At 38.8% G+C, this 72,089-nt stretch overlaps 2 protein-coding genes across 2 annotated transcripts in view; both read left to right on the forward strand.

The window, feature by feature from the left end:
• C4BPB (complement component 4 binding protein beta) overlaps positions 1 to 8,393 on the forward strand; it is an 11,770-nt gene extending 3,377 nt beyond the window's left edge. The window contains 6 exon segments of the mRNA XM_082834050.1: positions 1,126 to 1,198; positions 1,200 to 1,300; positions 5,079 to 5,172; positions 7,092 to 7,137; positions 7,141 to 7,215; positions 8,185 to 8,393. Coding sequence (XP_082690176.1) covers positions 1,126 to 1,198; positions 1,200 to 1,300; positions 5,079 to 5,172; positions 7,092 to 7,137; positions 7,141 to 7,215; positions 8,185 to 8,328 — 533 coding nt within the window. The 3' untranslated portion in view covers positions 8,329 to 8,393.
• Positions 8,394 to 13,132: 4,739 nt separating this feature from the next.
• C4BPA (complement component 4 binding protein alpha) lies at positions 13,133 to 54,784 on the forward strand. The gene is made up of 12 exons (XM_082858298.1): positions 13,133 to 13,322; positions 21,514 to 21,668; positions 22,647 to 22,832; positions 23,529 to 23,628; positions 36,426 to 36,511; positions 36,683 to 36,877; positions 44,074 to 44,256; positions 45,888 to 46,088; positions 47,190 to 47,378; positions 52,435 to 52,629; positions 53,633 to 53,808; positions 54,357 to 54,784. Exons 1-12 carry the CDS (start codon positions 13,291 to 13,293, stop codon positions 54,528 to 54,530), a joined length of 1,872 nt encoding a protein of 623 aa, XP_082714424.1. The 5' UTR covers positions 13,133 to 13,290; the 3' UTR covers positions 54,531 to 54,784.
• The last annotated feature ends 17,305 nt before the right edge of the window (positions 54,785 to 72,089 follow it).

Here is a 72,089-nt window from a genome sequence, read left to right on the forward strand (position 1 = left end):
TCCCCTGCATTGGCAGGCGGATTCTCAACCACTGCGCCACCAGGGAAGCCCCCTAATTTTTTTTTTTAATAAATTTATTTTATTTACTTTATTTTTGGCTGCATTGGGTCTTCGTTGCTGCACGCAGGCTTTCTCTAGTTGTGGTGAGTGGGGGCTGTTCTTCGTCGTAGTGTGCAGGCTTCTGTTGTGGAGCACAGGCTCTAGGTGCACGGACTTCAGTAGTTGTGGCATGTGGGCTCAGTAGTTGTGGCATGTGGGCTCAGTAATTGTGGCTCGCGGCTCTGGAGCGCATGCTCAGTACTTGTGGCGCATGGGCTAAGTTGCTCCGCAGCACGTGGAATCTTCCTGGACCAGGGCTTGAACCCGTGTCCCCTGCATTGACAGGTGGATTCCTAACCACTGCACCACCAGGGAAGCCCCATCATATCATTTTTGAAATGGGAAAATTTATGTTCTCAATTTACAAATGTGATAACAGAAATCTAAGTGATTTGTTCAGGTTCATAAAACTCATTTGTGGTGTCTGTAGAGATGGAGAATAATTAGTCCACATTCTCTTTATTAATACTGTTTTTAGGAATAGCTGGATTAGTTCTCCTTTAAACCTAGAGTGTAAAGTTCTCCTTTATACCTAAAGCACACCTGTATATTTATCCTTTATTCATACAACCAAATTCACATCCCTTTGTATTCTCCTGTTTTTCTACCTGGGCAGAACAAAAGAAAACAAAGCAAAAAATGATGACTAATGTGTGTATTTGACAGGATGAAAGGGAAGGAAACATTTGCCTCAAACATGGGCTCAAGAATTTTGAGCAATGTTTAACATAAGAGAATGATGAACATGCTATTGGTAATTTCCAATTACATGCTTAATTTTAGTAAGTTCAAATGTCAGTTGTCACTCTTGTGCATGATCAAGACATTTTCTACCACAGTTAAGGGCAACCCAGTCTTTTCTCATTCTGCATTGATATGGTTTCGTACCATGTACCAGTCCATATTAAAAGGTGCAGTTTTACTTTCTCATTTTCAATTTTCTTGATGAAGCCTGAGGAGGTCTGGCCTTTGCTGTGGTAGGTTTCCGCTTAGCCCTTTCAGATCTCTGCCTGTTTTCTTCTTCAGTGGGCCACTGTCCTGACCCTTTGCTGGTGAATGGTGAGTTTAGTTCCTTGGAGCCTGTGAATGTGAATGACACTCACGTTTAAATGCAATGAGCATTACGTCCTCAAGGGCAGCAATTGGAGCCGGTGCCTAGAGAACCACACCTGGGTGCCTCCCTTTCCTGTCTGCAAAAGCAGTAAGTATAAGAGAAAAAAAGGGTAAATCCCAAAGGTACTGATCGGCAGTAAAAGTCTAGCCATTCACCACATGCCCACAACGCTGTCCTCTTTTTTGTATCTAGAAAGGGTTTAGGATCTAGCAGGCAGCCAAGAAAGAGCCAAGCTCAACACAAGCAATGCATTCTAATGCAATGATCGGCACCCAAACAATAAACAACACCCGCCCCCCCCCCCCCGCCTCCTCCCCCCCAAGTAGGATTCCTGTACTACTAGATCTAACACAGGGTAGTTTGGGACATCCGACTATATTTTTTTTAAATTTCAAGATTATGTGATAACTTTTTTTTTTGAAAGATAAACAAAAAAAGGGGGAAAAAAGACCATAACTCATCATTGCAAAATTATATAGAATAAGAGTTGAAAATACCTCCTTTTATCACTATAGTTCATAGCTCTCAGAGGTAATTAGTTGGATGTGTTTAATGACTTTTTATTATGTTTACACAGATATTTTAAATAAATGCACACACACACATACCAACACACATATATACCTACAAAGATGGGACTTTGCTATACATATTTTTTAAATAGCTTCTTTTTTCATATAACAATATACATGGGAATCTTTTTCAGATCGGTATGTATAGCTCTACCTCCTGCTTTTTAACTACATGTGGATATGCCATGATTTATTCCATATCTCTCATATTGATGAACATTTATTATACTTCCATATTTTTGCTATTACAAACAATGATGAAATGAATGTTATTGTATATATATATATGTCTATACACATACATCTTTATGTCTATGCTACTATTTCTATAGGATAGAGTCCTAGAATGATTGGTGAGTCATAGGATATCATTATTTGCAAAATATACCTGAAAAATCCAAGAAATTCTACTAAAAACTTCATTCTTAGATACAAAATAAATATTGAAAAATCAACAGTTTTCACTTTCTAGTAATAGTTATCAGATGGATACTGAAATGTAAAAATAATTCCATTCATGACACCTATAGGAAAATTTACCAAAGAACATAAAATAAGACATGACTAAAAGAAAAGATCCTGGATGGGCAGACTTGGTATTACAATGCACTCCTAACCAGAATTTTAAATTAAAAAATAGGAAACAAAAAATTAATTTTAAAATCTCATTTGGAATGGTACACATCTAACATTGCAAATTTATTTATTTCAATACTTTAATTTTTAGAGCAGTTTTAGGTTTCTAATAAAATTGAGAGGAAGATACAGAGATTCCCCCTATTGCCTCTGTTCCCACATATGCACAGCCTCCCCCCTGCCCCCCCCATTATCAACGTCACTCACAAGAGTGGTACATTTGTTACAATTGATAGGCTTACATTGACACATCATTATCACTCAAAGTCCATAGTTTACCTAAGAGTTCACTCTTGGTTTTGTACATTCAATGGATTTGGACCAATGTATAATGACATATGTACATCGTTATTATCTCATACAGAGTATTCTCACCACCCTAAAAATCCTCTGTGCTCTGTTATTTATCACTTTACTTCCCCCACCCCTCTCAACCACTGATCTTTTTATTGTTTCCATAGTTTTGCCTTTTCCAGAATGTCATACAATTAGAATCATACCTTGTGTGGCCTTTTCAGTTTGTCTACTTTCACTTAGTAACATGCATTTATGGTTTCTCCATGTCTTTTCATGGCTTGATAGCTCATTTCTTTTTAGTGCTGAATAATGTTTCATTTCTGGATGTACCACAGTTTACTTATCCATTCACTTTCTGAAGGACATCATGGTTGCTTCCAAGTTTTGATAATTATGAATAAAACTGCTAAAAATATCCATGTGAAGGTTTTTTTTCTATGATGTAAGTTTTCACCTTCTTTGGGAGTTAGATCATGTGGTCAGAGTATATTTAGTTTTGTGAGAAACCACCAGACTGTCTTCCAAAGGGGCTCTACCATTTTGAATTCCCACCAGCAATGTATGAATACTGCTGTTCCAAAACCTTCCCAGCATTTGGTATTGTCAGTGTTCCAGAGACTGACCATTCTAATAGATGTGTAATAGTATCTCACTGTTGTTTTAATTTGCATTTTGCTGATGACATATGATGTAGAGCATCTTTTCATATGCCATCTGTCTATCTTTGGTGAGGTGTCCATTTGGGACACTGGAGTTCCTTAATCAACTCATTGAAATTCTTTTTCCTTTCTTCCACACAACTTTTGAACTCAGGTTTTGATCTTTTAAAAGTTATTTATTAACCGCTCAAGTAATACATCTCTGTTGTGGAAAAATACAGAAAATAAAAGAAGAAAACATTTAATTACCTACAAACCTACCACCCAGAGATAACAGAGTACTTCAGTATATAATTTTCAGACTTTTTTTTTTCTGTTCATATATGTTGGTATGTGCCTGTGTTTTACAAAAATAGTATTATATTATACATGCTCTTTTATGCTTTGCTGTTTTAGTTATCTATTTGTTTTGAAGACTTTGTGTTTCAGTAAATACATAATTATTCTTAATTTAGCTGTTAATCTTTTTTTTTTTTTTGCGGTACGCGGGCCTCTCACTGTTGTGGCCTCTCCCGTTGCGGAGCACAGGCTCCGGACGCGCAGGCTCAGCGGCCATGGCTCACGGGCCCAGCCGCTCCGCGGCATGTGGGATCTTCCTGGACCGAGGCATGAACCCGTGTCCCCTGCATCGGCAGGTGGACTCTCAACCACTGAGCCACCAAGGAAGCCCAGCTGTTAATCTTGATCAACAAGTTTAGACTCATAACCTCAGAGCTGGAAGGGACCTTAGGGATAATATTATTTAGCCTGCTCATCTTATAGATTAAGAAGGAAGCTGAGGACTTCCCTGGTGGCGCAGTGGTTAAGAATCCACCCGCCAGTGCAGGGGACATGGGTTCGAGCCCTGGTCCAGGGAGATCCCACATGCCGCGGAGCAACTAAGCCCATGCGCCACAACAACGGAGCCTGCTCTCTAAAGCCCAAGAGCCACAACTACTGAGCCCACGTGCTACAACAACTGAAGCCCGTGGGCCTAGAGCCCGTGCTCCACCACAACAGAAGCCACTGCAGTGAGAAGCCTGCGCACTGCAGTGAAGAGTAGCCCCCGCTCGCTGCAACTAGAAAAAGCCTGCGTGCAGCAGTGAAGACCCAATGCAGCCAAAAGAAAAATTAATTAATTTTAAAAAAAGAAGGAAGCTGAGAAAGGTAAAATGGCTTATTTCATGCCATTGGTCAGTGGAAGAGCCAAAACCAAAACTCACAACATCTAGTACCTTGTCCGACTCTCTTTCCATAATTTTACAGATTCATTCTCTTTCCTCGCAGCTCTGTTCTCCGTTTTTTGCTGAATCCCTCATATGGTACAACTGTCACACAGGGGTAGTCAACCTGCATTTGAGCTCATGCTATTTACTGTTTCAGGAGTTACTTCTTCCATCTCTACCTATAGCCTAATTTTTCCCTTCTTGTACACTGACAATTAGCATCTCTACAACTTAACCTTCCTTTCCTCAAGTTCCTGCCAATCACAGAGTACTCTCACATCACTAATGACTCAGAGAATGAGCCAGGGGAGGGAGTCTTTCTCATGGATAAATATGACTTAACCAGAAGGAAATGAATGGAGAACATGTCCCAGATCCCACATGGGCTTGTGAAGGTGGCAGGTGCTGGACTACACAGTTGCACTTAGGGCCCTGGCGTTGTTAATTGAGCATTACTGGACTTCACAGCTGTCATTCTTATACTCCTGTCTCTCAGGAGACTGTGGCCCTCCTGAGAATCCAACTCATGGCTATTTTGAAGGAACAGATTTCAACTCGGGATCTACCATTACTTATTACTGTGAAGCGAGGTAAGTGTATTGCAGCCTTTTAAATATGAGACCTTGCCCATTGACTAGTAGCCTTGTTTTGGAAAAGACCCAGTCTATCTCAGCCTAGTCCCCTGATTACCTAGCACATTCTGATATATATATTTTTGAATTGATTTTTAAACATTTTTTAAAATTAATTAATTTATTTTTGGCTGCGTTGCATCTTTGTTGCTGTGCGTGGGCTTTCTCTAGTTGCAGAGAGTGGGGGTTACTCTTCATTGCAGTGCGTGGGCTTCTCATTGCGGTGGCTTCTCTTGTTGCTGAGCCCAGGCTCTAGGCCCGCGGGCTTCAGTAGTTGTGGCACGTGGGCTCAGTAGTTGTGGCTTGCAGGCTCTAGAGCGCAGGCACAGTAGTTGTGGCTCATGGGCTTCGTTGCTCCGCAGCATGTGGGATCTTCTCGGACCAGGGCTCGAACCCGTGTCCCCTGCATTGGCAGGTGGATTCTTAACTACTGTGACACTAGGGAAGTCCTACACATTCTGATTTTGAGAGCTGCTTTAGCCCACTGCCAGCTCTCCCCAAGCCCTAGAAGACAGACTGATCCTCCTGTTTATCCCAATAGAAGTATCACTCTTTTTTCTCTTAGCTAAGACAAGATAAAATATTTAAAATGTATGTTTTTCTGGGGCTTCCCTGGTGGTGCAGTGATTAAGAATCCACCTGCCAATAAAGGGGACACGGGTTCGAGCCCTGGCCCAGGAAGATCCCACATGCCTCAGAGCAACTAAGCCTGTGCGCTACAACTACTGAGCCTGAGCTCTAGAACTTGTGTGCCACAACTACTGAGCCCATGTGCCACAACTACCAAAGCCCGTGCATCTAGAGCCTGTGCTCTGCAACGAGAGAAGCCACTGCGATGAGAAGCCCGCACACCGCAACGAAGAGTAGCCCCTGCTCGCTGCAACTAGAGAAAGCCTGTGCACAGCAAAAGACCCAATGCAGCCACCCCCCCAAAAAAATATGTTTTTCTAAACAGTCTCAGTCCTAGAACAAAAAACTCAAAAAAACCCCACAGAATATATGGAAGTACAGAAATAGAATTATTTAGAATAGAGATTCTTAGGACATAGTAATTAAAGTCTAACCTTAACTTAGACTGCCTGGTCACCTGCTTACAGATCTCCTAACCTTTTCTTTTCCTGGCCTCAATCTTATTAACCCAGAGTCATGTGACCTCACTGGCATTTCAATCTCATTATTTACCTCCAATGCATTTTGCCATCAACTCTCATGTTTTTCTGATTAAGAGCTGAGGCTCCTTTTAAGCAGTTCCCCAAGATTTATTTCAAGGCTGTCTCTAGCTTTCTACTCCTTTTTAGAGCATAGATGACAGATGCTTTTTTTTTTTTTTTTTTTTTTTTTTTTGCGGTACGCGGGCCTCTCACTGTTGTGGCCTCTCCTGTTGCGGAGCACAGGCTCCGGAAGCGCAGGCTTAGCGGCCATGGCCCATGGGCCCAGCTGCTCCGCGGCATGTGGGATCCCCCCGGACCGGGGCACGAACCTGTGTCCCCTACATCGGCAGGTGGACTCTCAACCACTGCGCCACCAGGGAAGCCCGACAGATGCCTTTTTAAAGTACTGAACAATGAAGAGTTTCCTCCCTCACCCTTCCCACCCAAAAACTGTGTGTGTAAAAACACATATTTAGAATTTTTCACTCCTCCATGTCTTACAGTCTGACTCATCACTTGGGTCCTCTTCGCCCCCAGGAGAATGGTTTTGCTTTATGACTGCTTTGTAATATTGAGATAACTTAAGCATGCATTAGGGCTCTGGGGCAGAAAAGTAGATTCTATTACAGTGTGAAATACTGAAATACTGTTACATAAAACCAGCTTTAGTTGCCCAGTTCAAGAAGTGGAAGTGTAAACGTTGTTGCCATTCTTACTTGTGTCCAGGTACTACCTGGTGGGCACACAGCAGCAACAGTGCATTGATGGGGAGTGAAGCAGTACCCTTCCGGTCTGTGAGTTGATCCGAGAAGCTCCCAAACCAGCTGAGTTGGAGTTGGAGAAGGCACTGGTAAGAGTGGGCTCTTTTCTGTCTTATTCACAGCCATGCCTCCAGGGCCTGGTGTCGCTCTTGGCATATGCTCAGTAAATAGCTGTTCAATTTGGAACGTCTTTGAATGCATTGGTCTTGGCCTGATTGTAGAGTGGGGCCTATAAACTAGTAACTCATGTTTTTGTATATGAATTCCCATTCTCCACCATCGTTAATACCTCATGAGGCCCTTTTGGTAGGGGTTGTTGTCTCATGTGCTTTAAAGAGCAAGGTAGGGCTTCCCTGGTGGCGCAGTGGTTGAGAGTCCGCCTGCCGATGCAGGGGACACGGGTTCGTGCCCCGGTCTGGGAAGATCCCACATGCTGCGGAGCGGCTGGGCCTGTGAGCCATGGCCGCTGAGTCTACGCGTCCGGAGCCTGTGCTCCGCAACGGGAGAGGCCACAACAGTGAGAGGCCCGCGTACCGCAAAAAACAAAATAAATAAAGAGCAAGTTACATAAACTTACGTCTTAGACTTGGAAGTATTGCTGCAAAAAGTCTCTAAAATTTTTCTAGACTTCAAAAAAAAATCACAAAAATGCTGAACAGATCCATTTTCATTGAGACTCCTCTCTTAGTCTATATTTATTACTGGGATGACAAGTAGATTTAAGCCACTAAATTTTATTTTCAGAAAATAAAAAAGTACCTCAGGGGCAGGCAGTGATAACTTCCCCCAAGACACACGAAGTTGCAAGATTTTATATATATCTCTGTACCCCAGGGAGAAGAGAGGGACACGTGGCAGCATCCTGAAAGGGGCCCTAGGCAGCCCCCAACCAACCTGCAAATTTAAATGATTCATCATGTTGAAGACCCAGATCTGTACTGAAGCTAGCCTTGTTCTGAGCCCCCATTTGGGCACCTAAACACTACTCATTAGCTTCCGAGTGTAGAGCTGAGTCTCAGTTCTTAAATTGTTAACTTCAAAAAATGTTCTTTCTTCAGCTTGCCTTTCAGGAGAGTAAGGAACTTTGCAAAGCCATAGAGAACTTTACACAAAGATTAAAGAAAAGTGGCTTAACGATGGAGAAAGAAAAATTTTCTCTGGAAATAAGGAAAGCTGAGTTGAAGACAAAAATGTTGCCCTGACATTGTCTGAGCAGACTGAGTAATAGAAATACTCCTATGAATAAAATTTCCTCTTGGCTCTGAAATTGGTTTCAGATTTTTCTTTCTTTGGGCCGAAATGCAACTTCATAGTAACCAGTTGCAGTTGCATGACGCATGGGGTGTGTCTGTGTGTGTGTGTGTGTGTGCGTGTGTGTTGGATGTAGAATGATCAAGTGTGGTGATTGTCTAAGACCAGAATTAGAAACGCATTAATGGGAAGGGAAAGGTTTAATTTCCTGTCTGAAAGAGAATGGGAAGCTCAGATCACAGCTAAGGTACATGCCTTATTTTTTTTTCTCTTTTCTTTTTTTGGCAGTGCCGCACAGGTTGGGGGAATCTTAGTTCCCCAATCAGGGATTGAACCTGGGCCCTTGGCAGTGAAAGCGTGGAGTACTAACCACTGGACTGCCAGGGAATTACTGTTTCATTTTTTAATATGAGATGCAAATTATTAACAAAAATTAACCCCCAATTAACCAAAACTTATGAGGCAAAAATTAATGTCTCATTTTGGGAAAATAGGCTCAGAACAGCTATAGCCTTAAAATGACTTATGGAGACAAAAGTAGAGTTAGAACCCAAACTCTTGCCTGGATCTCCCAGACATCCTGTTTATAAAACCAGGTTTCCAAACCTTCTGTGGTAATATTGCTCACTGCCTTTTGGATGAAACTTAGCCCTCAATTTGAGATGTTGCAACACATATGAATATATTTTCTTATTCTTTTTTCAGTTTGAGATGTTGCAACACATATGAATATATTTTCTTTTCTTTTTTTTTTTTTTGTGGTATGCGGGCCTCTCACTGTTGTGGCCTCTCCCGTTGCGGAGCACAGGCTCCGGACGCACAGGCTCAGCGGCCATGGCTCACGGGCCCTGCCGCTCCGCGACATGTGGGATCCTCCCGGACTGGGGCACGAACCCGCGTCCCCTGCATCGGCAGGTGGACTCTCAACCACTGTGCCACCAGGGAAGCCCTGAATATATTTTCTTATTCTTTTTTCAGAGGGCGAAAGAAATAAGAATCCTTAGGTTTTCTTGTCAAGATTTTATACTGATCTGGTATGACAAGCTTCTCCCATCTCTGACTCTGACCTCTACTCCAAATGCATAGGAACTCTTGGTAAAATACAAACAAAATACAGAAAAGAGCCTGAAATAATGGAAAATCTCTAGGGGAAGTTATGAGGGAGAACAAGAAACAGCCTCTCGGGTAGCCTACAGTCTGTTAATAGACACATATATACATATCATTAATTCAGTGTGTTTAGAATGAAGCACACCCCTCTCATGAAAACTGCTATGGGCGCTTGCATGGGAGGAGGCTGACTTCTGTCTTAAGAGGAGGACGAGGCAGGAAAATGGTCAAGGTAGACGGCACAGTATTTTTTTTTTTTTTGCGGTACACGGGCCTCTCACTGCTGTGGCCTCTCCCCTTGTGGAGCACAGGCTCTGGACGTGCAGGCTCAGCAGCCATGGCTCACGGGCCCAGCCGCTCCACGGCATGTGGAATCTTCCCGGACCGGGGCACGAACCTGTGTCCCCTGCATCGGCAGGCAGACTCTCAACCACTGCGCCACCAGGGAAGCCCAAACGGCACGGTTTTTTGCGTCCTTGAAAGTGATTACGATTTAGAGACAAAGATTAGGGAGAAGGATGTTCCAAGTGGAAAGAAGATTTGAGAAATGTAGTAAAAAGTCATAAGCTTTTTTTTTTAATTGAAGTAGAGTTGATTCACAATATTATATTAATTTCAGGTGTACAACATGGTGATTCAATTGTTGATAGATTATATTCCATTTAAAGTTACAAAAAAATAATGGCTATATTTCCATGCTCTGTACAATATATCCTTATTGCTTAACTATTTTATACATAGTATTTTGTACTTTTTAATCTACTACCCCTATCTTGCCTCTTCCTGCTTCCGTCTCCCCACTGGTAGCCGCTAGTTTGTTCTCTATATCTGTGAGTCTGTTTCTGTTTTGTTATATTCATTCATTTATTTTATTTTTTTAGGTTCCACATACAAGGGATAACATAGAGTATTTTTCTTTCTCTGCCTGACTTATTTCACTAAGCATAATACCCTGTAGGTCCAACTACATTGTTGCAAATGAGAGTCATAAGCTTTTTAACCAAGTAAATGGTTACTCCTACTCCTACGATTAATCTAAATTGACCAAAATTTCATTCATAGTGATAGAGTGGCATGGACATATATACACTACCAAACGTAAAATAGATAGCTAGTGGGAAGCAGCCGCATAGCACAGGGAGATCAGCTCGGGGGTTTGTGACCACCTAGAGGGGTGTGTTAGGGAGGGTGGAAGGGAGGGAGACGCAAGAGGGAAGAGATATGGGAACATATATATGTATAACTGATTCACTTTGTTATAAAGCAGAAACTAACACACCATTGTAAAGCAATTATACTCCAATAAAGATGTTAAAAAAAAGGCCAGTTTATGGAGGCTTTTAAAGGGCAAGTTAGAGAATTTAAGCTTTATTTTGTAGGCAGTGAGTAGAGATGGAACACTTTCAAGCAAGGAAGTGATAAGGACAGAACATAGATTTCTGTCACAACAGTATGTAAGACAGGTGTAGTAGGAAAAGAACTGAGACAGAGAAACCAATGAAAGGTCTATAGCAATAGATCCACCCGAGAGACAATGATGACCTGAACTGGTGTGATGACATTAGAAATAGAAAAGAGACAGCAGATTTGAGAGACATTGCAAGATCAAAACATCTTGTTGACTGATTGAATGTTGGAGGATGAGGGAGATGAAGTGTTTAAAGGTGAGGCTGAAATTCCATTCCAGGAAGCCTGGATTAATCTTGGGGTCAGAAGGTAAAGTTTCTGGGCAGGAAATGAGAAGTTGTCCTTTGTTGAGTATAAAGGTGCAATGAAAACTGTAAGCCTGAGTTTAGGAGAGTAATGAGAGATAAAGATGTAGTTATGGGGTAGCCCTCTTATAGGGAATAGTTAAAGCCACGAGACCAGGTAAGATAGATGTAAAGAGAAACATTTTTAAAAGGAAGGACTTGGGATTTATCTATATTTAGGGTTGAAAAGTAGGAAGACAGGTAATAACAATGAAAAAAGAGCAGTTAGGAAGATAGGAAAATCAGGAATGTTTAGGGTAATGGGAGCCAAAGGAGAAGAGAGTTTCAGAAAAGAGATGATCTGCAGCATTAGAGGCTGCCGAGAAGTCATAAGTGATGAGTTAAAGAATTTGTGGATTTGGAGACAAGGGCGCACCTCACAGAGATGTGTCAGTAAAGGTGGGAGGAAGCCAGATTGAAGACCACAATGGGAGGGGTGGGGAGTGATTATAGAGAAAAAGTAGGCAGGAAACATAGGAGATTCTTTTGAGCAGTTCAACATCTCACAACAGAAGAAAATTTGAATTTGAAGTTTTGGCAAGACTGAGGGAACATTTCAGGATGGAAGATACATTGAAAATAAGGAAGGAAAGAAAAGAAACCTCTTCTGAAACAGGAGTGAAGAGGGAAGACAATCTGAGGCAGATAGAAGCTAACGTGGAATGATTTCTTAGTAAAGTAGGAGGCAAGATCATCTGCTGAGAGTAAGACAATTTGGTGACCTGGAGAGAAAAATTTGGAATAGTCACTATGGCAAGTAAAGAAAAGGATTCCAGCTGATTGAGAAATGGTATTTGAAGACCCAGCTTTAAAGGTTATATTTCCTCCAACTTCGTTCTCAAGACTGCATAGTTTTGTATCCTCTTTTATACTCATTCTTGTCAAATCAAAAATCAACAAATCAGCCTCCCCTTTGTGACTTGGTCCATGCTTAAACGCTTCTCTTTCTCTTTTTTTTTTTTGGCCCTGCCACATGGCTTGCAGGGTCTTAGTTCTCCGACGGGAGCTCAAACCTGGGCCCAGCAGTGAAAGCACCGAGTCCTAACCTCTGGACCATCAGGGAATTCCTGGTCTATGTTCTCTTTACCTCTAGTATCTTTCTTATTTTCATCTAATAATTTCCACTTTTCATTCAAAGCCCTGCTCAAATCTCCTGTCTTTTGTCAAATCTTCTGCGGTTCAACTCCTTTTCTGAAAACTTTATAGGACTTTTGGTGTTTATTACAGAAAAGGTGAAGTGGTCAGGAAGAATTGCTCTTTAGTAGCAGTCCCCTGAGCATACAAACCTTAATCCTGAGGATTAAGAGCTTAATTGGATAATGTCAGGGTTTGTGGTCCTTCTTAGGACCACATGTGATAACAAACATGGCTGGCCCTTTGTTGCATCCTTCTGAGGAGCACTCAGTGATAGACCAGCTTCTGGAGGTCGTGTATTTCTGGAGTACTGATCATGTGCCAAGCAACTCAGCATATTGACGGAACTCTTCACCCTCTGTACTTTCTTGGAGTGGGATGGAGACCAGTACAGGGGAAGGTCATCTGTCCCTGAACCCAAGGAAAGCCTGCTGGACCTAGAATCACAGAAAGTGGATCATTTTTGTGGACCTAGTCTGAACCCTGCAGTATCTAAGGTTTCCAGGCTAGCTGGTTTGCATCTTGTATAACCCTCTTTTGTTTATAAAAAGAAAAAAAAGAATTCTGGCGTCAAATTTATATTACCTTTCCACTTAGGGGAAATGGTTGGCAGAGGAGAAAGTAAACAATTGCGACATGTTATCAAGAAAGAGGGCTAGTGAAGAGGAAGGTGATTAGATAAACATGGTTGCTTTACTTATGCTGTTAATCATTCACTGAGCCAGTAGGGAGTCTCTGCCCATCCATTTCTATTTGGCCATCCCTGAACAGCCAACCACATGGCTGGAATTCAGGGACTTTTTGGTGGAGCAATTACTAGCCAGCTTCAGGGTGCTCTGGTAAACTCTTATCTGGGGAGGAACTAAGCCTATTACAGAACAAAGCAGTTTTCCTCACTTACACACTACCCAAGGCACGATGACAGAGTCTTCTTCCTCGGCTACCTGCAGGTCAGTGGAGTATCCAGGGCACCTTGGGGGAAAGGCTGGTAGTTTGGCCTTTTAAGGAATACAAGATTAGAAGGATAATGCAGAGACCAAACTTGGGGGTGTTTTCAACAGAAATCTTTTCAGGGATACTGCATTAGGGGACAGTGTGACTTGGAAAGTACTTTTAACCCCTACTGAGCCTCAATTTTCTATTATAAATAGGGGAATAATAATGCATGCTAATAAAGTACACTGAAGCAAAAAAGAAGTAAGAAGTTGCTCTTATTATTGCATCTAAAAGTTGAGTGTGTTTGTTTGTTAATCCTTTACTACCTCTCCACGTAGGGCAGCTGAGGCAGGATGTAAGCCAGATGTCCCAAAGGGAGTCACAGGAGACCTGGTTTTCAGAGTCTACATTCTGAAAATTGGTGCAATTTCCTTTAGAGATTTTATTAACCCCTCTACATCTCCTCCACCACTGATAGCAAAGACCTTTAGATTTAATCACAAGGAGGATATTGGTCAGCCTCCAGTTAGTTTCTGAAGCTAGAAGCCTTTATTGCCCTCTTCTCCTTTCTCTCCCTCACTTTTTGAATCTGGCAATGTTGATTAACTTCACTTCTTGAAATTCCCTTCTCCCTTGGTTGAGCAAGACGTAGTACTTCTCTGGTTTTAGTGTTAATTCTTCAACCACCCTTCTCTTTGCTGACTCCTGTTCTGTCCCTAAATGTAGTACTAAAGGAGAATACAAAGTAGAGTGCCCAGAAGATGAAGAAGCATCAAAGAAGTTTTGTATTAAGTGTAGAGATACATTTGAATATAATATGGGTACAGAAGGAAGGAGCTGATAGAGAGATAAAGAAATTCTAGGAAAGAAGAGAATTTTGTGGAAGCAAGTTCTTTCTGGAGTCTGAAAGTTATGTGATTGAGAGTGCAGGTGTAAGTCAGGAGACACTCCATCTGAGATTGGAGAAAAATTAATTCTTTCCAGAGGTATCTGAATTTTTAAAAAGGGAGTTTAGATAAAATAAATACATTAACTTAAAAAGTAATCTCTAATGGGAGGAGAAATTTGGAGGCTGAGGATTTTCCCAGAGCCTCTCAAATTGTACTGCCTCGGCAAGTGCCAATGGTATTTTTCGTAAGAGACCCTCCATGGTGACTACAGTTCTTGAGCTGGTTTCATTTCTATATGAATTTAAAAGGTGATGATGTCATTGAAATAAGAGGGCATTTGCTAGGGAAGTCTTAGATTTTCAGTGGGCAATTACAGAATTCTAGGGTTTGTAGGGAATAGAAAGATAATCCAAGTTTAATGTCATCATTTTAAGGGTGAGAAACTGAGATCTGAGGAGCTGATGTAGCTTCTTCAAGGTCATAGAAATTGACTGGTATTGCTGGGACTCAAATTCAGGTCTCCTCAGCTCACAAGTCCTAGGCTCCATCTCCAGACTCTGTGGTTTGCTGAGTCCTATGCAGGCTCTGCTGAAGGACCACAGTGGGTCATGATGATGAACTGTAAATGCTACACCTGGCCCACTGAGCCACTGCACATCCTGAGAACTAGTAAGGGAAGTCGAATCACTGAATCATCTCTTCAAAATTTATAAAGCACTTCCTACATATTATTTCATTTGGTCCTCAGTAGGTATTTAGTCATTCTCACTATGAAGATAAAACAAAATTAAATTTCATTTATTTCACATTTATTGGATAACTATTATTATGCCAGTTAATACTGGGTTAGAAAGTGGAAGGCTGAATAAACACCTTCTTTGTCTCCAAGGGACCTATAATCTACTGCAAGAGGCAAAAGTGAATAGTTACAATACAGTGTGGTGTTACAATGAAGGTATCAGCAAAGTATTGGGGAAGCATAGCAGAGACTGATATTTCCTGAGGAGAGGGTTGGGCAGTTCTTCACCAAGGAGGTGGCATTTGATCTGGATAGTGCATCATGGGGAGGCTGGAGGTAAGAGTATTCACGCACAAGAGACATCATACGATAATGCTTGAAGGTGTTTAGAAAGTTCCAGGATATGTTTTGGGAAAGGTAAGCACTTGCATGTGGTTGAAGCACAATGTTTTAAGTGAGCAGAAGTAGAGGGAGAGTTGGGAGAGTTGTGGGGACCTAGAGTATTGGGGACCATGGATATTTTTAAGTAAATTGCTTTTTAGGAATATAACTGCATCAACATGGAAGGTGGCTTACAGTTGTTGAAGGCTTTTGCTGTGGTGGAGGCTGGGGTGAAGGGAACTAGGAGAACATAAACCAGGACTATGGAAGTGGGTATAAGAGAGAATGACAGATTCTAGTGTTGCTACAGCCAATGGGACAAGACTTGGTGACTCTGAATATGGAAAGGTGGCAAGTGAGAGGAGGCTAGGATGATTCAGGTTTCTAGTCTGGGAGACTGGATGGTGATTATTACCTTGGCTGAGACAGAAAGCAAAGGTGAAGCAGTGTTGAAAGGAAGATAGTGTGTTTAGTTTGGGATATGTTGGATTCAAGGTGCCTGGGAGATACAAATGAAGCAGTTGGAAATACTGAGCTGAACCTTGAGTCGTATTACAACAAATTTTGAAAAAGGGTTTTTGTTTTGGTTTGGTTTTTGCTTAAATAAGAAATCTAAGAAGTGGTTGTCAGGAACTGGGGGGTGGGAGAAACATGGAGAGGTTGGTAAAGGGATATAAGTTTTCAGCTATAAGATGAAGAAGATTTGAGGATTTAATGTTAAACATGGTGATAACACTGTATTGTACAATTGAAATTTGCTAAGAGAGTAGAACTTAAATGTTATTTCCAGAAAAAAAAAAAGAAGATACGCTTCTATGTGGAATCTAAAACAAACAAACAACAACAACAAAAAACCCAGAACAAATTTATAGAAAGAGACTTGTTGTTACCAGAGGTGGAGGGTGGGGGTGGGGTGGGGGGAGGAATTGGAAGAATGTGGTCAAAAGGTACAAGCTTCCACTTATGAGATAAATAAGTGCTAGGCATGCAATGTACAACATGATGACTACAGCTAACACTGCCGTATGATATATAGGAAAGTTGTTGAGAATTAATCATGAGTTCTCATCACAAGGAAAAATTTCTCCTTTTTATTTTCTTTGTTTTCTTTTTTTAAATTTTAAGTGTTACTACATTTAAAAAATATATATATATATATTTATTTATTTATTTGACTGCATCGGGTCTTAGTTGCTGCACGGGGGATCTTTGTCTTAGTTGCTGCATGGGGCATCTTTGTTGTGGAGTGTGGGCTCAGTAGTTGCAGCACGTGGGCTCTCTAGCTGTGGTGCTCGGGCTCCGGGTGGTTGCCCCAGGGCATGTGGGATCTTAGTTCCCCAACCAGGGCGCGAACCCACATCCCCTGCATTGGAAGGAGAAGTCTTAAATGCTGGACCACCAGGGAAGTCCTCTTTGTTTTCTTTTTATTGTATCTATATGAGAAGATAGAGGTTTGCTGGACCTATTATGGTAATCATTTCACAATATGTGTAAATCAAATCTTCATGCTGTACAACTTAAACTTATGCAATGATGTATGCCAATTATTTTTCAATGAAACTGGGGGAAAAAGATAAATATGTGATGTGATGGATGTGTTAATTAATTAGATGGGGGAGCAGGGGGAAATCCTTTCATAATGTATACGCTTGTCAAATCACCATGATGTACACTTTAAGTATCTTACAATTTAAGTATGTCTCAATAAAGCTGAAATTAAAAAAAAAAAAAAAGAAATCCAACAGTCAAAAGTTTTAATTTACATTCAGGATTTTAAGTGAAGAAGAAAGTGTAACAATTTATTTTTGGATTTGCAAAGAAAACTCACGAATATTTATAACTTTCAAAAACAGAATAGTTAATTTAAATATTATCCAAGACAAAAAATAATTTGCTAAGATAACCAGTCAGAATTATAGACTTTTCTAGGGTTGAAGACTATGCTCAAGTGGTAGAGAAACAATCTCCTTTGTTAGATATAACATTTGCAGGTCAATTTTATGATGTAGATATCTGCTTTTCTGTAGCTTCAGGGGAAGAGAAAAAAATTCCTTCTTATTTTGCTGAAATTTCTTTCACCGACTTTTAGAAAGATCCACAGTCATGAGGCTCAGCACAGGAATTTTCTAATTATTAACAAAAGTAAAGGAGGCAGGCCTGAATGGCTCAAAATTGACATGTGGTAAGTAATAGGGCAGAGTAAGGTTTTTTTTTTTTTTTTTGCGGTACGCGGGCCTCTCACTGTTGTGGCCTCTCCCGTTGTGGAGCACAGGCTCCGGACGCGCAGGCTCAGCGGCCATGGTTCACGGGCCCAGCCGCTCCGCGGCATGTGGGATCTTCCCGCACCGGGGCACGAACCCACGTGCCCTGCATCGGCAGGCGGACTCTCAACCACTGCACCACCAGGGAAGCCCCAGAGTAAGATTTTTTATTAACAATTGAGTTTATGGAACATGTATGTTTCTGCACTTACAGGAGACAACGGGGCCCAGAGGTCTGTGAGTGATTCATGGATGATGGTCAAAGTCATGGGGTGGATGAGTTCCTTACAGGAAGATATCCTGGTGAGGGAAGAATAAGCCCAGGACGGACCCCGCCGTGGGTGCCAGCTTTGCTGCTCTGGGTGCGGCACTGGGTTTCACTGTTATCACGGGCCACAGTGAAGACCTGACCTAGACTTCTGCCCCAAGTCCAGTGTGTTTTCCTCTTCACCAGGGCTTAGCTAAAGTTCCCTGGAATTGCAGCCATTATAATTTTATATCATTATCATGATGATGTTTTGACTCTAGGAGTTCTCATTCTGTCAGAATCACCTTCCAACACCAGTTCTGTCACCCTTTTCCTTAACGTTTCTCATGAATATTTACTATGTGCTGTCCATGCTCCAAACCAAGCCCTCTCAGCAGTTCTGGGAGACATGTGTAGTTATTTTTATTTTATGAAAAAGGAAATTGAAGCTTAGAGGAGCTTAGAGGGCTGAGTATCTTGCCCATGGGTACACAGTTCCCATGTGGTGGAACCAGCTTTGAACCTGCATGGCCTGGGTCTGATTCCATGCCCAGGGTCTGGCCACACACTATCCTGCTGTGTCCCCAGCACTGTGTCTGTGGCCCTGTTACAAGACTGCGTGATGTAAATCCCTCACCGCAGGGTAGGGTCTGTACGTGTGGCTGCCTTTTAGCTCCTGTCATAACCTGTGGTGTTTGTTTATTCCTTCCCTCCTTACTATCCTATGTTTTATGGTTGATGATATGATAACTTCGGGTTAAGGATGGGGAATAGCCGAGAGTAAAATCGCTAGGGTCTGTTCTTATTAAGATGTGCCTTTTTTTTTTTTTTGCGGTACTCAGGCCTCTCATTGTTGTGGCCTCTCCCGTCGCGGAGCACAGGCTCCGGACGCACAGACTCAGCGGCCATGGCTCACAGGCCCAGCCGCTCCGCGGCATGTGGGATCTTCCCGGACCGGGGCATGAACCCGCATCCCCTGCATCGGCAGGCGGACTCTCAACCACTGCGCCACCAGGGAAGCCCAAGATGTGCCTTTTTAAAAAATCAGCTAAAATCTGACCTTGACACAGAAAACACTGTAAGAATAGATATGGAACAGTGTTATTTTTCTTTAAAACATATTTTAGCACTAGGTGCTTTTGAGTGTAAATTCAACAAACATTTATTGAGCACTTTGAATGAGGCACGGTGCTAGGTACCATGTAAGGCATGATTAAGAGCCCACCTTCTGACTTCAAGGAACTTATGGTCCAGTGGGGAAGACAGGCTTCAGATGTCAGTTAAGCCAAGTCAGAATCAGAGTTATAAACACTCAATTGTAATTGGAAGTTAGAGTCTGGTCTGGAGGATAGGAGGGGACATTGGAGAACGGACGGCTACAATAAGTAGGAATTAAAGAGGAAAGTGTGAGAGGGAAGATGATACGGGCAGGGGTAGGAGGTAAGAAAGTGTTTGGAAATGTCAGGGATCCAGGGTGTCCAGACCAGCTGGATTATAACTAAAAAGTTAATCATTGGAAACCAGTTTGGTGAATGCCCATTCCTGAAGGATCAGTTCACTGAAATCGATCTGTTGAATTTATCACATTATCAATTTACTTAATGTTGTTCTAAGATATATTCATTTTGAATACATTCAATGATTATAAATATTCTTTTTGAACATAGCGAATGAATATTTTTTTGAAGCAGCATTTTCAGTATTTTTGTTACCTGCAACTGTCTCCAGTCTCATGAGACTGCTAGCACAGAAGGAGTAGAGACTAGAGATCAGGATGGAGGTATTAGGAAAAGAGAGAGGGGGAAACAAGAAAGGGGCTCAGAACCCTGGTCCTGGCTCTTCTCAATTCATTCAGTACAAATTCTGCAAACATATTTTTAGTAACCAACGTATTTGATAAATTGTTCAGCAGGTTAAACTTATTTTTTGGTGGAATTGTTCTAGTGGCCGTGTCCAGAGCTCATGGGATAGGATGTACGTGGGGTGGAGTTGTCCACAACTGACAGCAGGTGGAGGACTGAATGTGAGAACTGAGTTTTAGAAAGATAAGTTTAGATGAGTCCTTGCTCAATGAAGAAGTTGGGGCCCTACACATAGTGTGAAGGGCCACTATGAACTTTTTTCCCCTCAGTTTGGGACAGAAACATCTTTGAGGGAAATATTGAGGGGACTCCCTTTATCTAAATGGATATGCAATTAATATGAATTATGGACACATGTGGAGCATAAGAATCGTGTGGATCTAACAGAAATATCAGAATAAAAGATGAAATTTAGTATTTCATTGGGACTTAACTTCATATATTCCTTTGAGGACAGAGACTATTTCTAATGTAAATTTAAGGTATACTGTTTATTTCCAACGGGAACAGGAGTGTGGTGAAGAGAAAAACATCCTTCATGATTTTGCTTTAAATATGTCTTTAAATACTCTGATTAAGTAATGAAAGTACATTTGTCCCATATATTTTGATTTTTGTTTATATATCTATATATCTCTACATATATCTATATCTATAGATAAAACGATTTTTTTCCAAAACTGCAAATTGCTTGGTTTATTGCCTTGGTTGACAGTTGTCATGAGGAACTCCCAATGTTATACATACTGATCCAACTCTTTTTCTCTATCTTATCATTTTCTGCTTTAAAAAATTTTTTTGAACTATTATTATTTTAATTAAAAAAATATTTTTGGCTGCATTTGGTCTTTGTTGCTGCGTGTGGGCTTTCTCTAGTTGCGGCAAGTGGGGGCTACTCTTCTTTGTGGTGTGCAGGCTTCTCATTGTGGTGGCTTCTCTTGTTGTGGAGCATGGGCTCTAGGCACACGGGCTTCAGTAGTTGTGGCACATGGGCTCAGTAGTTATGGCTCGCAGACTCTAGAGCATGGGCTCAGTAGTTGTGATGCACGGGCTTAGTTGCTCCGTGGCATGTGGGATCTTCCTGGACCAGGGATCTAGTCCGTGTCCCCTGCGTTGGCAGGAGGATTCTTAACCACTGCGCCACCAGGGAAGTCCTGTTTTGTTTTGTTTTACATTTGTTTCCTTTTCTCTAACTCCTCTGCTGTTTTCTTGGTCAGATCATCTTTGTGGCTCACCTGGCCAATCACAATTGTCTTCTTAATCAACCCCTCCATTTCTCCTCTCTGTTCACTTCAATCTATCATGTATGCATCCACTCTAGTGATCTTAAAGCACAATAATGTGTCACTCTAAGGACATATTAAAAACAAATAAAGCAAAACCAAAATCTAAACAACAAACAATGGCTCTTACTCCCGAAAGAATAGTGTCCATAAATTCCTAACCTTGGCCCTTACAACCCATTCAGACACACCTATGAGCTGCCTCCTACTTAACAACCATCTCCAACACCTTACTTTGCAGCCAAATTGTAGTGTTATCTACTGCTCCCCCAATTTGCCCTGCATCCATTTTCTAACATTTACAGCATACCTGACTCAGATTCAGCCACCTACCATCTCTCCACTTGGAATTAATCTCTCTTAAGAGCAGAGTGCTTCTGCAGAGGTTAACACCCACTGTTTTGTGTTGTAACATTTGTGCGCCTATCTTTTCTTTCACTCTAGGCTGTAATTTCTTCAAGACATGGATCCCATAGTATTGATCCTAGTGCTTTATGACAAACAGGAATTCAATGATTGTTTATTAAATTGAGTTCTTTCAGCAGAAAAGTGTCAGCGAAGCAACAGAGAGCTCCAGTTATGATCCTTCATAGAAAGGGGACAATGGCATCTTGGCCTTTCTCTGGGCCCTGGAGAGTCTCTGATCCAATTCTGTTCCAAGTGACCTTGGTTGCTGCTCTGTTGGCTACTGTTCTTGGTGAGTAATAAGGAGACAAGTTCAGATTGTCAACAAACATTCAAGATCATCTACTCATTCACTTTCAAGACTAGCGGAGAGCTGATTAAGCTTTTAGCAGAAATCCAGCTTCAGCAACAAAGGGTTTATTTGATCAGAAGTTTGGAATTTACTTGGAATTCTGGACTTAAGGGGATTTGGAATTATTTAGAATATAGGGGGAATTTGCTTTACCCATAAAAGAGTCCATTTTATGACATTTTCCCTTAGAATTTCTTCTCCAGGAATTTCCAAAACTATTTGTCCCCAACCAAGACTTGAAACAAATCTGTATTATCTGTCAGCCTGACTAAACAATCTTCACTGTCTGTGGGTTTATCTAGAATGGACAGGGGAAGTATATTATTCTACTGTGGCTCCTGAAAGGTAAATCAGCCCTATATTTCATTCTTGCAGGCAAAGCAGGATGAAGATTTTTATGCTTCAAGGGCTCTATATGTCTCCCTTCAGATCACTCAAAATCCAAAGGGTACAAAAAAGTACAAATGAGAAATGTTATTCTCATCCTTCTCCCAGCCACCCAGTTTCTGTTCCCTGAGTCAACCTATGTTACATAATGTTATTATTAATGAAATAATGTTTCTGTTGAAGGAAATTGTAGGACTGCTGGATTTGCATGGATATATCTGAGTCAGCAGATATGGGGAAACTGATAGGCTGATGAAATCATGTCTGCCATCTTTTTAAGTTAAATCATCTCATTTCCAGGAGAGAAGGGGTGAAAACTTTATGGCTTTTATCAGGATCATTGTCATTAATCAACAAACATGTATTACTAATTATTCAATGGATTCACTGAACAGTGGGGATAATAGGAGTTACTATTTTTCTTGATTAGAGGAGAAAAGAATGGTTCCTGCTCTAAAGTAATGCTACTGAAATTTTAAGATGCTGTGTCCCAAGCTATAACTTTTGGTGTTTTGTCATTTTGGTGTCCAGGAAATTGTGGTCCTCCACCTTATTTACAATTTGCTTCTCCAATAAATGAGTTGAATGAGACAGAGTTCGAAACTGGAACTACTCTGAAATACAGCTGCCGCCCTGGCTACAGTAGGACAAGTTCAAGAAGTCACGGTGTTACCTGTGACTCAACAGGCAGTTGGAAATACAGGGAATTCTGTGTCAGTAAGTATGAACATTTATTTTTCTTATTTGTGCTTTTTACTTCTTTGCAAATTTATCTCAGGAACTAAGCTTTATGAATGCAAATGAGTGTCTTTGGTCACTAAGAAACAATTCGGTTTGTCAGTTACTGATTTCAATGTACACATGTGTGCCACTTTTTGAAAAACATAAACAAACAAATGAATAAAACAAAAAAATTGGGAGCCACCTAGTTGCATTGGAAAATGTCTATCCTTTACAATATATTCAGTAAGAAATTTTTTTTGGAAGTGAACTACAAATTCAATTTTAGTACGTTGAAAACTAGATTCACTCTATAAAATTATAAAAAGTTATGTTGCTAGAAAATGGCAATGCAGTTTTCAAAGAAACCTCACCCCAAATATATGCTGTGTTTGGAAGAAGATGCTGTGATTCACTTAGTTGAGAATAAATTCTGTGCTGTTTTTCCAGTAGTAGGGGTATACACACACAATCTATACTTTTTTTGTTTCTTTTGTGACCAAGGACATGCATTTTGAGTGGCTTAAGTTCAAAGTACACACTGGAGATGTAGAATGGAGCTTAGCTCCCTGGTCAGTGTGTTAAATCCTGGGCCATAGACTTTATTACCACAGTGATCCATCAGCTCTCTTTTCTAATGCCATATCCATGAGTACATGTAATCACTAATCATCATTTTAATTTTTCTCTCAGAGAAACGATGCGGAAACCCAGGAGAATTACTTAACGGGCAAGTGACAGCTAAAACAGATTACTCTTTTGGATCACAAATAGAATTCAGCTGTTCAGAAGGGTGAGTGAGAGGCAAGCTAGAGACGATACTTTTCTTTTAAATTAATTTTTAAAAAATAGCTAATGTATTCGTATATTAAAAAAAGATGTAAAAAGGTATACATTGAGAATTCTCACTTCCAGTCCATTGCCATTGCACCATTCCTTTCCATCCTTAAACAGGGATCCACCTTTACTGGCTTCTTATGTACCTTTGCAGTGTTTACTTTTACATATACAAGCTAAGAAGTTAGTATATATTTTTATTTTGCACCTTTCCAATAAGAAAAGTAGTTTTGAATCTTGCTTTATTTTTTACTTACCAATATAAACAGGAGATATCTCTATGTTTGTGCATAGAGAGGTCTCTCATTAATTCCCTTTTACAACTGCATAGAATTTTATTGTGTGATGTATCATGGATTAGTAATCTCTTTGATGGATCCATGAATATTTCCAATCTTTTGCTGTTCTAAACTATGCTCTAATACATAACCTTGTACATATAAGTCATATCTGTAGGGTAAATTCCCAAGGTGGGATTCCTGGGTCAAAGAATACACATATTTGAAAATTTGAAAGTTATTTCCAAATTGCTCTCTGTAGGAGTTACATGGTTTTACAGAGTATACAAATGTCTGCCTCTCCATAAACTTTCCAACTAAGTGTGCTGTCAAACTTTCAAACCTTGTAAAAATTTTGAAAAATTTCCTATTTTAGAGGTAACAATGAAATCTTACTATAGTTTAAATGTATACTTCACTTATTCTGAGTAAAATTGAGCATATTTTAATATGTTCAAGAGATGCTTACACTTATTGTGAATAAATATTTGTGAATTACTTGGCATGTACTTTGCCTCTTTTTTCTATTAACCTGTTGACCATTTTATTCTTAATTTCTAAGCTATATACATACACATATTCACATGAATCTATGTGTATTAGGGTTTAGACCTTGTTTCTGATATGAGCTGCAACTTTTCCCCCAAGTATATTATTTTTCTTTTGACTTGGCTTTGGTACGTTTTTTCTTGAAGAGAAATTTCTTTATGTTGTCAAATTTATCAGTCTTCCTTTTAAAAAGGCTTCTGAATTTCAGGTCTTAATTTAAAAGGTCTTCCCAAATACAAGATTTTGAACTATTTGCCTAGATTTCTTCTACTACATTTTATGCTTTCATATTTTTTAATATTTAAAGCTTTGATCCATTTGGAGTCATTATAGAGTATACAGCATGAGGTACATGTCCCAGTCTGTATTTTTCCATATGGCTTTCCTATTATCCATACATTATTTATTAAAAAGTCTGTCTTCAATTTACTGATAGGAGAGTGTTTTTTGATACTATATGAAATTCTTATATATATCTGGTTTTATTTCTGGACTTTCTATTCAATGCTGTTGTTTTGCCTATACATTAATATACACATTTCACAGTCATCTACTTACTGATGTTTTATAATATGCTTTAATAATAATATGGGTATTCCTATCTTATTACCTTTCTTTTCTAGGATTTTCCTGACAATATGTATCTGTATATTTTTCTATGTGAACTTTAAAGTTAGGCATATTTAAAAATCAGTGTTGGACATGGAGGCTAAACAATACATTGCTAAGTAAACAAGAGATCACTGAAGAAATCAAAGAGGAAATCAAAAAATACTTAGAGACAAATTACAATGAAAAAACAATGATCCAAAACCTGTGGAATGCAGCAAAAGCAGTTCTAAGAGGGAAGCTTATAGCAATACAAGCCTACATCAAGAAACAAGAAAAATTTCAAATAAACAGTCTAACATTACACCTAAAGGAGCTAGAGAAAGAAGAACAAACAAAACCCAAAGTTAGCAGAAGAAAAGAAATAAAGATCAGAGCAGAAAAAAGGATATAGAACAAAGAAAACAATAGCAAGGATCAATAAAACTAAAAGCTGGTTCTTTGAGAAGATAAACAAAATTGATAAACCATTAGCCAGGCTCATCAAGAAAAAGAGGGAGAGGACTCAAATCAATAAAATTAGAAATGAAAAAGGAGAAGTTACAACAGACACCGCAGAAATACAAAGCATCCTAAGAGACTACTACAAGCAACTCTATGCCAATAAAATGGACAACCTGGAAGAAATGGACAAATTCTTAGAAAGGTATAAACTTCCAAGACTGAACCAGGAAGAAATAGAAAATAGGAACAGACCAATCACAAGCACTGAAAATGAAACTATGATTAAAAATCTTCCAACAAACAAAAGTCCAGGACCAGATGGTTTCACAGATGAATTCTATCAAACATTTAGAGAAGAGCTAACACCCTTCCTTCTCAAACTCTTCCAAAAACCTGCAGAGGAAGGAACACTCCCAAACTCATTCTATGAGGCCACCATCACCCTGATACCCAAACCAGACAAAAATACTACAAAAAAGAAAATTACAGACTAATGTCACTGATGAATATAGATGCAAAAATTCTCAACAAGATACTAGCAAACAGAATCCAACGACACATTAAAAGGATCATACACCATGACCAAGTGGGATTTATCTCAGGGATACAAGGATTCTTCAATATATGAAAATCAATCAATGTGATACACCATATTAACAAACTGAAGAAGAAAAACCATATGATTATCTCAATAGATGCAGAAAAAGCTTTTGACAAAATTTAACACCCATTTATGATAAAAACTCTCCAGAAAGTGGGCATAGAGGGAACCTACCTCAACATAATAAAGGCCATATATGACAAACTCACAGCAAACATCATTCTCAATGGTGAAAAACTGAAAGCATTTCCTAGAAGGTCAGAAATAGACAAGGATGTCCACTCTTGCCACTATTATTCAACATAGTTTTGGAAGTCCTAGCCACGGCAATCAGAGAAGAAAAAGAAATAAAAGGAATACAAATTGGAAAAGAAGAAGTAAAACTGCCACTGTTTGCAGATGACATGATACTCTACATAGAGAACCCTAAAGATGCCACCAGAAAACTTCTAGAGCTAATCAATGAATTTGGTAAGTTTGCAAGACACAAAATTAATGCACAGTAATCTCTTGCATTCCTATACACTTATGATGAAAAATCAGAAAGAGAAATTAAGGAAAAAATCCCATTTACCATTGCAACAAAAAGAATAAAATACCTAGGAATAAACCTACCTCGGGAGACAAAAGACCTGTATGCAGAAATCTATAAGACACTGATGAAAGAAAGTAAAGATGATACCAACAGATGGAGAGATATACCATGTTCTTGGATTGGAAGAATCAATATTGTGAAGATGACTGTACTACCCAAAGCAATCTACAGATTCAGTGCAATTCCTATCAAATTACCAATGGCATTTTTTACAGAACTAGAACAAAAAGTCTTAAAATTTGTATGGAGACACAAAAGACCCCGAACAGCCAAAGCAGTCTTGAGGGAAAAAAATGGAGCTGGAGGAATCAGACTCCCTGACTTTAGACTATATTACAAAGCTACAGTGATCAAGACAATATGGTACTGGCACAAAAACCGAAATATTGATCAATGGAAGAGGATAGAAAGCCCAGAGATAAACCCACGCACCCATTGTCAACTAATCTATGACAAAAGAGGCAGTAATGTACAGTGGAGAAAGGACAGCCTCTTCAATAAGTGGTGCTGGGAAAACTGGACAGCTACATGTAAAAGAATGAAATTAGAACACTCCCTAACACCATACACAAAAATAAACTCAAAATGGATTTGAGACCTAAATGTGGGACCAGACACTATAAAACTCTTATAGGAAAACATAGGAAGAACACTCTTTGACATAAATCACAGCAAGATCTTTTTTGATCCACCTCCTAGAGAAATGGAAATAAAAACAAAAATAAACAAATGGACCTATGAAACTTCAAAGCTTTTGCACAGCAAAGGAAACCATAATCAAGAGGAAAAGACAACCCTCAGAATGGGAGAAAATATTTACAAACGAATCAACAGACAAAGCATTAATCTCCAAAATATATAAACAGCTCATGCAGCTCAATATTAAAAAAACAAACAACCCAATAAAAAAAGTGGCAGAAGACGTAAATAGACATTTCTCCAAAGAGGACATAAAGATGGCCGAGAAGCACATGAAAAGCTGCTCAGCATCACTAATTATTAGAGAAATACAGATCAAAACTACAATGAAGTATCACCTCATACCAGTTAGAATGGGCATCATCAGAAAATCTGCCAACAAGAAATGCTGGAGAGGGTATGGAGAAAAGGGAACCCTCTTGCACTGTTGGTGGGAATGTAAATTGATACAGCCACTATGGAGAACATTATGGAGCTTCCATAAAAAACTAAAAATAGAATTACCATATGACCCAGCAATCCCACTACTGGGCATATACCCAGAGAATACCATAATTCATAAAGACATATGCACCCCAGTGTTCATTGCAGCACTATTTACAATAGCCAGGTCATGGAAGCAACCTAAATGCCCATCAACAGATGAATGGATAAAGAAGATGTGGTACATACATACAATGGAATATTACTCAGCCATAAAAAGGAACAAAAGTGGGTCATTTGTAGAGGCATGGATGGACCTAGAGACTGTCATACAGAGTGAAATAAGTCAGAAAGAGAAAAACTAATATCACATATTAATGCATATATGTGGAACCTAGAAAAATGGTATAGATGAACTGGTTTGCAGGGCAGAAATAGAGACACAGATGTAGAGAACAAACGTATGGATACTAAGGGGGGAAACTGGTCGGGGGTGGTGGTAGTGTGATGAATTGGGAGATTAGGATTGACATATATACACTAATATGTATAAAATGGATAACTAATAAGAACCTGCTGTATAAAAAATAGATTAAATTAAATTAGAATAAAAGAAAAAAATCAGTGTTGGATTAGCTTTTAACTTAAATTTAGGAGAATAGATTTTTTTTTTTTTTTTTTTTTTTTGCAGTACACGGGCCTCTCACTCTTGTGGCCTCTCCCATTGCGGAGCACAGACTCCGGACGCGCAGGCTCAGTGGCCATGGCTCACATGCCCAGCCGCTCCGCGGCATGTGGGATCTTCCCAGACCGGGGCACGAACCTGTGTCCCCTGCATCGGCAGGCGGACTCCCAGCCACTGTGCCATCAGGGAAGCCCGATTTTTTTTTTTTTTAATGTTGAGTCTCCCTAGACAAGAATATGTTACTGTAGGGAAGGGAAAACTTTCCCTTTGCCCTCTTAGGGTCTCTGGCTAGGCTTGAGAATTAAATTAACATAGATTAATAGGAGAAAAGTATATCAATCTTACTTTTATACGTACATGGGAGCCTTCACAGGAAAATGAAGAACCTCAAAGTGGTTAGGCCTAAGTGCTTCTATATTAGATTGGTGAAAGAATAGTAATTGTGGAAAAGTATCAAAATATATAGGGAGGCTAAAGGGAGATAAGCATTATTTTTAACAAGGCCTTCAGTACAGATTTCTCTGTGAAATCAATACTCCATCTCTGGTGACAAAAATGTTCTTTCCTCCTGGTATAGAAAAGGCATCTTTCACTTGGGAGTTTGATCTGCTTTCAGGAAGAAAGGGGGAGGTCAGGAACCTCTTCTTGCATCTGCTGATTTTCAGGTGTCTTTAGCTGAAAATAATCCTGATGCCAAAGTGGCCTATTTTGGGATGGCATGTTCTGCCCCATTCATTTTAGTGTTTTTCTCTTGTTTCTTCAGGAATGTTTCAACATTATCTTAACATAGATTTTGCATTTCTTGAAGTGTTTAAACCTAGGCATTTTATTTTTGCTATTTTAAATTGGGTCTTTTCGTCCATTAAATATTCTAACATTTTATATATATATATATATATATATATATATACACACACATACACTATTGATTTCTGCATGTTAACTTTCTGAATTCTTCTATTATTTATGATAGTCTTACAGTTGAATTCTCTTGGGATTACCCAGTTTGCAATCATATCCTCTGCAAATAGTGATTATTTTACCTCTTACTTTCCATTTTTTATGTTTCTTTTATTTTAATTTATTTTTCTTGTCTATTTATATCAGTTAGTTATATTAGTCAGGACTCATTCAGAGAAATATGAATAATATTATATCTGTTTCATATATAAATGTATATAAAAAAACCAACCAGTTAGGGTTATATATACATAAATATAAAATAAGGGATTTACTACAGGAATCTGACTTGATACAGTACTGGCAGCTGGTGAAACAGTGTAGAGGAGGCTGTTTCTTCTATGTTTGCTAACGTGGCCTGAGGTCCGCAGGGCAGGCAGTCAAAAAGGGAAGGTGAATGTGAAGTGGGAGATGCAAAACCAAAATGGGACCTACATGGTTGAGTGGAGTATAGACTGGAAGTCACAGTATGGATTAGAGTATACCCATGAGTATTGACTGGGGTTCACATTGTTCTTTCACTGCCTCTTAGCCTTCAGCTTCAAAGATGGGTATGTCTTGTAGAAGCTGTTGCCCTTCCCCACAGTGCTAATGTACTTGGATCAGGAGTTGGAGTACATGAAGGAGGACATCCTCCAGGAGCTGGGTTTGCTGTAGTCCTGGCTGTGCCCAATGCCAACAAGGTGATGGCACAGAGAAGCAACAATATGTGTGAACTGCAGTCACGTCTTGTGCTCTGCTCTGATCTTTCAAGCATATACAGAACTTGGGTATTAATTCACTTCCATCGTCTCTTATGGACAACATTAACTTGGCGCTATGCATGGAAAAAATTCTGGAAAAAGTAATTTCTGCTGAGTTAAGTTGACATAATTTGAATCTACCAGGGTCCATCCCTTGTCAAATTTGGTATTTATACACACTTGTTTTAACCATGCTTAGCTTAACTTCCAGATAAAAGCAATAGCAAAATTATGCTTCCAACTTACATAATGCAACTATACCTCATAAAACTGAAAACATGCTAACTCTCTCCCCCAAAGACGATCCTCTTTAAGCAGTCATACCTCCCCTTTGATATCCTGTAATTTAAATACTGAGATATAAGCTAAACTACTATTAACGCATCTTGTTTAGATGTTAGAGGAATGAAAAAATAAAGAGAAAAAATTTAATTTAGACCAAATTATTCATATGAAAATAAGAAAGAAATGTTTATAACTATTATGGTTCTTATTTCTGCAACTGGTCATGTGGTTGTAGTTAGTATTTATAATTACCTGCTTCTATTACTCATTCCATATCCACTTTACCCTCAGTAACCACTTCATCTGATCGTGGTTCCTTGCGTAATGGGATCACCTGAACTTTTTTTTTTTCGGTTCGCGGGCCTCTCACTGCTGTGGCCTCTCCCGTTGCGGAGCACAGGCTCCGGACGTGCAGGCTTAGCGGCCATGGCTCACGGGCCCAGCCGCTCCGCGGCATGTGGGATCGTCCCGGACCGGGACACGAACCCGTGTCCCCTGCATCGGCAGGCGGACCCTCAACCACTGCGCCACCAGGGAAGCCCTGAACTTTTATTCTTGAAGGGTCTGGGCCATTAGCAGTCCTGCCTGTATTGGGTTGTTATAGTTTTCATTGACTTTAATTAGAGGGCATGAAAATAGTACAAAAAGGTGCCCAGGAAATCTCCCTGCATTCCAGACGTATACATCATCACCATTGTTGCTTTTAAGCAACCCAATTTCCCATGGCTAATCAGGATTAATCACCTCAGTCAGGAAAGTAACACCCTTCTTTGTCTGTTTATTCATTTGCTTGAGGAACCAGACTTGAGACCCAAATTCAAGTTTAATTTGCCAGGTAATTTGTCAGATAAAATACAGGATTCCTGGTTTAATTCTAGTGCAAGTATGTCCCATGCAATACTTGGGGCATGCTTATATTAAAAAGTGTTTATTGTTTACCTGAAATTCATGTTTAACTAGGCATCCTGGTTATTTATTTGCTAAATTGAGCAACCTTAGTTTAATGGAACGTTTGCTGTGTTAAATGGTAGAAGCATTCCTCCACTGGTTACTAAGACTTCTGGACTAACAGAGAATATTACTTGTATTATTTCTACTTTTTAGAATTTGTTAAGGTTTCTACGTTTTAGAATATTATGTACTTCATAATATATAATCAATTTTAATTGATATTCCATAGGCACTTGAAATGAAGTTACATTGTTTACTCTTAGTATACAGACTTTGATATATACATAACAGGTATAATTTATTTATTAGCTCTTTTGAATCTTTAATTATGCTTTCCTTTATATATCTCATGTTAAAGATAAGAATTAAAGTAAATTAATTTCATAATTATTTAATATCACAAAAATTCTTGATAAATAATAGCATACTTTTCTTATGTCCCATGTATTTTCCCGTTGCGGAGCATAGGCTCCGGACGCACAGGCTCAGCGGCCATGGCCCACAGGCCCAGCCGCTCCACGGCACGTGGGATTCTCCTGGACCGGGGCACGAACCTGTGTCCCCTGCATCGGCAGGCGGACTCTCAACCACTGCGCCACCAGGGAAGCCCCGACCCATGTATTTTTTTTGTTAAAATTGCTACTACATTTTTTGGTACATAAATATTTATAGCTCTTCACTGCAAATCAAAATCTTTAACACCATAATATGCCCGTTTTGTGTAATTTAAGGATCTTGATTCTGATGTCCAGTTCATAGGATATTAAAACCAGTATCCCTTATTTTCTTTTTGTTTGCATTTGCTTTATATAACTTTGCCCCTCCTTTTGTTTTTAACCTATCTGAGGTACTTTTAGATTTGTCTCCTGTATACAACATAGAGTCGAATTTTGTTGCAACTAAAAGGTCTTTTTCTTTCAAAAGGAGACAAGTCCAATTACATTTATTGATATTAGTGATACTTATAGGTTTAATTTTCTCATATTATTTCATATTTTGTACTATATGTATATATGTGCAGTTATATATATATTTAGGAGAGTTCAAATTTTGATTCTAGTGGTTACCTGTATATAATTATTATATACCTTTATATAATTATATATACCTTTAAATACCTTCTTTATTTCTATCTTTATTTTTAAACTTGTTCCTTGTTATAAGTTACAGTAAACTTATCTTGTACTCTCTCCTTCCCTCCCCACCCCTCTGTCTTTTCTACCAGTAAATTTATGTCATTTGTATTATCTTAGTGTTTGCTTTGTATTCAACATTAATGTTAAGTACTTATATATGTCTATAGCTTGATTTTACTTCCAGCACTTACAGATGAGGCAGTCAATGAGTTTGGTTTTTTTCCACTCTGTCCCTCATCTCCTTTTCTTTTTTTTTTTTTTTTTTACAATTATCCATTTTATTTATAGGCATTTACTTATTAAGGAAAGATACTAAAGAGCACTAGACCAACTGTGAAATCACTTAGAAAGTTCTATGAGAGCAGAAACCATATGGACTATTTCCATTTCATCCTACCACCACTATACGCCCCCCAACTCAGGACCTGTGGCTTAAAGATTTTTTTTTTGCACACAGAGGTTATTCTAAACATAGTGATTGCAGACTGCAACAACAAGGCTGTAACTCTAGACTCTTACTCCATGAATACATCATGGCTTTTTGTTCTCAAGATATATTACCAAGATGAAATGGCCTAAACTGTTTATATATTACAATTAAACCCAACAATCACTTTGCATTGAGAAAGCCAAGTAATTTTATATTAAATAGTAAATAGGCTTAAAATGACCTTTGGGATTGGAAGGGCTCAAACTGACAAAATTGAAAGTTACAGCCTATCTTAGTGTCCCATAATCTCTTAGGATTATTCAAAAGCAATGCTTAAGTATACATAGTAAGGGAAATAAACAATTATAGAGAAAGAAGAGAAAAAATGAGTGTGGTTAAAAGTTATCCTACATTAAAAGAATTTTAATATCCTGCATTTCATGCATCTGTAATGAAACCACAATTTTGTAGGTGTTTCATTCTTTTAAGATGAAAAGGTTTTTAATATATATTTGGACAAGGAATGATATCTATATCCATGTATCTATATATCTATATCTCATATAGATATATGTGCTGGTTTTTAAATGAGTAAAGATAAGCTATATTGACATAGTGAAGAATGTGCCAGTTTTGGCAATACAGAAGGACTGAATAGAAAAAGCATTTAAATTTAAATCAGTAAACTACACTTCTGGTTCTAACACAAACTGTGTAATCCTAAACAGATCAAACTAACTCTTTGCAGGTCCTTTTCTTCTCTGTGTTTCCCACTCAGAGAAGTTCCTTTAGCATTTGTTGTAGAGATGGTTTGGTGGTGCTGAATTCTCTTAGCTTTTGCTTGTCTGTAAAGCTTTTGATTTCTCCATTGAATCTGAATGAGATCCTTGCTGGTAGAGTAATCTTGGTTGTAGGTTCTTCCCTTTCATCACTTTAAGTATATCATGTCACTTCCTTCTGGCTTGTAGAGTTTCTTTTGAGAAATCAGCTGTTAAACTTATGGGAGTTCCCTTGTATTTTATTTGTCATTTTTCCCTTGCTGCTTTCAATAATTTTTCTTTGTCTTTAATTTTTGCCAGTTTGATTACTATGTGTCTCAGCGTGTTTCTCCTTGGGTTTATCCTGTATGGGACTTGCTGTGCTTCCCGGATTGGGTGGCTATTTCCTTTTCCATGTTAGGGAAGTTTTCGACTATAATCTCTTCAAATATTTTCTTGGGTCCTTTCTCTCTCTCTTCTCCTTCTGGGACCCCTATAATGTGCATGTTGTTGTGTTTAATGTTGTCCCAGAGGTCTCTTAGTCTGTCTTCATTTCTTTTCATTCTGTTTTCTTTATTCCGTTCCGCAGCAGTGAATTCCAACATTCTGTCTTCCAGGTCACATATCCGTTCTTCTGCCTCAGTTATTCTGCTATTGATTCCTTCTAGTGTAGTTTTCATTTCAGGAATTGTATTGTTCATCTCTGTTTGTTTGTTCTTTAATTCTTCTAGGTCTTTGTTAAACATTTCTTGCATCTTCTTGATCTTTGCCTCCATTGTTTTTCTGAGGTCCTGGATCATCTTCACTATCATTATTCTGAACTCTCTTTCTGGATGGTTGCCTATCTCCACTTCATTTAGTTGTTTTTCTGGGGTTTTATCTTGTTCCTTCATCTGGTACATAGTCCTCTGCCTTTTCATCTTGTCTATCTTTCTGTGAATGTGGATTTTGTTCCGCAGGCTGCAGGATTGTAGTTCTTCTTGCTTCTGCTGTCTGTCCTCTGGTGGATCTCCTATTTTTGTTAATTATATCATCTCAGCTTGTCAGAGCACATAACATTTATATTTCATTCAGTCACTCTTAACCACACCTTTTTGTCTTAGATCTGCATGCTCAGTACTCACTATCAGTTGTTTTTTGTTTTTGTTTTTGCTAGTTTCTCCTGTAATCTCTGGGTTGGCTATAGTTTGTCCTCTGGTGATTTCCAAGGAAAAGTCTCTGAGTGAAAATTACTGTTGAATTATTGCAGTTTTAAATACTGTCTGAGGCTTTGCTATTTAAAAGATAATGTGGCTGGATATAAAGTCCTTGGCTCATACTTTCTTTTCTTGAATATCTTATAGATATTGCTGTGTCTGTTTTTCTGGAGGATGTTGCTTTAGAGAACTCTGGGTTTTTTACTCTTATATGTGACTTAGTCTTTGCTTGGCTGTCCAAAGATATTCTGTACCTTTTAAATCTAGTAATCCTACTCTTAGTTGTTTTGATATGGACAATTTGGTTCAATTTTTCATTGCTATATGATGTACAATTTTAAAATGTAGATTAAAATATTACTTTATTTCTGTAACATTTACCAGAAATATATCTAAAGATAGCTATTTTGTTCTGTTTTGTGTTCCTTCTTCAGGTTGTCCAATTAAGTATATGTTGATTCTTCTATGCTTGTCATCTATATCTAACATTTTTTCTCCACTTTTTGGATATTTTTGTTTCATTTTGTTTGATTTTCTCATGTTTCCCTTACTGTGTATGGCTTCCAAGAGGGAAAGTGAGAAGATTCAGAACTAACATCCTGTTGGAACACCAAAGTGTTCCTATTGGAATAACCAAAAACAACACTTTTCACTTGATTTCCTGGCTAGGTTAGAAAAATTACATTTTTAAGAAATTTCAAGATAAAGAAATGCTTAATTCTTATTGTAGTTTACCTTATTAAAATTACTATTAAATTATCATTAAAAAGTTATTAGTAAATAAATTTCAGGACCTCTTAGATTGCTGAAGGTAACATTTATATTAGTGTTCAGTCACATTATAGGTTTATTCCTTGATAATAGTACAATTTGAAATTGTACTAATGATGCTTTTTTTTTTTCTGTTACCGTAACTCATATGGGGTAATAAAACAAACTGAAGAAAGCTTAGGACTTGTAAAGTGCCATAGAAATGGGGGGTCATGAAGTGGGAGTTAATGGTGTATGAGAGAGGGCAAGCATCTGGACGTCAGGAGGTGGCAAAGCAGAGGACAAGAGAGTTTGGCGCCAGTTATCTGGCTGGTACACTCATCCAAAGAAAATTGCAGAACACACTCAAATGAGTCTTTTACTCTACATTGTCCTGCTTGAGCTCTGAATGAACTCCATGCCTGATATCTAGTCAGCGTCCAATAATAGATTACAGAATAAAAGAACAAGTGAACACACACATCTCATTGCAGTGATAACATTTTACAAAATGGAGTTCTCAATAGGAAATGTTACCTGAAAAAACATTATTTCTTCATTTTTAATATTGAGTAATAAATCCATTTGTTCAGACTCGTTTATTCAACTTAATTTATAGTAGGAATAATTCCATTAAAATCTTTGATCCTATCTTACTCAGGTATATCTTAATTGGCTCAGCCACTAGTTTTTGTGAGATCCAAGATAAAGGAGTTGGCTGGAGTGATCCCCTCCCCAGTTGCGAAAGTAAGTAAAGACTTTTTTTGACTTGCCTCTAAACCTAAACCATGTTACGTAATAAAACTCCTGTGCATCTTTGCTGCTTCTTATACCCTTCATTAGAATTTGCATCATGAATGTTAGATTTGTAAGGATGCTTTCCCTAATTATTTCTTCCTCTTCACTCACTCATCTCAGTTGTCAAGTGTGAGCCTCCTCCAGCCATCAGCAATGGGAAGCAAAATGGTGGAGATGAAGACTTCTACACTTATGGCTCTTCTGTCACCTACAGCTGTGACCCTGACTTCTCAATGTTAGGCACAGCCTCCATTTCTTGCAGACTGGAAAATAAGACAATAGGTGTCTGGAATCCAAGCCCTCCTATTTGTAAAAGTAAGTCATAATGATGAATTTTGGTTTGAATTTTTTGTTTAAAAGAAAAAGGAAGGTAAATGTATTGGGGGAAGTGAAATGATTCAAAGACAAACTAATTATTGCAATGATGCAGTATTTTTTTGGTAAACTGATGCTTATGCATGAAGTACCAGTATGTGGTAATAAATAACACTGATATCTCATTGGCTTTGTGAAGTAAAAGGTTTTTTTTAAATTAAAGTATCAATATAATTGACTCACAATATTATATTAGTTTCAGGTATACTACACGGTGATTTGATATTCTTATACAGTACAAAATGATCACCACAAATCTGGTTACCATCTATCACCTTACACTATTACAATATTATTGACTATATTCTTTATGCTGTATGTTACATCTTGAGATGTATTTATTTTATAGCTGAAAGTTTGTACCCCTTAATTCCCTTCATCTATTTTGCTCTGCACCCCCTTCCCCCCTGCCACTTCCCTTCCTTGTGGTGACCAACAATTTGTTCTCTGTATCTATGAGTTTGTTTCTGTTTTATGTTTGTTTGTTTTGTTTTAGATTCCACACATAATTGAAGTCATGTATTTGTCTTTCTCTGCCTGACATTTCACTTAGCGTAATACCCTCTAATTCCATCCATGTTATTGCAAATGGCAAGATTTTATTCTTTTTTTATGGCATATATATATATATATGGCACATCTTCTTCATCCATACATCTATTGATGGACATTGTGGTTGCTTCCATATCTTGGCTATTGTAAATAATGCTTCAATGAACATTGGGGTCACATATATCTTTTCAAATTAGTGTTTTTGTTTTCTCCAGTTAAATAGTAAGGAATGGAATTCCTGGATTGTATGGTAGTCCTATTTTTAATTTTTTGAGGACACTCCATACTGTTTTCCATAGTGACTATACCAATTTACATTCCCATCAATGGTGCACAAGTGTTCTTTCTTTATCTGCATCCTTGCCAACAGTTTTTATTTCTTGTCTTTTTGATAATAGCCATTCTGACACATGTGAGGTGGTATCTCATTGTGGTTTTGATTTGCATTTCCCTGGTGATTAGTGATGTTGAACATCTTTTAATGTGCCTGTTGGCTATCTGTATGTCTTTTTTGAAAAAAATGTCTATTCAGGTCCTCTGTCCATTTTTTAATCAGATTTTTTATATTGATTTGTATGAGTTCTTTATGGATTTTAGACATTAGCCCTTATTAGATATATCATTTTCAAATATCTTCTCCCATTCAGTAGGTTGCTTTTTTGTTTTGCTGTTGGTTTCATTTGCTGTGTGAAAGCTTTTTGGTTTGATGCAGTCCCATTTTTTTTTTTTTTTTTGCTTTTGTTGCCCATGCCTGAGGAGACAGATCCAACTAAAAAAATACTGATAAGACTAATGTTAAAGAGGTCACTGACTATGTTTTCTTCTAGGAGTTTATAGTTTCAGGTCTTACATTTAAATATTTAATCGATTTTGAAGTTATTTTTGTATATGGTGTAAGAAAGTGGTCTAGTTTCATTCTTTTGCATGTAGCTGTCCAGTTTTCCCAACACTATTTACTGAAGAGTCTGTCTTTTCCTCACTGTATGCTCTTGCCTCCTTTATCCTAGAAAAATTGACCATATAAGCGTTTATTTCTGGGCTCTCTGTTTTGTTCCATTGATCTGTGTGTCTGTTTTTGTTCCAGGACCATACTGTTTTGATTACTAAAGTTTTACAGTATAGTTTCAAATCAGTGAGCATGATAACTCTTGCTTTGTTCTTCTTTATCAAGATTGCTTTGGCTATTTGAGGTCTTTTGTAGTTCCATACAGATTTTAGGATTATTTGTTCTAGTTCTGTGATAAATGCCATGGGTATTTTGATAGGGATTGATAAATCTGTAGATTGCTTTGGGTAGTATGGACATTTTAACAATATTAATTCTTCCAATCTATGAACACATTATATGTTTCCATTTTCTGGTGTCATCTTCAATATATTTTATCAACGTTTTGTAGTTTTCAGTGTACAGGACCTTCACTTCCTTGTTTAAATTTATTCCTAGATATTTTATTCATTTTGATGCAGTTGTAAATGGGATTGTTTTCTTATTTCTCTTTCTGATAGTCTGCTATTAGTGTATAGAAATTAAACAAATTTCTGTATATTAAATTTGTATCCTGCAACTTTAATGAATGCATCTCTTAATTCTAATAGTTTTTTTTTTTTTGTGGAGTCTTTAGGTTTTCTATATATAGTATCATGGCACTGGCAAATAGTGACAGTTACTCCTTCCCTTCCAATTTGGATTCCTTTTATTTCTTTTCTTGTCTGATTGCTGTGGCTAGGACTTCCAATACTATGGTTAATAAAAGTAGTGAGAGGGGGCATCCTTGTCTTATTCTTGATCTTTGAGAAAAAGCTTTCATCTTTTAATGACTGATTTTGATATTAGCTATGGGTTTGTCATAAATGGCCTGTGATATCAGTTGTAACTTCTCTTTTACTTTTGAGTTTGTTTGAGCCATCTCTCTTCTTTTTCATTGCTTTTTCCTATATTTTTTAGTCATTATTTTATTTACTTTCACTGTGATTTTTATTATTTCATTTCTCCTACTAATTTTAGGGGTTTTTTTCCTAATTCTTTTGGGTCTTTTAGGTGTAAAGTTTGATCGTTTATTTCAGATTATTCTTGTTTCTTGATGTAGACCTATATTGCTGTGAACTTCCCTCTTATAACTGCTTTTGCTGCAACCCATAGATTTTGGAAAATTGTGTTTCCATTTTTATTTCTCTCAATGTATTTTTTGATTTTCTTTTTGATTTCTTCATTGACCGATTGGTTGTTTAGTATCAGGTTGTTTAGCCTCCACATGTTTATATTTTTCCATTTTTCTTCTTATAATTGATTTCCAATTTCATATCATTGTGTTTGGAAAAGAGAACTCAATCTTCTTAAATTTATAGAAACTTGTATTGTGGCCTAATATGTGATCTATTCTGGAGAATGTTCTATATGCACTTAAGAATGTGTATTCTGCAGTTTTTAGATAGAATGTTTTGTATATATCTATTAAAACTATCTGATCTAATATGTCATTTAAGGTCAATATTTCCTTATTAATGTTCTGTCTTGATGATCTATCCATTGATGCAAGGCCATACTACCCTTTGCCAGATGTTACTTGCCCATTTATATAGGCATTTGAGAGAGACAATTGGACTTGTTCCTTTAGAAAGCCCTAACATTATTTGATTCCATGCATATATGCAGTGTATATTCTATGCATATACGCACACTATTATTGCATTACTATCAGTTTCTCCCTTTGTGTTTGTGAACATTTGTTTAATATATTGTATTTAGGTGTTTCTATGTTGGGTGCATTGATATCTATAAATGTTATATCCTCTTCTTAGATTGACCCTTTATTATTAAGTAATGTCCTTCTTTGTCTTTTGTTATAGTATTTGTTTTAAAGCCTCTTTGGTCTGATATGAGTATTGCTATCCCAGCTTTCCTGTTGTTTTCATTTGCATGGAGTATCTTTTTCCATCCCTTCACCTTCAGTCTGTGTATGTTTAGCTCTAGAATGAGTCTCTTTTAGGCAGTATATAAAAGGGCCTTTAAAATTTTTTTTATCCTTTCAGCCACCTATGTCTTTTAATTGGTCCATTTAGTCCATTTACATTTAAAGTGATTATTGATATGAATGTACTTGCTGCTATTTTGTTAATTGTTTTCTGTTTTGTTTTGGTTTTTTATAGTAGTTCTTTTTTGTTCCTTTCTTCTTCTCTTAGTCTTTTCCCTTGTGGTTTGATGATTTTCTCTAGTGTTATGTGTTATGATTTTCTCTAGTGTTATATGTTATGATTTTCTCTAGTGTTATGTGTTAAACTGATATATATCTTTTTATTTTAAATTGATAGTCACTTAAGTTCAAATGAATTCTAAGAGCACTATATTGTTTCTGCCCCCCCATTCTACATTTTTCACATTAGAGTTTACAACTTTTTATTTTGTTTATCCCTTAAACTACTTATTATAGTTATAGTTGATTTTGCTACTTTTGTCTTTTACCTTTTATACTACTATTTTAAGTGGCAGATCCACTGCCTTTACTATATATTTGCCTTTACCAGTGAGATTTTTTTCTTTCATATATTTTCTTTTTTTTTTTTTTTTTTTTTTTGGTGGTACACGGGCCTCTCACTGTTGTGGCCTCTTCCATTGCAGAGCACAGGCTCTGGATGCACAGGCTCAGCGGCCATGGCTCAGGGGCCCAGCCGCTCCACAGCATGTGGGATCTTCCTGGACCGGGGCATGAACCCATGTCCCCTGCATCAGCAGGCGGACTCTCAACCACTGCGCCACCAGGGAAGCCCCATATATTTTCTTATTTCTAGTTGTGGCCTTTTCTTTTCTGCTTACAAAAGACCCTTTAACATTTCTTGTAAGGCTGGTTTAGTGGTAATGAACTCCTCTCGTTTTTGCTTGTCTGTAAAACTCTTTATCTCTCCTTCAATTGTGAATGATTCCCTTGTTGGGTAAAGTATTCTTGGTTGTAAGTTTTTTTCCTTTCAGCACTTTAAATACATCTTGCCACTCCCTTCTGGCCTGCAGAATTTCTGCTGAAAAATTATCTGGTAGACTTATGAGGGGTTCTCTTGTACATGACAAGTTGTTTTTCTTTTGCTGTCTTTAAAATTCTCTATCTTTAACTTCTTTCTTTTTTTTTTTTTTTTTTTTTTTTGTGGTATGCGGGCCTCCCACTGCTGTGGCCTCTCCTGTTGCGGAGCACAGGTTCCGGACGCTCAGGCCCAGCGACCATGGCTCACAGACCTAGCCACTCCACAGCACGTGGGATCTTCCTGGACCGGGGCATGAACCCGTGTCCCCCACATCGGCAGGTGGACTCTCAACCACTGCACCACCAGGGAAGCCCACTTTTGTCATTTAAATTATGATAATGTCTTGGTGTGGATCTCTTTTCATTTATCTTGCTTGGGGTTCTCTGTACTTCCTGGACCTGGATATCTGTTTCCTTCCCCAGGTTAGAGAAATTTTTAGTCACTATTTCTTCAAACAAATTTTCCTCCCCTTTATCTTCTCTATTCTCCATTAATGAAAACGTTAGTTTCCTTGATGTTGCGCTAGATGCATCTTAAACTAGCCTCATTAATTTTTTTTTTCTTTTTGCTGTTCTGATTGGGTGATTTCTACTATTCTGTCTTTCAGATCACTTATCCATTCTTCTGTACCACCTAACCTGCTATTGATTCCTTCTAGTGTATTTTATTTTATTTATTGTATTCTTCAGCTCTAACTGGTTCTTTTTTATATTTTCTAACTCTGTGTTATTAAAGTTCTCTCTGTGTTCCTTCACTCTTCTCCTGAGTTCAGTGAGCATCTTTATAATCATTATTTTTTACTCTTTATCAGGTAAATTACTTATCTCTATTTCATTAGGGTTTTTAAAAATAGGGTTTTATTTTATTCTTTCACTGGAAACATATTCCTCTGTCTCTTCATTTTATTTGACTTTCCATGTTTGTGTCTATGAATTAGGCAAAACAGAATGAGCATGGGCTGGGGGATCCTGGCACTCACTGCATTGGGTCTGCCTTTATGGTACAGTTGGAGCTGGAATGGGTGCATGTGGGAGGGGGTCCCAGGGTGCTCTGCCCAAGAACCACCCTGGGGGGATGGCTGGAGCTGGAATGGGTATGGGCTTGGGGTAAGTGTGTCCCAGCAGCAAAGTAAAAGTTGATTCTCATTCATATTGAGTTTACTGCCTGTCCAGGAAACTCTCTAGGGCAGCTATAATTTAGGTGTTAGTTTAGCAACCATCTCAGCAATCTAGATTGCTTCAATCTTATGATATCAAAATGTGCTTTCACAATCTCTTTAGTAGAGGAAGAGAGAAAATCAAATTGTCCCCTGGCTTTAAGAGCTTTTTTCCTGGAAATGACCACATATCACTTTGCATTTCAGCCTTTTGTCCAAAACTAGTAATGTGTAGACGCTACTCATCCTAAGGGAACTGAGGAATATCACCTTTTGTCTGTGCAGGAAGCAGAACTGGAAATACTGTTTAGCACTTTTCATGTCAACCACATATACCTACAGAGCAAGCAAAACCTATTAAACACCGGAAGTTCAACAGGACAAAGCAAACAGTAATTGAGCAAGAAGAAATATTGTGGCATTGCTAGTTTGCTAATCTAAGGCATCTTCCTTTGCTACTAAGCACCCACACAATATCACTTACTATTCTGACTCAGCACAGGACACAATCAAATTGGGGATAAACGAGCATGATACTGCAAACCGTTTAAAATGCCTGAAGAACTCTCATGAGTTCAGAATGAAGGTGAAGGGCAGGCACTGAAAGGCTTTAACCAAAATGTGCTGAATGTTAGAAAGATAACTCTGGCTGCAGAATGGACAACAATTTGAAGTGGGACAAAACTTAACCCATAGGTACCTGTTGCAACTATCTTGCTAAGTAGTGAAGCTCCTTCAACTGTTGCCATGGCAGTGGGCCTGGAGAGAAATTGAGGAATCCTAGAGGAATTAAAGTGGCAGGACTGACAGGACTTGATGACTGACTGCTGTGGGGTAGGAGGCAGGGGCAATTTGTTCTTTGCTTATGATGGTACAGCTCTCTGATGCCCTGGCTACCTCTGCATCATGACTATCACATCATTACCACTGACCACTGGCCCACCATCAAACTCATCCAGGAGAGCAGGTCATTATAGGAAGAGGTTTTGAGGACCTCAAGATATGTCTTTTTTCCTGGATTATATATGGCTAGTTTTTCTTGGGAAAGTGAAGAAGTTAGTGTTATCCACAATCATCTCACAATAGAACCTACATGATGGGATCTCATTTTACTGAGGCTTTTAAAAGTTGAAAAAAGGGCTTCCCTGGTGGCGCAGTGGTTGAGAGTCCACCTGCCGATGCAGGGGACACGGGTTCGTGCCCCAGTCCGGGAAGATCCCACATGCCGCGGAGCAGCTGGGCCCGTGAGCCATGGCCGCTGAGCCTGCGCATCTGGAGCCTGTGCTCCGCAACGGGAGAGGCCACAACAGTTAGAAGCCCGCGTACCGCAAAAAAAAAAAAACACAAAAAAGTTGAAAAAAAAAGCATATATATAAATATATATATAACCCATTTGTCTTTTCTTTTGAGTTTTTAGAAATCACTTGTTCTCAGCCAGTGGTTAAAGGTGGAAAAATAATCTTTGGATTTGGACCCATCTATACTTATAAACAGACTATTGTATTTGACTGCAATAAAGGTTATCGTCTCAAGGGCAATAAGTTAATCCATTGTGGAGCTGATAACAGCTGGCATCCTCCTCCTCCCATTTGTGAACTCAGTAAGTATGGGCCATGAAAGAGTTTCAATGTCTGGCATCTAAAGATATCCAGAAATATTGATGGGGACATATTTATATGCCTAAGCCCATTTGAATCACAGTAAAAATTTAAATTTAGATCAATCCCTCAGTTTTTTTCTTGTTGGAAAAAAGAATGATTACACTACACTGTGCAAGGTCATATAACATCACAAAAGGCTGCCACACGCAGTTGTGCACACTACAACCCTAAAGAGAGATGTAGCATTGTAGACATTGTGGATTAGTATGTGTATTTCAATAATTTTCTTGCAGTTGATAGAAAATTGCTTTGTTCTAGCAAAAATCATTATATTATGGTGATTGTTTTAAAAGATATATAGTAAAGTGTCCTGAGGGAAAAATGCCTTTTTCTAACTTGCACAAAATTATTGTATGGACTAACTATGATTCTGATACTTTGAAATTATAAACTCATGTGGATCACTAAAAATTATCTTTTTTAAAAATTAATTTTTATTGGAGTACAGTTGCTTTACAGTATTGTGTTAGTTTCTACTGTACAGAAAAATGAATCAGCCATACATGTATATATATCCTCTCCCTTTTGGACTTCCCTTCCATTCAGGTCACCACAGTGCATTAAGTAGAGTTCCCTGTTAAAAATTATCTTAATGGTAACAATGGTAACTTGGTGCTAGTCTAAGTACATAACAAGAATTAATTCAATGAATTCTGTCCAGAATTGTGGGCACTGTTATTATCCTCATTTTAAGGATGAGAAATCCATTCACAGAGGTTATTTGACATGTCCAGAACAGGCAAATCCATTGAGAGAGAAAGAATTTTAGTGGTTTCCAGGGCCTGGGAGGAGGCAAGACTAGGAGGTGACTCCTAACGAGTACAGAGTTTCTTTTTGGGTTGACAAAAATATCCTAAAATTGGATAGGGGTGATGGTTGCACAACTCTGTGGATATAGTAAAAACCATTGGATAGTGTATTTTAAATGTTATGTTATGTGACTTGTGTCTTAATAAAACTTAAAAAAGACCCTTACCCTTGAAGATAAAAATAAAATAAACATCCAACTTGACAGATGTTTCTATTACATTTCCATACTGTGAACCAGTAGCAGCAGCAAAGAGTGAAGAGGACAAGATAAAAGGTTTAGGCTCAGAAGTCACTTTGTGCATGGTTTGTTCTTGCCAAACCTTTAAATGATAAAGTTTCTGGTGTCATCTGGATAAGGGGAATGACTCTTGTTTATTTTCTCCTATCAACCAGGAAACAAAAGAGTTAGATTTATTTGTCTGCAACATTTCTCCAGTCATATCCACCTGGCAAGCCCAATGCTTCAATTCAGATACCAAACTTTCTGAAGTAAAATGAAGAGGAAGAAGAATTCATATTTTGAATAGTTGGCACGACACACAGAAACCACTTGTTAGTGCCCTTAGTAAGAACCTCTCTGGTGCCTTGCACATTTGGGTACATGTCCATGTGTGTTTTCTGGTGTGACTGATTCATCAGCTATGGCAGGCTGGTTCCTGGCTGAATGAGCACATGACACCCTTTGATAGGACAGGCTCATTGATCACTGTTGCATCCCTAGTAAGAGTGTCCTTTTCCCTTGTTCTTCCTTTATGGGCAGATGGCTGTGCTGGCTTACCAAACATCCCCCATGCCATCTGGGGAAGATATGGCTACCAGCAGCCAACAGAAGAGGCAGTGTATGATATTGGGACTGAACTGAGGTACTCCTGCTTTCCTGGCTATAAACCCAAGGCAGATGGGCCCACGACTGTGACTTGTCAGAGAAATTTGGAGTGGACCCCATACATACAATGTGAGGGTGAGTTTCTTTTTTTAAAATTTTTTTGTATATTAAATATTCAGTATGTGATAGGATTTTCCATCTTAAATGAATATAATTTTTTTCCTCAAGATAAATTTAGAATTATACTAATTGAACACAATAGTGAACAATTATTGCCAGAAGGGACCATAAATGTTTTGGAGCTTGAGGAGCTGAGAAATTATAATCTTATCCTGGTTCAGAATCAAATGAGACAAAACACAGAAGTCAAATGTTATGAAGATTAAGTATGAGCTTCATTACTGGTAAAGGTACAATGGAGAATACAGCTCCACCACCGCCCAAGTCGGACCTCCATCACAGCCCTTTCCTCCCCAGTGTAGACTCTGGGGTGCTCGACAGAAGGAAAGTCTGTGAACCAGTCATGAACTCAAGCAGCTGCAAGGTGACTTGTGTCTCATGTCTCTTGAGCCATGAGACTTTGGGCTGAAAGACCTGCCTCTAGAAGACAGACTCTGACCCCTGACCCAGTGCTTTTGCCTCAGTAAGATAGAAAGGAGACTCTCTCTAGTCTCACTTGGGAGTAAGTGAGGGGCTGAAAGATATATGGATGCAATTTTATGGGCCTCAATGGAATTGACAACATGCATTCTTCTACACATCTATCAGACTCTTGCCATTTTAGAGGTAAAGACACTGAGGCCCAGAATACAGAGAACTTTATTCTGTAGATTGGAATTTGAAAAATATGTGAAATGCACAAATAATGAAAAATGGTAACCCACTTATTGAAAGATTGGTCATTTCACATTAGGACTTAAAGTTCCATTGCAGTCGTTCAGACTCATTTTGGGGAAATAGAATGAAAGATTTTAACAATATCACTGAATTAAAATATATTTAGTAAAAGTTATTGCCACCACTTAAATAACAAAGTATTGGAAACAACTGAATTGGAAACAAATGAGTTGGAGTGCTTTAGCAAATCAGGGCCAGGGAGAGCAGACTCAAATTGCCTCTGCTTTCCCAATCTCTCTTCAGTGGTGAGATCTTCTAAAGGTAGAAATTAGACTTTTAGTCATAGGATCCTCCTCATGGTGATTTTACTAACCATTAGCCTTCTTTTATATTTTTTAGAGGTTTGTTGCCCAGTAGTAGAACTGAACAATGGCAGAATCACTCCACGGAGAAAAAGCAACATTGACAATAGCTGTACCTATTTCTATGGAGATCAGGTTTCATATACATGTCATGAGAAATATACATATAGTGCTAGATGCACAGCAGATGGCACATGGAGTCCCAAAACACCAGAATGTTACCCAGGTAAGAGCTTATGGAAGCATGTTATTTTAGAAGTTTTTCACATCAAAATGATGGAGATTGTTATTTTTTAATTAAAGTGTAGTTGATGTACAATATTACATAAGTTTCAGGCATACAGCATAGTGATTCACAATGTTGGAAGGTTATGTTCCACTTATAAAAATTGGCTATATTCCCTGTGTTGTACTATATATCCTTGTAGCTTATTTATTTTATACATAGTAGTTTGTACCTTTTAATCCCCTACCCCTATCTTGCCCCTCCTAGCTTCCTTCCCCCCACTAGTTTGTTCTCTGTATTTGTGAATCTGTTTGTTTTGTTATATTCATTCATTTTATTTTTTAGATTCCACATATAAGTGATAACATAGAGTATTTGTCTTTCTCTGTTTGATTTATTTCACTAAGCATACTACTCTCCAGGTCCATCCAGGTTGTTGCAAATGGCAAAACCTCATTCTTTTTTATGCCTGAGTAATATTCATATGTGTGTATATATATATATATATATATATATATATATATATATATATATATATATATAAAACATAGATATAGATACACATCTTTTTCCATTCATCTGTTGATTGACACTTAGGTTGCTTTCATATCTTGGCTACTGTAAATAATGCTGGTATGAACATTCAAAATGATGGAGATTATTAAGGGAAGGTTTCAAATTAGGTAAAAGAGACATGGGCTGGTTGGCCCTGAGGACATGGTAAGCCCTCACCTGGAGCCCCTGAGAAACTGGTCTCTAGGGGAATCAGCCCAGGATGCTTTTTTGAGTCAAGCATAGGAGTTCCAAGATGGTTGAGTCTGTGAGGGTCAAATACAACAGTCCCCAAGGCAAGATCATATTCAAGTGTGGAGCAGAAAGTTTTCATTCTTTCGGTCTCTCTGTAAAATGAAAAAACCTCAGTAAATTTGCCTCTAGCCTTGGGAACAGAGTTACAGTTCGGATGTGAAACCACTGCTACAGCCCAACTTAGAGAAGACTGTTGACAAACAAGTTGGAATGGTTCCAATAGCCTACATTGCAAAACACCTCAGATTTGCAGAATTTCCTTTGTAAAAACAAGGGAGGTGTCGGAGCTTTCCTTTTAGATCAACAGCTTCAAATTCTTAGCATGGAAAATTCAGAGAAGACAAAAGTGGTTCTCCTTGCTTGTGGTTTTTTAATCCTATAATCAACACGCACCTCAGGTTGTTTGAGCTGGCCAAGGACTGCATGAATGGAAGAGGAAAATTAGAATTTACAAAGGCATAATTTCTCCTATTGGTGATACATGTAAGAAGAAAAGACTCGTCTCTACCCATCACTGAGTTATGCCAGAACTTGCCACTAAGAACTCAAAATGGGTGAAAGGTGATACATGGAAAAGTCTTCAGAAGTATTGGATAGACTGCTAAAGTGCTAAGACACCATCAAGAGACCCTGGTGGCTAGTAGCTGTGATCAACAGCAGGACTCACCTATGCTGGAAAGGCCTGGATGGAAGAGGAAGTGGACTGAACAAAGACAAGATTTTAGTAAAAAAAAAAAAAAAAATCTGCTAAGTGAATGAAAGGATAGAAAATCAGATCTTAGAGATGAATGTCATTCTTCCCATCACTTTTTGGAGGTTAAGAGTTGGAGTAGTACTAAAGAACAATCTAGAAGCAGGTGAAATTATCAAATTTAAGTTTGATTTCTTCTCTTGGAAATCTACTCTTAGTTCATCTGAAGTGTGTGTGAACTGCAGAAAGGCTCCAATGCTAGAATCTCTTATTCTGCATTTTTACCTAGAAGTTCCTATACCCTGATCAGCTGTGAGTATGTTGATCTCGGAACCCACTGGTTGAAGCATGTGGGCACCCTCCCAGGAAACCTGGTATTATTGTGCTGTTTATGGATCAACAACTTGAACATAGAACAAACTGCTTGGCTTTTGTCCCAGTGTCAAGGATGCTGCTAATACCACAGCATAATAGGGTTTTGGATATCCTTAAGGACAGACTCCCTCTTTGGATAATGGAAGTTAGAACAATGAACTTCACAGGGTGATAAATATTAGTAACTCTTGTGACTTCCATTGAGAAAGAGGAAGTATGACATTGTTTATTCCCTACCATGCCTTTTTCATAATTTGCTTTTATAATGTAAATTTAGAATTTAGGAAATGTGTAAAGCTGGTGTTTTGTTTGATGTTGATGTTTTTTATGTGTGGTACTTTTTAACCCTTAACATTGTTTGTATAATTTGAATGCAACAAATGAACTTGCAGTGAAAGTCCTTTACTACAGCCTCATTCAGTTGAAAAAATGAAATCAAAACAAAGAAAAAAAAAACCCCACATTAGGTAAAAAAGTTCGTATACCCTGAATGATTTTAAGAGTGGATAAGTTTGTTAAAAAATACTGCCCCCTCAGTCCAACTTTCTCTTTTCCCCCACTGTTTGTTCCCATTCTTTTGAACTTCCTGGATTCCTTCTTTTTTCTGAATCAATGAAAAGAGCCCACATCTAAAAGATAAGCTAGACAGTTCAATTATTACCTTTTATTTCTTGGTATTTATTCTTTTTTCTTCTCTTCCTTCTAGTCCATATGGCTTCACCTACAGTATAAAACCTGCCCACATCTAGTGAACCTGCCTTTCTGAGCTTACTTCTTTTCTTCCTTCTCTACCTTCCGTATTCTGGAACATCATCATGCCATCTACTTCTTGCTTATTCAGTAGAATTAACATGATGCCAGTGATGTTCTGTATCAATATGATATTCTGTGGATGTCCACATGGTCATGATATCTCCAGACTCTATTATGACAGGGACTGGTGAGTTATCATAGCCAAGGTCTTAAAATGCAGATATTTGATCTTGAACCTTCCATGTGTATGCAAACTGTTTGTGACCCTCTTTTCTGATAGGGATGGAAAAGAAGGCCTCTGCTGAATCAGTGGCCTCACTTACTCGAAGACATATTAATCTGCTCTAGCAAAGATACCACATCTGGTACAGTGGCTGCAATAGGGGCTAAAATGCTGTTGGGTTTTCAGTAGCCTACTGGAATTCTCCAGAATCCTAATTTTTGTAGTAGACACACTGGTGAAGTACATGGGGATATGATGACCCCTCCTGCATCTTTAGTTCTTTAAGAGTGGCACAAATTTCTCCTTCTCCCCTACCCTTCAGTACATGATATTTTAAAAAAACTTACCTTCTTTGCCTCCAGGGGGAGGGTATAGGTAGTATCAATGTCTTGTACTTGGCCTTCTTGGATAAGACAGCTCTAACCCCATAGGCCAAGGACCAATGTGGAGGTTGTACCAATGACCCATTTTGTCTATCCTGTTTATACTTTCAAAGATAATGGGGCTTCCCTGGTGGCACAGTGGTTGAGAGTCCGCCTGCTGATGCAGGGGACACGGGTTCATGCCTCGGTCCGGGAGGATCCCACATGCCACGGAGCGGCTAGGCCCGTGAGCCATGGCTGCTGAGCCTGCACGTCCGGAGCCTGTGCTCTGCAACGGGAGAGGCCACAACAGTGAGAGGCCTGTGTACCACAAAAAAAAAAAAAAAAAAGATAATGGCAAAGGCCACCAAATGGCTTAATAGGGGGGCCATGATGGTTCCAGGTATCCATGTCAACTCAAGCTCTATGTTCAATAATCCTTGGATTACTGTGCACCTCTCACCTGTGCACAGTTACCTATGTAAATAGACATAGGTTCTCTTAGAAGACTGGGGCACTCATTACTGTGTATACTTCCCAAGGTGTTGTAGTATCTTTACTTCTGGAAACTGTCTTTTTTCTTTAGTCGATGATCTCCAGACCTGACAACTGGCACAGGTCCAGAAACTGAACAAAGGATTATAACTTTTTATTGGACCAAATGCCAACAGCCTCCTGATCATCCATCCTTAATTTCTTTCGATGGTACAAGTTGAGTCGTATCTGGTTGGCTGCTCATCTGTTTTCACCCTTATGAATGCCATGTTCTATTAACCGTATTCCTAACTCTCAGGCACCTCTGGTTGTCTCTCTAACTGGCCACTCATTATGATGATTACATTTACTTAGCTTCTGAAGCATATAAGCACCTCTCAGACTGCGATTGCTAAGAGTGAAATTTGTTCTTTAATGTTCTTCGCATCATCAGCTCTGGCCTTTGATATGGGTGCTCTTCTTGTTAGGATATTCCTTCTGACCTTGGTACCTGTATCCTCCAGGCTTTCCCAGGGACCATAATCATTTGGTGGGGTTTCCAGCATGTGTGTGGTACATCCACTCCAGCATGCTCTCTTCTCTGAGTCACTTAATCTCTCTTTCTACCACGTGCCATGGCAACTCCAGCATTTGAATCTCATTGTCAGCATCATGTTTTCTATGCTTCAAGGAGGCATCTGAGGATAGTACTTGTAGATACTATAGCCTGTCAGTTTAATATTGTACCTGACTTTCCTGGTGCCCTGTTCTATTTAAATTTCTCATGCACTGTTTGTGGAACCTGACAGTGTTCCCTTTCAGAGAGGTACCCAGCACCATGCCACATCTATTATTCCAACCTGCAATCCACCTTTTTTATTCTTTCTATGAGCTCTTTTCTAAAATATTTTAGAAGACAGTAAGTATATTCTTGGGGGGTTGGATGGACAGGCTTGATTGGGAGCAATGAGTCAGAGATTGTGGATTTATTTCGCATCTTTACAGTCTCTCCCAGATGTACATCTCTGCATTTAGCCTGAAATCAGTGAAGTGTACCACTAGTACAATGAGACTTTGGACTGAATTCAGCCTTCATGACAAAATGGTTCCTAAATAGTGTCAAGTTTAGTGAATTGTCAATAAAATGAAACAAATCTTAAGTGCTTGTCATTCCATTGGAGCCTTTCTAAGGTTCCCCAGCCTCACGCCTACAGAAGGGCAGCATAGGTCCTGGGTTTGGCTAAGTGAGCAGATGGGCAGAGAAGATAGAAGGACAGAAGGAAGCCTCCTACAAACCACACAGATTCTGGGAAGTGTTGATATAAGCATTCGACACTCTGACCCTCTTTGATTTTTATGTCTCACTTCAAGATTGCGATTCTCCTCCTGTCATTGCCCATGGACATCATAATCATGGACAATTGGACAATGTCCAATCATGGACATTATTTCAACTTAGAAATGTTGAGGCTACATACAGATGTGATGAAGGGTACACCTTGGTTGGAAAGAACAAACTCTCCTGCTCTTCTTCAGGCTGGTCACCTGAAGCCCCTCAATGTAAAGGTAACTCCAGCTCTCTCTTCAGCTTTGTGTGTGGGGGAACTATCCTGAAAGGCTTGAGAGCACAGTTTCTTCTCTGCCAGAGGCAGCAAAAAAATATTTGATTTGATTTGATTTATTTAAAATACTTACTATATTCTGACAGTACCCGAAGCAAAAAGTACAGAGGGCACAACAGAAACATTAATCTCTCCTACTTCTTTCTCCCAGGTGCAAAATTCAGCCTCTGTGAGGCAGCCCCTATTCTTTGTTTCTTGTATACTTCCAGAAATATTCTACAGTTGGTACATCTTATCTGAGTGTAGTTGTGGCCCATAGCAAAATTGTCATGGAATGTTGGTCTAGCATGAATGTCGACTCCCATGGGATAATTGCAAGCGTCGTGGTGAGGTCACAGGTATTTCCATCAGAGCCAGTGCAGGGCACCACCAGCCCAGGACGTAGGCATGTTGTGAGTGGGGGACTCCTAGTATGCCAGCTGTGTGGGGACAAGAGGGGACAAGATCGGGTCTGATTGTTACATGCACACAAGTTTAATATCACTTTGTCATCAACAACCGCAGGGATTATTTGCCACCATTGTTTCCATTGCACACGGGAGGATAATAGGCGAGAGGGAAAATCTTGTATTCAGCATCTTATAGGGATCAAGATACGAGAGGTAGTTGATTTGATAGATGAGGATTTAGGGTCACATGCCCTTTTTATATTCTGTCATGCTATTTAAAATTGTTATGTCCTTGGGCAAATTACTTAACTTTTCTGTATCTCACTTTCTCCTAGATAAAATAGTGAGACTTAAATAAGATAATCACATAAAGTACTAGCCCAAAGTCTAATACATAGCCAATGCTCAATAAATATGTTAATGAAAATTATTTTTGTTCTCAAGATGAAAGAAAAGGTAAAACAATTAGCAGCACTTCAATATAGTTCATTCGTAGTACCGTAGACTCATATCTTTTTCTTAGATCTACAGATTGCTTAAAATTATGTTCCATTTCAGCTTTGTGTCTGAAACCAGAGATAGAACATGGAAGGTTATCTGTGGATAAGGATGGATATGTTGAACCTGAAACTGTCACTGTCCAGTGTGACTCTCATTATGGTTTGGTTGGTTCCCAAAGTATCACTTGTTCAGAAAACAGAACGTGGTACCCGGAGGTGCCCAAGTGTGAGTGGGTAAGTGGCACAATTCAAGGAAGTTTACAATCTATCAAACCCTGAAATGGGTGTGTCTCACTCAAAGGACTGTCCTGCCAGTAAAGGTGACATCTGACTTGTCAAGATTCATTCATGCAAAGGAACTCTCAATTTTGACTTGAAGCCCTCTGGTCAGAAAGGAGTGGCAAGTTTTCCTGTTCTCACTTGAGAACAGGGAAAACTGAGCCCCTTTGGAGTGGAGGTTCTCAGATACCTGGGAGTACTGACTCCTTAACTTTACTTTTCTAGGGGATATGGTATACTGTTGTCCCATTTCTGAATGGTCAGCAGAAATAGTCTCTGTTCCCACAGAGGCTTTCTGGGAGGCTGTCTCAGAGCAGAGTTATATTCCTCTGAGGAAGAAGATGGTGGGGTCCAAGGTGTTTTCTTGTTTTCCTGCTCATCCACCAGTTCTGGGTGGGTCTTGGTCCTGAATCTGTAGTCCTGCCTTTGTCAGCATGAACCATGCCCCCTAACAATTGGAAGAGAAGCCTTTTAAGCACACTCATCACATATTTCTCCTTTAGGAGTACCCTGAAGGCTGTGAGCAAGTGGTCAAAGGCAAGAAACTCATGCAGTGTCTCCCAGATCCAGAGGAGGTGAGATTGGCCCTGGAGGTGTATAAGCTGTACCTGGAGATTCAAACCCTGGAGCTTCAGAAAGATGAGGCAAAGCAAGCCACTCAGGAGGGTTCACTGTAATGTTTCCCATGAAGGGGAGGAAAATGTGCCTTGCTGCCTTAAATCCAATATGGATCACTTCAGTTAATCACCTTTACCATCTCTTTTACACCATCAATTGTGGTAATAATTATCTAGAGAGGGTAATTGGTTAATATTTAGTGCTTTGATACTGTAGAATTATTGATCATTTTCTGATTCATATTTTTGCTTTTCTGGACACAGAGTACACATTTTATCAATTAAACAATTTACATATCCAACAGTATTTTGTCTTCGTGGTCATTAGGACTCTGTGAAATGAGGTCTATGAAAAAACCCATACATAAAGTTGATATATTTATTTTACTGTAGGGACCTTGGACATATGAACATGGGTTCACACCAATACATTTCCATGGATTGCCTTTACTCCACAGTTCACATGTACAAGTCACTCAGGTGTTCAGTATTTAGATTAAACATCAACACACCCCAAAAGCCTTGTCCGTTGTCCCCCATTTGAAGCAGTCACGCCCTTTTCTAAACCCCCATGCACTTGACCTCTGCCTCACTAATGCTCCCTTTTGGCTTTTGGCTTGTGAGAAGGACATTCATGTCGGTATCTGATCTCCTGATTCCATCCTCAGGAACAGACTCTGAAAGCCTGATGAGTGGAAGCCCACCCAGCAGCCACCTTTGTGCTCCCAAGTCCTTGTTCTGATATGGTCCTCATTTTCCTTAATAGAAAGTAAAATGGCTTAAGCAACTGCCCCCCACATGAGGAGAAACCCCATAATAATCACATTTATGTCTCGGGGTGTTTGGCGACTTCCTCCAACACTTGCATCCTCTAAAATCTCTCTCTCATTCATATCTCACTTCCTTTGGTTGTTCTATCTCCTTTATACACAGAACTCTATGGGGGAACAGTGACCTCTTTAGTTTAATTCCCCCAAACATACTCCAATGAGACAAGGGTGTGTAGCAGGCTTTCACTAAACCTTAGATAGGTTTGAATTGCTATAGTAACCTACTTAATATAGAAGGTGTCTGTCCATGGTCTTTTTTTTATTCACTATTTTTTAATTCCAATACTGTATTTCACTCTATGTATAATATGCTCATTCATCTTCATATAGAAATACTGCTAAGTGAGTTACCATAACCATGGTCTTAAAAGCCATTTGTCTGGTCCTTTTACTCAGAATTTCTTTTGGTTGATGTTTATTTTGGGTTTCTCCATGCTGACTGCCTTCTGGGAGCATGGGGAACACAATTCCGAGTTGTCTTTCTAAGGAGGATGAGCCTGGGTATTTATTCAACAGTACCCTCCTCTCATTGGTAAAGACTTGCTCTAGCAGCACTGACACCCAATCACATCTGACCCCATTGTGGGCCGGTGGGGCCAGCAATAAGACATCAAGGCCGAGACACACGGGTAGCCAATGGCTCTGTGGGGACGCTTGTGGTAATCTCTAGAGCAGGGATGTGGGGAGAACACAGATGATGTCTTCTCCAGTTGCTTTTTCTCTGTGGACATGTTGTTCCAGTCTATGCTTTTTTCCCTACTCAAATCTCTCATTTGCCTTTATTAGACTCCTGCAACAGTTGGATTTTGTAGCCCTTAACACAATTCCCTTCATATTTTCCACAGTGAGCAGTTTAGTTCTTCGTCCTCCATTGGGCTCTTTTCCAATTGTGGTATTTCTTGTTATATGAATTCTAACAAATCAAATATTTGCTCACACTGCCTAAAAAACAGTTAAAATTCACCAATCCCCTGTAACAAATATTATTCCTCCTTTTTTTGGTTTGGGATGTGAGGATGCAGTATGAGCCTCAGGGGTTCTTCAGACACTTTGTGAATAGGATTGCATCATCATCTGCTCTCATTGTCCAAATACCTTGTGTATTATAATTATCTTCACATTCATCATCAAAAATATGATCTAAGAAAGTGGAATATCCTGTTAGGAATGGGAGTGAGTTGAGAAGGCTTAGGAAAGCTTTATTAGAAGAATCTGCAAGAGAGAAACTTGTTCAATTTGGTGCTCATTGAGGGTTTGTGTGAGAGGAAGAAAAGGGACCTGGATATTTTATACCAAAAATTTAAAGTTTAGAACATATGGAAAAATAATTTCCATTGCCTTATGAGGAGGGTGTAGGGCAGATGTATTTATTTAAAAAAAATTTAAATTGCCAGCATAGTCTCATGTTAGCAGGAGCTGGATAATTGTAAGCAAAGGAAACCCAAAGAGATGTCCATTCTATTTAAGTCTGTGTCTTCCTGCAATGGTTCTCTCTACTTCCAGCATCAGCAAGGACTGGAGGAGAAGACGCTGGCCAGTTCCTTGCGATTAGATGTGGATAAATATCTGGCAATTGTTTCACTCACTGGCTTTTACTACTTCTCACGCATCTTCTCCCACCAGCAGGAGTGATCATATGCTCCCATCTCCCTCCTTTGCCAACAAACCTCACTCAGAAAAGCCTTCATTCATTAAGTACTGTAATAATTTGAAAACCATGTCTTTGCTTATTTATTTTATTTTGTTATGTGCTGATTGAATTAATTTCCTATTTCATTATAATTTATATCATTTATTATTTATATCACATTATTTCATTTTTTAACTATAGTACATATCTTCTCTACAATTGAATAAAAACGTAATTTCTATTTCATACTATATAGTATCACTGAACACTGCTTGCAATTATACTCACTAATGAGTTCACTGATTATTAGATAAAGATAGTTGATGTTTTTAAATGTATTATATACATAGAAATCCTTGTTAGATTTTTGTAGCTGTGCTTAAGAAGGTTTTACTGATACAGAGAAACTGGTTTGGATATTGGGATAGGTTGGGAGAGAATAATTTTTCTCATTTTCATAAATGAAATTAAGATTTCTACTATCTGATTCTTACTTCCACATCAGTTTATTAGTGGATTAGAATTGAATAGCTAAGTATGCTTATGTTTGGGTATTATTTATGTGCTCAGATAAAGAATTCTACCGCAAGCTTCATTCTTTAGCTGTAAAGCAGAAATAGTTGGGGCTTTTAAATGTCAATCCTTCACGTTTCCTTCCTTGCCATTCTCTGCGAGTATAAAGGAGCAGTACAGAGACTGTAATTCACACTGATATGAATTATTTCTCCATTCTTTACTTTATTCTTTTATTTAAATGCCTCTCAAAATATCTAAAATAAATGTGTGTACACATAAACAAATATTGAAACAATAAAGGTGGGTGTAAACAGTGCAACTCCATTACATTTTTCTTTTTTCATTTTAAATTTCACACTTAAAGTTTTAATTTTTATATAAAATTATAATTATAACTTTAAATTAAAGTTATAAATTATATAAAATTATACATTATATAAAAATTATAAATTGCAAACCACATTACAAGTGAAACTATTTCTTTTTTGGGGGGAGGGCCCATCTTTTTTCTTTTTTTTGCGGTACGCGGGCCTCTCACTGTCGTGGCCTCTCCCGTTGCGGAGCACAGGGTCCGGACGCGCAGGCTCAGTGGCCATGGCTCACGGGCCCAGCCGCTCCACGACATGTGGGATCTTCCGGGACCGGCGCACAAACCTGTGTCTCCTGCATCGGCAGGAGGACTCTCAACCACTGCGCCACCAGGGAAGGCCTGACACTATTTCTTGACTTATCAATCTTATTTATCTTTAAAATTAATTTAAAACCTAAGTACATTTAACAAGTTAGTGCACTAACTGGACCCACACAATCCCTTTTCCCTAGTCTCAGAGAAACACTGTCACTTCTTGTAACATTTTTTTTTCCTGGTATTTATCACCATATTTTTACCTAACTTGTTTTTTCTACTTTTTAATGAATTGTCCATTTGTCTATTGAATACAAACAAAGATTCAATCATCTTCTAATTTAATCATCTGCATTTCTTCCTTCTTCCTGTGTAGTTATTGCACAATTTCAGTTACACGTTGTGACTGAACTAAATCAAGTAGTGTTTTGTGAGCATGTTCCTCTCTTTACAACTTTCTTTTGTTCTGTCCTGTGTTGATAGTGCCCTTTTTAGTGAAGTTGTCTGCTTGCTTGCTTAGTTTTCTATATTTCTATTTCCAATTCCTCCTAAATGCTCCAAGAGATTTTTCAGTCTACCAAGATTGTTCCAATGTTCAGAGACATCAGGTGCTTATCAACTCCCTTCTAGTCCCAATAGACCCTCCTCTCAGAGCCCTCCACTCTCCCACTTGGCCTTAGTTTAGGTTCCACCAGGAGCAGACCCTGAAACAAGAATTAAAGTGTAAGTAGTTTGTTTGGAAGATGCAGGAAACACCAGGAGATGAGTAGGGCAGTGAGACAGGGAAGGAAAGACAGACAATAAAGGTATGTTATCAAGCCAGTTAAGATGACAGGAGCCTAACACCAGGGGAAACTGGTAAAGATGTTGAACTCACACCTCAGGGTAATCACCCAAAGGTGAGGGAGCTGGGGTAGTGATACTAACTTCCATCAGTTGTTAATTGAGAGCTGCTTCTGGGAGGTGTTCCTTACCACGCTTTTTCCTGCTAAGCCAAAATCAGAATGGCTTTAAATAGTTCTGGAAAAGCCTAGGCAAAAGGAAGCAGAACTGGCATCTGGAAGTTATCCAGACTGTGCTGAAGTGGTAGGGCCCTAGTGACATGGACAGGACTTGATGGTCTGCTACACACTTCAGCACATGGTGGATGCTCTCACACTTGCAGACTCACTTCTGTTACTTTCTCTGGTTCTTGGATCCATGTTTTCCTCTTCCTTGAATCTTCATTTTACTAAAGCCCATCCTTTGGGAACTGCCTGAGAAATGATGCATAGGAAGTAAAAATTTGGGTCTCGGCATGTTTGAAACTGTCTTCATTTTCACACTTGATTGATAGTTTGGCTGTGTGTAGAGGGCTGGGTTAAAAATAATTTCCCCTCTCATTTTAAAGGGATTTCTCCACTGTCGTATTACTTCCAGTACAGCTATTGAGAAGTCAGAGGACATCCTGACTTCTGACCTGATTTTCTCCCCCCTACTCTGGAAGTTTTAAATATACACTCGTCACCTGTGACATTCTAAAATATCATGTTGATGCACTTTGCTATATTTTATTTCTTCATTCACTTTGCTGGTTTTTGATGAGTGCTTTCAGACCGTAAACTCATGTTCTTCTGGTCTGAGAAATTTTCTTATGTAATTTCTTCAATAATATTTCTTCACTGTTTTCTCTTACTGAAGTCCAATTAGTCTGATATTGGATCTCCCTGTTGATTGGTTGATTGTCTACTTTTGCTATGTTTTCTGTCTTCATTCTTACCCCCAGCCCTTCACACACTTCCTGGGAGATTCCTTTGGCTTTATATTCCAACACTTTTGTTGAATTTTTCAATTTCTTTTAAGAATATTTAATGTTTTCCAAATGATTTCTATTCTTTTCTTTTTCTTAAAAAAAATAATATCCTGTTCTCTCTACCTAGATTCATTCTGGACTCCATGGAGCTATTTGTAATAGCTAGTGTTATTTTGCTCCCTGCAAACCTTTATTAATGATCCCTGGTCAGTTCTTTTTGAAGAGTGAGGCCTGAATAATCTCATTTAAAATTCCGTGTATATGAACAAATTTTGCTGACTGTAGGCTTACTTGCAGTCTGATGGGACAGGTGAGGCATTTTTAATTAAATTGTCATAACAGAGACTGCTAATTGTTTTTCTATATTAACCCCCTTTTGATTTTAAGAAGCAGAACCCCTTCCACCATTTAAAATATCAGCAGGACACATTGCCTCTCTTCACTAGAGCCTACCTTGGAGCAACTTTCCAATGGGTGTGACTTCCTGGTCACTTACTTAAAAAAGAAGCTGCTTGACAGAGTTATAGATATAGAAAACAAATAGGTGGTTACTAGAGGGGAGAGGGTGGGGGAAGGAAATAAATAGGTGAGGGAGATTAAGAGGTACAAACTTCCAGTTGCAGAATAAATGAGCCACCTGTACGAAACGTACAGTGTGAGGAATATAGTCAGTAACTATGTAGTATTTTTGTATAATGACATATTGTACCTATATTTATCATGGTGATCATTTTGAAATGTATAAAAATATTGAATCACTATGTTGTGCAACAGGAACTACCGTAGTGTTGTAGGTCAATTATACTTCAAAAACAAACAAACTGATAGAAAAAGAGATCAGATTGAGGTGGAAGGGGGAATTGGATGAAGGCAGTCAAGAGGTACACACTTCCAGTAATAAGATAAATAAGTGCTAGGGATATAATGTACCACATGATAAATATAATTAACACTGCTGTATGTTACATATGAAAGTTGTTAAGAGAGTAAATCTTAAGGGTTTTTATCACAAGAAAAAATTTTCTATTTGTTTAATTTTGAATCTATATGAGATGATGGATGTTCACTAAACTTATTGTGATAATCATTTCATGATACATGTAAATCAAATCATTATGCTGTACACCTTAAACTCTCATAGTGCTGTATGTCAATTATACCTCAATAAAACTGGGAAGGGGGTGGGGGTAAGAAGCTGCTTGCTCTCTGATTCCTTTTTCCCCATGGTGAAGGCTGAGATGCTGACAGAGTGCTGGTGAACCAACTTCCGCCATGCCGAGGAGGGTAGCATCCCGTGGGATGCTGAAGCAACAAGGAGGAAGGGACCTGGTCCTTGGTTAATCATGTGGGCGGAACTGCTGACCATCCTAAATGCCCTTATGCCTCCTGTTTCATGAAAGACAAATACATTTCTGTCTGATTTGAGCCACTGAGCTTTTGGATGTCCTGTTTCCTGACAAATACAGAGTGGGGAAGCCCCCAATATTATTGTTTATTAGTGTCTTCTCTGCTGCTGTCTAGTTTCTCCAGAGAAAGAGCTTCTGGTCTTCTGCTTGCTTATTTACAACTTGAACTTCTACCACGCAAGACGAGAAGATTATTGCTTCTATATTCTCTTTGGATTCTGTTTTCTCCCTCTACCACTCAGCCTATTTCCATCACATTACTCTTGCACTATCAACATTGAGAGAACTTTCATTTTTCCTGAAATAGTTGCTCCCTTTCCTAAAATGCAGAGGATTTACATTTGTCTCTTTGTTTTAATGAAATGTTTTCCCTTCCACTATGATTAGTTCATCTTTGCATTTCCCTCAGAGGTTTGCTCACAGTGATGCTGAATAATTATGTTGTGAGTAAAAAGTGTATGCAGTTGTATGAAATGTTAATTTGGTGCTAAAGTTTAGTTCAGTCTAAGAAAGTCAGCTACAAAGCCTCAGCTGCCAAATATTCTCTGACCACAGGAAAATGTATTACACATAAGCGGATTATTTCTATTCTAGGTTTAATAACCTTGGGGAGAAGGAAATTGGTAAACCAGAGGCTCTGCCATGAAAAATTTTAACTAAGGGGAGACTCTATTGATTGTACTGACATTTTGTATTAATGGGAGCCCAAAAAAGGGGCATGTTATTTTCTAAAACTCCTCTGAATCCAGGAGTTATTCTTCTTAGTCCTTTTGTCACCAATTTCAGGCAAATAACCGATATTCTGATACCGATAATGAGCCTATTTGCAGATTTAAAGATATGATGAGTTCTCTTATATTCAAAATATATTTAAATACTCTACATGAATTTATGTAATTAAAAAAATTTATTTCCAAAAACTATTTTTTCTTAGAACCTTTAGATGTCATCTAGCTCAATACCTGATGGAAGCTTGAGTACTGCAAGTTTTAAATTATATCCATTTTTTAGGTATACCAGAATGTACATGTTATCAATCTGGGTCTAATCAGGAGAGAGAAACCACACAATGATTTAAACAGGGGAAGTTAAATATAAAGAATTATTAAATTGTGATAAAAGAGAAGCTATAGGCTCTAAGAAAACTCTATATGTTTCCCTAGGGCTGTGGGAAAGTACTCAAGAAAGGACAAACTTCAAAGGAGGGCTTTTTCCAATGCTTGGGTTTAGATCTCATTGAAAAAGGTATAATTGCAACCTACTAGATGCTGGGGAAGTTCAATAAGTTGCCTGGACCAGAGATGGTGTACAGAAACCACTCTTGGGAATGCAGGCAGGGCATAAATGAGCTACAGCTGATGAATATGCACGTGGGCCTGAAGCTGGCCAGGGGCACTAGAGCATTCTGTGTTAGTGAAGTGACTGCCGATGGTAGCCAGGAGCATAGGTGTGCAGAGTGATAGGGAATCCAGTGGCAAGCCTACAAGACAGAGATGGGGTGCAGGCACATGGCAGCTGGTGGCCAGGTGTGCAGGCATGCAGACAGAGTGCCAGTGTGGCGAGAGGCCTGGAATAGCACCGCTGTCAGGAGAACCACAGGAAAGTGGTGGCCAGACCAGTTCAGGGCTGCAAAATTACCATGGGATTCTACATTCTGGGCACAGGGCTGGGGCAGAGTGCTAGTAGGTATCCTTACACTCACAATGCTAACCCACTGTGAAGCAGCAGGAAACAGCAGGAGCGTATCTTCTTCCCACAATGTTCCTCTAGCACCCTCTACTGAGAAAGTTTAGCATCATGCTCACTGCAAAGCGGAAATGTTTAAAGGAATTCTGTTCATGATCACAGTTGCGTGTAATAAATGGTGAATTTGGAGCTAAAGGCAATACATTGATAAATAGCAGAGCATGAATAACTTAAAGTTGCTAAAATAAAAATGTGAAGTCAAAATCACTCAACGATTGCTTAGAGTTAAATCTATAAAGAAGGAAATGCTGGAAGAGTAGCAGCAAATTTATTAAAATCTAGGTTTATAATCTAAATTTTGTTTATTTTCCACCAAGGAAAAAATGGGAAATACAATGGTTATGTATTTCTTATTGGTTGATAAAACTAAAAATATTTCTGACAGATGACCTTATTTGCTCTTACTAAAATAGGTGATATTAAAATAGAAAATTAAAATTTATCTCATGGGTTATTTTATAAGAAACTGTGAGTAACGTCATGGACAGCACCATCACCAATTTCAAAGCTATTCTTCTAATAGCCAAATATATAGCCTTTTATAAGAACTGAGTTGATCTATTAAAACATAAGTTGAGATTGATGTTTTTGCAAGGAGTTAAGCTACTGTGAGTCTATCCAGACACATAGCTACTAAAGCTCTATTTTGAAGCAAAGATGGACCATGGAATATATAGAGAAATGAATAAATAAGCATCTCTGTTAGACTAGTGATTCTCCAATTTGTTGCATATGAGAATCACTGGGGGCATTTCAGTAATAATTCAGATACTTGAAGACTTACCAGATGTATTTGTAGGGGGTGGGGTCTGAGAGTCTGGATTTTTAACCACCACAGGGCATTTTTGGGAAACTGCCTGAACCAAATATGAAATCTCTCCTTGAGGGCAGCCCATAATCACTCACAGGTTGATAAAGTGGTTCAAAGGCCCACTTCCCTTGACCTAATCTTGGACATCTTCAAAGGGCCATCCAGATTTCCAGTGCCCTGGAGATCTGCTGAAACTTTTTTTTTTACATCTTTATTGAAGTATAATTGCTTTACAATGGTGTGTTAGTTTCTACTTTATAACAAAGTGAATCAGTTATACATATACATATGTTCCCATATCTCTTCCCTCTTGCGTCTCCCTCTCTCCTACCCTCCCTATCCCACCCCTCCAGGGGGGTCACAAAGCACCGAGCTGATCTCCCTGTGCTATGCGGCTGCTTCCCACTAGCTATCTACCTTACGTTTGGTAGTGTATATATGTCCATGCCTCTCTCTCGCTTTGTCACAGCTTACCCTTCCCCCTCCCTGGGTCCTCAAGTCCATTCTCTAGTAGGTCTCTGTCTTTATTCCTGTCTTACCCCTAGGTTCTTCATGACATTTCTTTTTTCTTAAATTCCATATATACATGTTAGCATACGGTATTTGTCTTTCTCTTTCTGACTTACTTCACTCTGTATGACAGACTCTAGGTCTATCCACCTCATTACAAATAGCTCAATTTCGTTTCTTTTTATGGCTGAGTAATATTCCGTTGCATATATGTGTCACATCTTTTTCATCCATTCATCTGATGATGGACACTTAGGTTGTTTCCATCTCCGGGCTATTGTAAATAGAGCTGCAATGAACATTTTGGTACATGACTCTTATTGAATTATGGTTTTCTCAGGGTATATGCCCAGTAGTGGGATTGCTGGGTCATATGATAGTTCTGTTTGTAGTTTTTTAAGGAACCTCCATACTTTCCTCCATAGTGGCTGTACCAATTCACATGCCCACCAGTAGTGCAAGAGTGTTCCCTTTTCTCCACACCCTCTCCAGCATTTATTGTTTGCAGATTTTTTGATGATGGCCATTCTGACTGGTGTGAGATGATATCTCATTGTACTTTTGATTTGCATTTCTCTAATGATTAAGGATGTTGAGTATTCTTTCATGTGTTTGTTGGCAGTCTGTATATTTTCCTTGGAGAAATGTCTATTTAGGTCTTCTGCTCATTTTTGGATTGGGTTGTTTGTTTTTTTGTTATTGAGCTGCATGAGCTGCTTATAAATTTTGGAGATTAATCCATTGTCAGTTGCTTCGTTTGCAAATATTTTCTCCCATTCTTATGGTTGTCTTTTGGTCTTGTTCATGGTTTCCTTTGCTGTGCAAAAGCTTTGAAGTTTCATTAGGTCCCATTTGTTTATTTTCGTTTTTATTTCCATTTCTCTAGGAGGTGGGTCAAAAAGGATCTTGCCGTGATTTATGTCAGAGAGTGTTCTGCCTATGTTTTCCTCTAAGAGTTTTATAGTGTGTGGCCTTACATTTAGGTTTAATCCATTTTGAGCTTATTTTTGTGTATGATGTTAGGGAGTGTTCTAATTTCATTCTTTTACATGTAGCTGTCCAGTTTTCCCAGCACCACTTATTGAAGTGGCTGTCTTTTCTCCATTGTATATTCTTGCCTCCTTTATCAAAGATAAGGTGACCGTATGTGCATGTGTTTATCTTTGGGCTTTCTATCCTTTTCCATTGATCCATATTTCTGTTTTTGTGCCAGTACCATACTGTCTTGATTACTGTAACTTTGTAGTTTAGTCTGAAGTCCGGGAACCTGATTACTCCAGCTCCGTTTTTCTTTCTCAAGATTGCTTTGGCTATTCAGGGTCTTTTGTGTTTCCATACAAATTGTGAAATTTTTTTTTCTAGTTCTGTGAAAAATGCCATTGGTAGTTTGATAGGGATTGCATTGAACCTGTAGATTGCTTTGGGTAGTATAGTCATTTTCACAAAGTTGATTCTTCCAATCCAAGAACATGGTATATCTCTCCATCTGTTTGTATCATCTTTAATTCCTTTCATCAGTGTCTTATAGTTTTCTGCATATAGGTCTTTTGTCTCCTTAGGTAGGTTTATTCCTGGGTATTTTATTCTTTTTGTTGCAATGGTAAATAGGAGTGTTTCCTTAATTTCTCTTTCAGATTTTTCATCATTAGTGTATAGGAATGCCAGAGATTTCTGTGCATTAATTTTGTATCCTGCTATGTTACCAAATTCATTGATTAGCTCCAGCAGTTTTCTGGTAGTATCTTTAGGATTCTCTATGTATAGTATCATTTCATCTGCAAACAGTAACTGTTTTACTTCTTTTCTGATTTGGATTCCTTTTATTTCTTTTTCATCTCTGATTGCTGTGGCTAAAACTTCCAAAATTATGTTGACTAATAGTGGTGAGAGTGGGCTACCTTGTCTTGTTCCTGATCTTAGTGGAAATGGTTTCAGCTTTTCACTATTGAGAACGATGTTGGCTGTGGGTTTGTCATATATGGCCTTTATTATGTTGACATAACTTCCGTCTATGCCTACTTTCTGGAGAGTTTTTATCATAAATCGGTGTTGAAATTTGTTGAAAGCTTTTTCTGCATCTACTGAGATGATCAAATGGTTTTTCTCCTTCAGTTTGTTAATATGGTGTATCACATTGATTGATTTGTGTATATTGATGAATCCTTGCATTCCTGGGATAAACTCCACTTGATCATGGTGTATGATCCTTTTAATGTGCTGTTGGATTCTCTTTGCTAGTATTTGGTTGAGGATTTTTGCATCTACGTTCATTAGTGATATTGGCCTGTAGTTTTTTCTTGTGACATCTTTGTCTGGTTTTTGTATCAGGGTGATGGTGGCCTCATAGAATGAGTTTGGGAGTGTTCCTCCCTCTGCTATATTATGGAAGAATTTGAGAAGGATAGACGTTAGCTCTTCTCTAAATGTTTGATAGAATTTGCCTGTGAAGACATCTGGTCCTGGGCTTTTGTGTTTGTTAGAAGATTTTAAATCACAGTTTCAATTTCAGTGCTTGTGATTGTCTGTTTATATTTTCTCTTTCTTCCTCATTCAGTCTCAGAAGGTTGTACTTTTCTAAGAATTTGTCCATTTCCTCCAGGTTGTCCATTTTATTGCCATATAGTTACTTGTAGTAATCTCTCATGATACTTTGTATTTCTGTGGTGCCAGTTACTTCTCCTTTTTCATTTCTAATTCTGTTGATTTGAATCTTCTCTCTTTTTTTCTTAATGAGTCTGGTAATGGTTTATCAATTTTATTTATCTTCTCAAAGAAGCAGCTTTTAGTTTTATTTATCTTTGCTATCATTTCCTTCATTTCTTTTTCATTTATTTCTGATCTGATGTTTATGATTTCTTTTTTTTTTTTTTTTTTTTTTTGCGGTACGTGGGCCTCTCACTGTTGTGGCCTCTCCCGTTGCGGAGCACAGGCTCCGGATGCACAGGCTCAGCGGCCATTGTTCACGGGCCCAGCCGCTCCGCGGCATGTGGAATCTTCCCAGACCAGGGCACGAACCCGTGTCCCCTGCATCGGCAGGCGGACTCTCAACCACTGCGCCACCAGGGAAGCTCCAAACTGTATGTTTTTATTCTTTTTTCTTTCCTTATTGCACTAGCTAGGTCCTCCAATATTTTGCTGAATAAGACTGATGAGAGTCAATATCCTTGCCTCCACTTCTAATCTTAAGGGAAAAGCATTCAGTGTTTTAGCAGTAAATGATAATATTTATAGTTTTTTAAAAAAACATAGGTTTCCTTACCTTGATAGCTTTCATTCCAAAGATCAGAGTACTAATGCAAGGGTCCTATGAACTGCTATACACTTGAGGACCACAGAAATGACCACCAGGTGGGTCCAAAAACTCAATAGATCACTGTGAGATTGACATGAACTAGGAATCCTTTTATTGCCTGGCCCCTGTAGCATCTATTTTAATGGGGTCATGGTGACACTTTATGTTCCCAGGTACCAGAGATAGTTCAGATAGAACAAGTCTCTAAAGATTCTAGTGCACAATGACTTAAGTAAATTATTGAAGATTCCTTTGGGGTAAGGACTGGAGAAGTATACAATATATATACTTGCCATAGTGTTGCACAGTCTTTCTTCATAGGAATCTGTCCTCACTTTCAGTCTGAGAACTGGTGAGAAAATAACCAAGCAGGGAGAGTGGAAAGTAACTGAGTAAAAGATCATGACATTCAATGGAAGTAGCTGACCTTGGTCTTTGTATCATTCGTTTTTGACCTCTTTTAATTATATTTCAAGAAATTCCCATGTTGGCTGATCCTTACCCTAAGGAACATCATATCTATTAACCCTCTTCACAGATTCTACAGGTCAGGATATCCTCTTCCCTTGGCTGCATTCCAACCTTACTGCCCTACATGCCTCACTCTTAAGGAGACTCTCATTTTCAGGGTCAGCATTTCCACAACCTGAGAATAAGTTCTTATTTAATTTTGCATCCTAGGCACATCTCTTGCATCTCCCTGGTTCTAGCCCTCCAGTATTTTTCACCTAACCTGCTTTTGAAGGTTAAGTTCTTCCACTTAGCCCTGCTATCCTGGGATTCTATATTCCCCAGTGCTGCTAAACAACCACAGCATCTCCTACCATAAGATGCAGCCTTCAGAGGGCCAGCCACAACTAAGTTACTGTATAATTTTGGTCCTTGTCACTAGTACATTGTTTATTGTCCTCAGGGCTCCCATGAAGAAGATAGCAGGTTGGTCTTCTGGTTTTATAAATTAGATCATTCTAACACGTCTACTTCTCTGAGCTTTTGATCACTTCCTACTTAGCCTGCTATGGCTGTTCTGACATCTCTACACATTTAATATTGACTATCATTTTTACTAACCTTCCCAAATCATCCAGAAACATGTAAGAACTGACACTCAGGGCACTTGCCAGGGTGTTAAATCTTGTGTTAAGGGAGAATATCCCCTATCCTGACAAACTCTCCCTTATCCTGCTTTGGGATCCCCTCCTAGGCATGCTCTCCTATCTCCAAACTCATGCTAACTAGGTCCCATAGATCCTGCATGTGATTTCTCTCTTCCCTCAGCAGGCATGGCATGCCTTTAGTAAGTTCATGCTGAGATTTGATTCCAGCTATTGGTCTGATGCCTGGAGGGGAGGTGGGGGGTAAATCTTGAGGAGGGCAATTATGGCCTTATAAGATATCTGTCACATTTGATTCCTCTGCATAGTCTTCAAGCAACAGGGGCACTATCTTATAACAAGGGATACTGGACCAATTATATAGGCTTTTTGAGTTTAGGGGAATCTGGCGTTCATGGTTCTGTAGTGCAACTACCCAAATATCCTCATTGAAAATCTAAAGGCACCATTCCTTTCAAAAGGGCCCTGAGTCTGAGTAGGAGGCTTGCCATTGCTAAGAATTCACCTTTTATTGAAGTTCTAGTATTCCTTTATGATTATACCCTGAACCTGGTCCTTAGCATGATTAGCCTCCCAGCTACCTGAGATAATGGTTTCTTTAAATAGTAACTAGTAGCTTTCACACTTGGATTTGAATTGTGATTGATTGTGTTGAGCTCTCACTTTCAGGCAAGGGGTACTGGGCCTGTATCAATGGTACTCAACTGTCCCTTGCAAAATCCTAATAATTGCTATTTTTATTACACTTCTCAAATGTCAGAGATATTGCACAGCCAATGCATCTCCTTCCATCTACATGCCATGAGAGTTTACCAGGTAAAAATGTTTTTTGTTGCAAGGATACAGCAAGCCAGGACTATCAATATTTCATGAATCACCAGAGATGGAGTCATGATGGTCAGTTGGCTGAAGAATGATCCAATTCTAGAATCCCATTCTTAGAGTTTGCTTCCTAGATGCATTAGTGGTACAAACTGTCTTCAGTCAGCTTCTTCAGAAGGCATTCAGATGCATATGAATTTTTGATGCTGTGATCTTCAGCAAAAACAAAAAGAAAAAACAACTCTAGGGGAATAAAGCAGCAGGATACGGAGAGAAAGGAGCTGATCAAGGACTGTTCTCAGGTTAAGTGGAGAATCACCTGATCCATGGTGACTCTAGAGTGTAGATTGCACCACAGCGTTGTCCAGCCTTGAGGCAAGGAGTCATAGCTTTTGTATTCCAATATCAGTCGGCATTCATTGCTCCTGGGGGACAGGGTATAACTTCCTAGGTACATCAGGATGGGGTGTTTCTTGCCATCCCAGCACATTCTCTGGAGGAGGTCACAGGTCCAAGCCATTAACTGCAGCACCAGCAGCAACTGGAGGGTGAGTCTACTATTGAGTAAAGGCCAACAATCCTGATTTACTCCCAAATGGTTGGTTCAGTGTTCTGAAGGAAAACCATTATTGGCCAGTAAGTGGAAATTATTTTGGTATAAAGAAAAAATCTTGAATTTATAAGCAGTCTTGGGTTCAGAATTTGGCTTAGCTGCTCATTATCTGAAATGTTTGGGGGCAGTTTACTTAATCTATTTGAACCTGTTTCCTCATCTATGCAAAGAGGAAGGTAAGAACCAGGTCACAGGTTTTTCTGAGGATCAGTTATGATAACTTAGGTAAAGTTCTGGTATATGACGTGCTTAAAGATTAAAAGCAGCTCAGCAAAACTTTCTGGTTAATCATTAAATTGCTTTATTGTGGCTCCTCTTTCTAAAGGCAGCAGCCATTTAGTAGGTTTATTATTTTTTTCTTTCTATCTAGGAAGTTGAAATTTAATTTTGTTTTCTTTAGCATGCCAAAGGTGTTCACTCAGCTATATTTGGTAATGCTTCTCCTTTATTTTTGAGAAGTAGGCATTTTGGCTATTATTGATATGTAGAGTCACTCCAGGTCAGCTGAGTAGTGAAGCTCATTAGGACAGTTCCCAGAACTTAGTCTTCTCTTTTGTTTAGCCAACTATCTTCATCTCCTCTAGGAACAGTAATCCACAGTTGGTGGGCAAAGTATAAAATCCACGTTAGTAGTTTCTTCTGGCCCACTAAAGGAGACAAAATTTAGGAAATGATCTGGATGAATAGACAGGCAGTCCCAGATGGTTAAGAGAAATCTTAGTCTTGGGGGTTAATAATCCATGAAAAATAACACATGTGCCTTCCATCCACTTGTCTTTTCGTGCTTAGAGACAAAATTTGGGGCTTCACTCAGATCCAGCATCATTCAGATATTCTGAGAGTCATAATAAATCTTCCTTTCTTCTTAACTCATCATCCTCAACAATTTAACTTTCTGTGCATGCTTTTTCTGTGCTACAAACACAGGCTAAAATAGTTTCTACACTAGAATATCTTCCTAGAGTGAATTATTTGCTTTTTTATGTGCATTAGAAGACCCAGGAAATGGGGAAAAGAAGTTCCTACTGAAGTATTGTGAGAATAATTATTGTTTGGGCAAGATCTTTAGTATTTTCACACTGAGAGACATTTTACTCTGTTCTGGCTAGATTGTGGGCTATCTAGGGAGAAACCCAATTTTCTAGACTTTTAAAAAACCTATTTATCTGTGATCAATTCATACCCCTGATTAAAGAAAGCACTCCCTGGACAGGGACTGCTTCTCAGACGTCTTATCTTCCCTCATGCTATGGCTTCTACCTCCTGAGGAGACAACTGTGCATCAGACACTGTGCATTGTGAGCTGAAGTCCTTGCACCATGTGTTCTTGTTTACTCAGAGAACATCATGTATATAAATCCAGAAAGGAATTCATCATGTCCTGTATCTGAACTGCAAGAAAGTCTTGGGGTTACAATAGTAAATACATACAGAATTCCTGAGGCCTCCAGATGCTTCTGCCCAAGAAGGGGCCTTCGCTTGTCCCTGTCAGAGCTATGCCAAGCACCTGGCCTTCTAGTCACTCCCCTAATCCCTCCCCTTTATTGACACATAGCTGGGCTTTGCCAAGGCTGCTTTTCTTTGCTTAGGCACCATTTCAACTGTTGCTTACTTTTCCTCATCTTGATCCAAGGTGTCTGAGAACAGCTGAGCGCCACTGTGGCCCCTCTGAGACTGTGCCATGGCCACCAATTTGTCTTGCATTTTCCCAGCACTGCATTTTTTTGGGGTCTTGGTGCTATTGCTGTGCCCTTCCTGCTTGTGTGGTGAGTACAGAGGTTATGGGAAAAGGGGGTATTTTCTCTAACATATGTAGAAAAATACCCAATTAAGAATTAATCAAATACAGTGAAATGCAGGGAGATCAGCTCGGTGCTTTGTGACCACCTAGAGGGATGGGATAGGGAGGGT

This window comes from Leucopleurus acutus (assembly GCF_964270905.1).
Source record: "Leucopleurus acutus genome assembly, chromosome: 2".
NCBI lineage: Eukaryota > Metazoa > Chordata > Mammalia > Artiodactyla > Delphinidae > Leucopleurus > Leucopleurus acutus.

Coding starts and splice junctions, on each gene's coding strand:
- C4BPA (XM_082858298.1), top strand. CDS start 13,291: ATGACAGAGTCTTCTTCCTCGGCTACCTGCAG. Junction 13,323..21,513: donor TCTTCCTCGGCTACCTGCAG/GTCAGTGGAGTA, acceptor GAGTTCTTTCAG/CAGAAAAGTGTCAGCGAAGC. Junction 36,512..36,682: donor TCCCCTCCCCAGTTGCGAAA/GTAAGTAAAGAC, acceptor CACTCATCTCAG/TTGTCAAGTGTGAGCCTCCT.